At 41.7% G+C, this 68,698-nt stretch overlaps 3 protein-coding genes across 4 annotated transcripts; all 3 read left to right on the forward strand.

Moving 5' to 3' along the window:
* Window positions 1–1,839: 1,839 nt before the first annotated feature.
* LOC109274821 (probable cystatin-16) lies at window positions 1,840–4,954 on the forward strand. The gene is given in 3 exon segments (XM_019462752.2): window positions 1,840–2,037; window positions 3,828–3,938; window positions 4,766–4,954. Coding segments are annotated over 3 exon segments (390 nt in total). The 3' UTR covers window positions 4,847–4,954.
* A 4,530-nt stretch (window positions 4,955–9,484) lies between these two features.
* On the forward strand, window positions 9,485–13,666 carry LOC109274820 (probable cystatin-15). Of its 2 annotated transcripts, none has more exons than XM_019462750.2 (3): window positions 9,485–9,766; window positions 12,610–12,720; window positions 13,466–13,666. In XM_019462750.2, exons 1-3 carry the CDS (start codon window positions 9,572–9,574, stop codon window positions 13,544–13,546), a joined length of 387 nt encoding a protein of 128 aa, XP_019318295.1. In that variant the 5' UTR covers window positions 9,485–9,571; the 3' UTR covers window positions 13,547–13,666. The 2 variants fall into 2 exon arrangements, with proteins under 2 accessions (XP_019318295.1, XP_019318296.1); XM_019462751.2 differs by having other exon boundaries at window positions 12,613–12,720.
* Window positions 13,667–26,259: 12,593 nt separating this feature from the next.
* Window positions 26,260–40,337, forward strand: CST8 (cystatin 8). The gene is made up of 4 exons (XM_019462349.2): window positions 26,260–26,339; window positions 29,712–30,061; window positions 33,627–33,740; window positions 40,163–40,337. Exons 2-4 carry the CDS (start codon window positions 29,831–29,833, stop codon window positions 40,244–40,246), a joined length of 429 nt encoding a protein of 142 aa, XP_019317894.1. The 5' UTR covers window positions 26,260–26,339; window positions 29,712–29,830; the 3' UTR covers window positions 40,247–40,337.
* Window positions 40,338–68,698: the final 28,361 nt, after the last annotated feature.

Consider the following 68,698-nt stretch of genomic DNA (forward strand, 5'->3'; position numbering starts at 1 on the left):
AGTAATCTGAGTCATTGTAAATGGAATAAATCCTCAAAATAAAAGACCCTTAGACTGATTTAAAAAATGTTTGCTGCTCACAAAAGCACATCTTAGTGAGTAGGACATCATCTGTGAGAAAAAAGATGGATGAAGATATATCATGAAAATAACAATGAAAACAATGCTGCTGTAGTAACTCTGACATCAGACAAGATAGACTGCAGAGCAAGAGGAATTACTTGGGATAAAAGGTACAACTTATAATGATAAATGGTAGACCACCAAAATAGTAACAGTTCTATTTGTATAAGCACTTAATTATAGTCTCATAATATATAAAGCAAACATTATGAGAAAAGAAGAACAGATAAATTCACAATCATAATCATGAGAGACTTTAACACATCTCTGAAAAATAGACAAAAAAGTGACCCAAACCCAAACCAGATCAAACTAAACTTAATACAACAAAATAAAGCAAAAGGGGTAAATATATGGAAGGTTTGAATGAAATGGTGTACTGAGATAGATATCTAACTCCTAAAAGATACAGAATACACATTGTGTTCAAGAAGATATACAGGTGTCTACATGGCTCAGTTGCTTAAGTGTCCCACTCTTGATCAGTTTGTGATCTCGTGGTTATGGGATCAAGCCCCATTTCTAGCTCTGCACTGAGACTGGAACCTGCTTGGAATTCTCTCCCTCTTTCTCTCTCTCTGCTCCTTCTCTTTTCACACTCTCTCTCTCCCAAAAATAAAAATAGGGGCACCTGGGTGGCTCAGTCGGTTGAGCATCCGACTTTGGCTCAGGTCATGATCTCACAGTCTGTGAGTTTGAGCCCTGTGTCGGACTCTGTGCTGACAGCTCGGAGCCTGGAGCCTGCTTTGGATTCTGTGTCTCCCTCTCTCTGACCCTCCCCCTTTCATGCATCTGTCTCTCTCTGTCTCAAAAATAAACATTAAAAAATTAAAAAAAAATAAAACTTAAAAAAAAAAGAACATATAGAGTGTTGGCCATATTCTGGGCAATAAAACAAATCTCAACAAATTTTGAACAAGAGAAATAATAGGATATTTTCTAACTATAGCGGGCTTTAGCTGGAAGTCAATAAAAGATGATTAGAAAGTTGGCTGTGGTAGAAATTAAACAACACAGCTACAATAGCCCACAGGTCAAGAAAGAAGTTGTGGTGAAAATAAGAATATATTTTTTGAATTTAGGGAAAACTAATAATAAGCATATCACCCTGGGAGGATGAAGCCAGATGTACTTTCTGGAAGAGGAGGATCAGACAGCTCCCCCACCTGTTTCATTGCTGGCCACACACCCTGTACTCCCCTGGGTCTGGCTGGTGCTGTGGGCTCCAGCCACGGTTGTAAGCAGTCTTGGCCACTGCCTCCACTCCTCAGAAATGGGATCCCCAGGGTTCCTAGGGATTAGTGTGATTCTGGCAGTCCTTGGTGCACTGCCAGGGGGGCAAGCAAGGTGGATGCAAGACTTTGCAGGAGTGGGCTGAGATAGCAGTAGGGACCCTCTCAGGGAGCAGCTCGGGTAGGCATCCCTGGAGATGTGCAGGGAACAGAGCATGTTGCATGCATGTCATTGTGTTCAGGGTTTTTGTGATAAGGGGGTGAAAATGTGATCCCTTGCTCTGCTTTCTGTTTGGTGATGATGGGAGGGACAAGGCAGGTGGATGTAGAGGTGGAGTTGGATAGAGGTGCCAGTCAAAGCGGGGAGGTCAGCAGGTCTGAGGGCAGGGCTGTGTGGGATATTGAGTTATGGAGGGCAGCCCAGCAGTAGCTACCATCTCCTCCCTCCGTGTGTCGCCAGTCCTTGGTGCTGACAAAGGACAGAATGTTCCTGAAGATGCCTCTGCTTCTGGGGCTCATTGTGCTGGGTGCTCATGTCTGGACCATTAAAAAAGAATTTGTAGACATTAGTAAGCACCATGGTTATTTTGTGGCATCTGTGGAGTTTGCTTTGGCTCTGTTCAATGAAGACAACAGGGAAGAGCACTCATACAGGTTGCTGGGTGGGCCCAGCAAAAGGTAGGTGGCTGTCATTCTGTCCATTCCCAGATTCTGGTCCCCACGAACTGCCATGAGCCAGGCACCATGCGAGCAGAACTCTGAAGGGGGGTGGTGTCTCACCTCTAAATCATACTCCTGAAGAGATGAGGTATAGCTCCTTCTGTGCACAGAGCCCACCAGTTTCCCTCAGTCTTCCCATTTTTTGACCCTCTCCCTCTTCCTTGGACACCAGCCAGCCCTGGACACCTGGAGGTCATAGGAGCTCCTTGGGCACAGGTGTTTCACTTGCTCTCCCAGCGCCTGTGCCCTCTCCTAGCTCAGGGTCTGGTGACCATGCAAGTGGGGTTGGGGGTGCGTGGGTATGTGTATATGAGTGTGTTTTTGGTGTGTGTTGGAGCATGAGTGGGTATCATGTGTCAGCTCTAGGAACGGAGTCCCAAATGAAGTCAGCTTTCTAGACAATTACAGGTCAGTCTAGTGAGAGGCAGGTTCCTTACTATGGTGATTTCTGGCTACATTTCTATGTTTGAGTTCTTGAGTTTTCACGGACTTCTATTTAACCAGATGAAATAATAACTTTTATTTTAAGTGTGGATGGAACTAGAGGGTATTATGCCAAGTGAAATAAGTCAGAGAAAGACAGATATCATATAATTTCACTAATGTGGAATTGAGAAACTCAACAGATGAGCATAGGGGAAGGGAAGGAAAAATAAGACAAAAACAGAGGAGGAGACAAACCATAAAAGACTTTTAAATATAGAGAACAAATTGAGGGTTGATGGAGGGGAGGTAGGTGGGGGATGGGTTAAATGGGTGATAGGCATTAAGGAGGGCACTTTTTCAGATGAGCACTCATTGTCATATATAAGGCATATGGGACTACTCCTGAAGCCAAGACTACACTATGTTAACTAACTTGAATTTAAATAATAAAAAAGAGGGGCGCCTGGGTGGCTCAGTCAGTTGAGCGGCCGACTTTGGCTCAGGTCACGGTCTCGCGGTCCGTGAGTTTGAGCCCTGGGTTGGGCTCTGTGCTGACAGCTCAGAGCCTGGAGCCCGCTTCAGATTCTGTGTCTCCCTCTCTCTCTGCCCCTCCCCTGTTCATGCTCTGTCTCTCTCTGTCTCAAAAATAAATAAACGTTAAAAAAAATAAAAAAAAAGGAATAATAAAAAAGAAATAATAACTTTTAATAACTTCTGATAGAAGCCTAACAAACACATGGAACAACACTGCTTTGTAAATATCCACCTTGATGAACATTAGCAAAAAGCACCCTTTTGTACAGCCAACTCCCACATGAAGTGAGGCAGAGCATTCCCAGCCCCCAGGACCTCCTATGTCCTGCCCTCCTGCTCTGAAAGGAATGGCCAGCTCTGATGGCTGATCAGTGGATAACAGCTGTTATCCTACTGTCCAGAGAAGGACTCACTGGTGTGCTCGCCTTGTGTCTGGCTGATGCTGTGCAGGTGTCCAATGAGAGATGGGTGGTGCTGTCACTGTAGCTGGAGACCATGCAGGCTCCTTGCTGTGCAGCTTTCCAATCTGTGCATTCATGGCACTGTGAACATGGCTAGTAGCTACAGATCATCAGGAAGAGTGCCGCAGGGAAGATTCTAGTGCATGCTTTAGGTTCATATAGGGACACTTTTCTGTTGATTATATGCTTACAGAGAAATTACAGAGGATTTATATATCCTATTTATACACATATTTTCATCTTTTGCCCACTTTTCTACTTGATTCTCTGTCTTTTATTCATTCATGGAAAGCAAATATTTAGAAGTTGTTTTATAATTTCTTCTTGACAGAGGTGGACAATGATATTTTTAATGGAGCTGAAGTTGCACCGCACAATTTGTAAAAAGCAGGATGAAGACATAAACAACTGCCCCTTGCAAGAAGGTCCAGGAGAGAAAAAGGTTTGAGAATAAAATTAAAAATAATATTAGAGAGGGTCTATGAAAGTAAGCTTGGGTGGTTGTCAAGGATGATCCTGGGCCAGAATGAGCATTTTGTCCCCTCTTCCCCCAGGTTCCAGGGCACCACTCCCCCAATCCCCAGGAAGGAGAGTTGGTCACACTAAGCAGACAGAGATGCTTCCAGCAGAGCAGTGAAGCTGAGCCCTGTGCTCACCTGGCTGGTCCACCAGAGATCCTCTGCAGACACCCATATGACCTTCCTCCCAGGATGGAGTCCACCCCAAGAGCCCAGCCTGGATGCTTCCTGAGACCTCAGGTTCAGGCAGACACTCTTCACTCTCTGTGGTCCTAGCTTTTCTCTTGCTACTGTATTTTGGTTTTGGAGGACTGTTTGGTTTGTTTGGTCATCCCACCTTCTCCTCTATTCCCCTGGGCTTGAAGGATGTGTCTCAGTCTTGCATCTCAGCCTTAGAGGTAGCTTCCCCTCAGGGTAGGTTTGCACCTGCTGCTGAATATTGGGGGCCCAGGTGGACCACTTCCTGGGTAGTGTGCAGGATCCCTCAGAACTCACGTATGTGTGTGTGGGGGATGGTGTTGAGGCCATGTCACACGCACTGGTAGGGCCCCTGAAGGACAAGTAATGGTCCCACCACGTGCCCTCTCAGGAACCCTTGTTCCACATGTGCAGATTCAGAACCCCCTGCCCAGCATTTTGGTGGAGTCTTGAGCTCCTCAAATCCTACCCCAGGTCACTGTTTGTTTTTGCTTTTCATTGTTTTCCATGTATTAATCTCTGTTCTAATCTCATAATTACTTTTTTTCCCCAGGTAGACTGCAACTTTGTTGTGGATATCAGACCATGGCTTTCCCAGTTCTCCCTCCTGAACAGCACCTGTGTGCAGAAATAGGCTGGGAAGGGGCCCCTGGCTCCTCATACAAAAGATCCTTTTCCTCCAGAGAGCAACAGTCTGTATGTAGTCCCAGGTCTTTTCAGCACCAGGAGAATTAAAGGCATCTCAGAGCACTTTTTAGGTCCCTGTCAGTTTTGCACTTTCCTGAATCATTTTTATTTTATAAATGTTGCTGCTGTGACAAGAAGTACAGAATTGATCATCCTTATTATTCTTACGTTGACTGTTGGTGCACAGTGTTGAGTCAATCAGACTCTCCAACTCATGGGAGGCTGCCGTCGTGGTTCTTTCAGGGCCCCCACTGGTTGGTTGGTATATTTATTCATTCAGTCATCCATTAATATAACCATCCATCCATCCATCCATCCATTCTTTCATTCATTCTCCAATCTCTCCATGCTCTCATCTATTCCACTCAAAAAGAATGCAGACAATTTTGTGAGGGAACATCCACCTGTATCTTCTTTATTTCAGCTCTGGGGGAAGGCTCACAATGGGGTGGTCCTTCCGAAGAGGGGCCATATCTCATTACAGGGATAGGAGGTGAGTGAGTGAAGCTGACTAAAGGCTTTGTCCTCCATGGACACCAATCAGGACATCTGAACATGAGCCCCCTGAGGCTTTTCAAGTAGGTTTTCTTCAGAGCCTCTGAGGACAGTTCAGAACATGACACCTCAGTCACCATGTTCCACCTATTCTCTGATATATTGTACCCCCCCCTCACAGCCCATACTGGCCTTAAAGGCTGCCAATACCAATCACTACCCCTGGAACAGACATGTGGTGATGGACACCTAGCCTGATGAGTAAGTATGTCTTCTGGGATCCTCGTGGGGAGTAGCCCTGAAGGGCTAGAGTGGAGAGAGTGTGGGAGCACCTGGGGGCATGACTGGGACAGAGAGGCAGTGGCAATGACACTTGGAGGAATCCTTCAGAATGGAGGGGTTAGGGATTATCCTACCTACTTTTAGATTTTTAGGGGGTCTAATTTAACTGTGGTTGAAATTCTGTCCCTTTCTTGCTGATGTATTCCCAAGATGAGGCTATAAGCACTCTGGGCAGCTTCACTGGGCACAGCATAAAGATGGTCTGAGTCAGGTTTGGTCCTTTGACCAACCTGTGTATAGAATTTCTGGCATCTCCTCACAATATGATAGGGGCAAATATAAACAAACAAGGTGTGGTCAGCACAGCCAGCATAATACCTGACCTTGGCTTAACATCACTCAGGTTCATAGTGGTCTAGCCATCCATTGCTCAGGGGGCTGTGCTGGCTAGGACAGTCAGAGCCTCTCTGAGCACTAATTGGTGCTGCTCACAGGTGCCCCTCATAGGTGAACACCTTTACCTTTGCTCCCATTTCACACTGGGAAGGCCTGGAATCTTGTTCTTTTCAATTATGCTGTGCTTTGAGCTCAGATACACCTTATGTGCACCTGGGGGCTTTGCAAATGTCCCTGTATTAGTGCCATGTCTCCCAGCAGACCCAGCCACTGGGTTATTTTAAACCCTGCACAGGGGCACCTGGGTGGCTCAAATGGTTAAGCATCCAACTTTGGCTCAGGTTATAATCTCATGGTTCATGAGTTCAAGCCCTGCATTGGGCTCTGTGTTGACATCACGAACCTTCGTGATGTCCAAAGGAGCCTTCTTTGGATTTTCTCTCTCTCTCTCTCTCTCTCTCTCAAAAATAAATAAATAAATAAATAAACAAAAAAAAAATAAGCCTTGCACTGATGATTCTAATGAGCTTCCTATTGGACACAAAGGTGTGAGTGCAGGTTTGTGATTCTGACTGTGGCCTCCTGTAGCTCTCAAAAAGTATGGGACTAGAAACATAGCCGTTTGAGAACTGAAGGTCACAGCTTTGCTTGAATATGAAAGTTACAACAGTTCTATTCTTGGGCCACCTCTTCTTATGGCCTCCAGATTGGTAAAGCCACACCCAGGTCTAGAAGAACAATCAAACCCTGATCCAATAACTGACAGACCCCACCGGGTAAAAATCAGAAAATATATACAAAAATTTAAGAATACATTGATTTTTGATTATTGTTCAGAGTTTAGCTAAACTATTCCAGAGTACTGCTGCCTTGGCATCCACTTTGTGTGGCCAAGGAGACTGAGGGTTCCTAAAAGTGACACTAACCTTTCATATAAGCACAAGCATGTGCCCTAGAGTCAAAAGCAAATGGAAGCACCGGAAGTGACTTCCCGTACAGCCCTTGTGAGCAACAGTCTCCCCTGCCTCCAGAGCCTCCCCTTTGTGTGCCATTACATAAGACCCTTTTGAGGTTTACCAGGACCCTGCTCTTAAGAGTTGAATTGCCCAATCTGGCCCTATCCTAAGAACCCCAAAGCATTCTACCCAGTAAAGCCATGTGCTCCAGATCTTTTGGCTCCATCTGTATTGTGCCTTGACCTCCCCATGTGGCCGCTTCATCTTGCTGAGTGCCTCCCCCAGGACCTGTGAGTGATAGTCATCTATTTCAACTTCTCCCATGGTCCCTTGCTGAACTGTGACTTACCATGCCTTACTCTGTGCTCCCCTTTGGTGTTATTTTGACAAATTAATAACAATTATATAGAACATTCACCACCAACTAACAACATATATTCTTCAGCTAATAGAATACTGATCCAAATTGAACATATTCTGATCCATAAAGCAAATCTCAATGAATTTGAAAGAATTGATATTATATGGAATAATTTCTCTGGCTGCAGTGGTGTTAAGATTGAAATTAAGGAGAAAAATGGTTGTTGAGTCAGTAATCCACCTTTATTTTATTTTATTTTATTTATTTTTTTTTAAAAATTTTTTTTCAACATTTTTTATTTATTTTTGGGACAGAGAGAGACAGAGCATGAACGGGGGAGGGGCAGAGAGAGAGGGAGACACAGAATCGGAAACAGGCTCCAGGCTTCGAGCCATCAGCCCAGAGCCTGACGCGGGGCTCGAACTCACGGACCGCGAGATCGTGACCTGGCTGAAGTCGGACGCTTAACCGACTGCGCCACCCAGGCGCCCCAATAATCCACCTTTAAATAACACATGGGCTGGAGAAGTAATCTCAGTTCTGATTAGGGCATATTATCAAAGGAAATGATTAAAACTTATGATGTGACAAGTATGTATGGTGATGCTGGGGTTCAGCTTCAAGGAAAGCAATGGTTCGGACAGGCACATGCTGAAGATGGACGCTAGGATGACTGATGATCATAGTCTCTCTCTCAAGAATGAGAGGAAGTTATCACAAAAAAGCATAGTTAAAGGAAAGAAGAAATAAATTGATAGAAAGGGTCAATAAATCCAACAGCTGTCCATTCACAGGCCTCATGAAATCCCTAAACCCCAGTAAGAGAGTTCTAGAAGTGAGGCAGTGACAACCCACGTTAGTAATGTAAAGGGGCCTTGTTATAAATCCTGCAGTTCTCAAAAGGTTACAATGGCCACTCTAGTCATCCTGCTGCCAGGAGTAGAGAGGAAGAACCAGTGTCGGGGCCCTGAGCTCCTCGGGGGAGGAAACACTCAGACTCAGACATATTTGGAGGTAGGTTTTAGAGCCCTTGTGATGATTGTCCTTAGATGCCCATACCTCCAACCATATACTGATGTGCAAAAGGGAAGGTGTTCACAAGAGTGTCTGTCATTTTGGCCACACTCCCATCTCTTCCTGGGGTAGCCCCAGTGTGTATTTATGGCCTGTCCCCACAGCTGTGGCCTTGGCCCCGTACCCTCTCTGGGATCATCATCAATATGTTTGTGTCTATTTACTCCATGCCCAAGTGGAAAAATCCTTCCCTTGCATAGTGTCCTCATACATGTGGGCAGCATGTTGTACTTTCCCTGTCTGCTCACTCCCCATTGCTTTGTATGAAGTCAGGCAAGTACCATAGTACCTCTCCTCTGTGAAAAGCCTGACAATAATGGCATGGCAAAAGCCATGGGATGTCAAAGTTTCAGAGCTGTGTGGAAATGCATGTGGGCTGGGGCTGAGCCAGGTCTGCCCTTCCCAGCTCCTGACCCATGTCCATGGCTGCCATCCAGCAGAGACCTGCTCTGGTCTAGTATACCCCCCTTGTCCTGGGCATTCTCTCCACCCATCCCAGGACATTAGAAATCTCTCTCCCCACTGACAAGTACAGTCAGACCTCATGGCAAGTAGGTCAGTAGGTGCCAGAGGTGATGGAAAGGATGGTACCCCAGCCCCAGTGGTCGCCCTTCCCTGTACCCTCCTGATGCCCCCAGGGGTAATAGGTGGCAGCCATGGTCAGAGGTAGACCTGGCTTTTACCTCAAATCCCCAGGACTCAGGGCCTACCAGTGTTCCTAAGTGTTCCTGTGACTTGCCAGTTGTAGGATACACTGCCATGAGAGGAAGAGAGGTGGCTTCAAGGCCCCCAATCAGGGCCTATTTGGGCTGGGCTGGGGCAGGGGGATGTAGCCCTGCAAACAGAGCATCTTTCATGTGTGTCCCTGTGTCCAAGGCTTATGGAACAAAGGAGTGGAGATTGAGAGCTTCTGCTCTGCCTTCTGTTTGTAAAGATGGGAGGGACAAGGCAGGCAGTGAAGGGGAGGAGCTGGACAGAGCACTGGCCAACGGCCAGGGACTCCTTGGGGTAGAACTGTGTGGGATGCAGAGCTGCAGAGAGTGGGCCCACACCAGCTGTTACCCTGCCATCTGTGTGCTGCTGGCCCCCAGGGCTGACACCAGACAGCATGCTCCTGAAGGCACCTTTGCTTCTGGGGCTCATTACACTGGTGTCTCATGTCTGTAGTTCTGACTTTGTGGACATTAGTAGGAGAGCAAATCACTTTGCCCTGTGTGTGGAGTTTGCAGTGTTCCATTTCAACCAAGTCTATCCAGATGAGTATGCATACAAGTTGCTGTGGGTACGGCGAAGCCAGCGCAAGGTAAGTGCTGGATCCTCCCTCCCTGTGGCTCCATATTCACCTAGAGACCACACTTAGGAGGGGCGAGTCCTGGATCCACAGGGAAGAGCATTCCTAAATGCCCAGATCTGTTTTTGTCTGTTGTATCATCATTTTAATTTGGCAAATATTGGTAAAAAAACACAAGTTCTCATTAGAAGTGTTCCAGGTTTCCAATTTGTTTTCCTTATGAGTGAGGCCCCTGAATAACAAAGGGGAGAAGGAAAGAGGTGAGCAGAAAGCAAGTACTGAAGACAGAGATCCAGCTGCGGAGTGAAAGAGGGAAGAACAGGGGCTGATGAGGCAGCTGAGAGAAGCTGGAGTGGGACAAACAAACAAGAAACGCTAAGAAAAGCGGTAGATGGGAAACAAAATCCTGAGAAGGAAAGGCATGACAGCAGTTGAGCTGTGAGGCTCCTGTATGAAGCACTGTGGGTCCAAGCCTGGGTGGGAGATGGCAGAGATGACAGGCAGGGATGTGTTCTCATGTGACTGTTATGCTGGTGAGGACAGGCCAACGGCCCCCAAGTTCATAAGTGAAATAGTGGAAAGCTGGGGCAAGAGCTGCACGTGTGGGGGCCCAGGGCTGAGGGGAGGTGAGAGGTATGGGGAGTGGTCAGGGAAGGCATCTAAATGACAGGTACTCCTGGAAGGACCCAGTCACATGGAGGGTGGGGATAAGGAGGGCAGGCAGCTGTGGAGAGGACCCTAGAGGAACAAGCAACAAGTGTCCCTGGGGATGGCCTGAAATTCCAGGGACTGGATTTGCTATGAAAGAGGTGCAGAGAGGCAGGAGTACAGTGGGAAGTGGGACTAGGGGCACCTTTCAGGGCCCCAGGTGAAGACTTGGGATGTTATCCTTGGAGTTCTGGAGACCCATGGAAGGGGTTCTCTCAGAGGCTCCACAGCCACTGGGATGCAGTGATCACTGGGAAATGAAAGAAGTGCTGGCTTCTGTATCTGTTGGAGGTTGATGTGGAGTGCACTGGTATGAGGGTGTGAAAGAGGCTCAAGGACGGACCCTGGGTGTTTTTCCAGAACACATGGGTGTGCAGTGACTCTATCAACTGAAAAGACACAGCAGGTTTGGAGAAGACACAAATAGATCTGGGAATTTAAGATTCCTGAAACAGCCCAGGCAGAAGAAGGTCTTGTGTTATAGAGCCTTAAAAGCGAGAAAGAGGTTGGGTCTGATAGAAACGTGTCATTAGTCTGTCGGGAAAACCTTTCCCACTGCTGTTTATTCTTACCATTTTGTGCTTTCTTTGGACAGAATACATACTGCTGTCCAGAACTCATTCTGTCCATGCCCAGATTCTGGTCCCCGCATGAACTGTCCTGAGCCAGGATAGCCTACCATGCCAGCAGGGCTCTGATGGAGAGGGTCTCAACTCTTCACCACATTCCTGAAGACGGCCCATGCACATAGCCCACCAGATTCCTTCACTCTTTCCCATTTCCTTACCTTCCGCCTCTTCCTTAGACAGCAGCCAGCCCTGGACACCTGGAAGCTTCAGGAGCTCCTTGGGCATAGAGACCACAGTTGCTGCTTCAGCCCCTGTGCCCTGTCCCAGCTCAGGGTCTGGCGAACATGCAAGTGGGGCTGGTGGTGCATGAGTGTGTGTGTGTGTGTGTGTGTGTGTGTGTGTGTGTGTGTGTTGGTGGTGTGTGTCATGTTGATGGTACATGTCTAGGTATGAGTGGGTATCATGTGTCAGCTGTAAGAACTGAGTCTCAAATGAAGTCAGCTTTCTAGACAATTCCAAATCAGTCCACTGAGAGGCAGATTTCTCCTTATGGTGAATTCTGACTATATTTCTATGTTTGAGTTCTTCCTCTTTTTTTTTTTGTTTTACTTAAAAATTTTAATGTTTATATTTGAGAGAGAGAGAGACAGGGAGAGAGAGAGAGAGAGAGAGAGAGAGAACAAGTGGGGGTGGGAGGCAGAGAGTGAGACAGAGATACAGAATCCCAAGCAGGCTCCAGGCTCTGAACTGTCAGCACAGAGCCCAACACAGGGCTCAAACCCATGAAGTGGGAGATCATGACCTGAGCTGAAGTTGGACATTTAACTGACTGAGCCAACCAGGTGCTCCTGTTTGAGTTCTTCTTGTGCTTTTGTGGATTTATTTCTATTTAACAAAATAAAATAATAACTTTTAATAATTCCTGATAGAAGCCTAACAAACACATGGAACAACACTGCTTTGTAAATATCCACCTTAATGAACATTAGCAAGAAGAGCCTTTCTGTATAGCCAGTTCCCACATGAAGAGAGGCAGAGCATTCCCAGCCCCCAGGACCCTCTATGTCCCCATCTAGATGCTGTCCCGAAAGGAATGGCAAGCTCTGATGGCTGATCAGTGGACTAACACACCTGTTATCCTACTGTCCAGAGAAGGACTCACTGGTGTGCTCACATTGTGTCTGGCTGATGCTGTGTAGGTGTCCAATGAGAGATGGGTGGTGCTGTCAGTGTTGCTGCAGACCATGCAGGCACCTTGCTGTGCAGTCTTCCATTCTGTGCATTCATGGTGCTGTGAATGTGAGTAAAAGCTACAGGTCATCAGGAAGAGTGCTACAGGGAAGATTCTAGTGCATGTACATATGGACATCTTCTTATAAGAAAAAAGGGAAAATGAAGAGGAAAAGGTGAAATAAAAAATCATTTAAAATTAGAAAAATAAGAGTCATCACACATACATATGTCCTTATTCATTTACATATGCACATTCACAGTTTTTGCCTGTTTTCCTTATGGTTTTCTGTTTTTCTCATTAATGCAAAGTATTTCACTGCAGTTTCTACAATTTGTTCTTAACAGCAGTTTACTTTGATATATTTAATGGAGTTGGAGTTGGGCCAAACCATTTGCTCAAAACAGGATGAAGACCTGGAAAACTGTCCCTTACAAGAAGGCCCGAGAGAGAAAAAGGTTTGAGAATATGATGAACATTCACATAAAGGAGGGTTGATGGGAGGAGGCTTAGGGAAATTGTCAGGGATGGTCATGGGCCAGAATGAGAGTCTGGCTCCTCTCTCCCCAGGTTCCAGAGCTTCCCATTGAAGGGGGATGTGGTCATTCCAGGCAGACAAGAGCTGCTCCTAGAAGGGCAGCGAGCTGAGCCCTGTACTTACAGCTGGCCTCTATAGTAGCCTTCTTGTGTTATCATCTATGAGCTGATCTTATTCAGGAGACTTGGACCCCAGGCATGAGCCTCAGTCAGGATGATGCTCAGCCAGGATGGGTGCTTATCTCGGTACTCCCATCCCAGACTTGGGGGTAGCATCCTTTCAGGGTAGGTTTGCAGCTGCTGCTGAGTGTTGGCAGCACTAGTTGGACCACCTCCTGGGCAGTCTGCTGGCTCCCTAAGAACTCAGGGGGGCGGGGGCGGGTGCTTAAGGCAGCATAATCTGCACTGACAAGACTCTGAAAGGGCACGTAATGGTCCCACCACATGCCTTCTCAGGAACCCTTGTTCCACATGTGCAGATTCAGCAACCCCTGCCCATTATTCTGGTGGAATCTTAAGCTCCTCAAGTCCTACCCCAGGTCACTGTTTGTTTTTGCTTTTCATCTTTTGTAGTTTTTCATGCACCTTGAACTCCTATTCAGTCCTTCATGCTAAATGTTCTCCATGTGTGAAACTGTTCTAATCTCATAATTACTTTTTTTTTAGGTGGACTGCACCTTTGTTGTGGATATCAGACCATGGCTTTCCCAGTTCTCCCTCCTGAACAGCACCTGTGTGCAGAAATAGGCTGGGAAGGGGCCCCTGGCTCCTCATACAAAAGATCCTTTTCCTCCAGAGAGCAACAGTCAGTCTGTATGTAGTCCCAGGTCTGTTCAGCACCAGGAGAATTAAAAGAATCTCAGAGCACTTTTTGGGTCCCTGTCAGTTTTGCACTTTCCTGAATCATTTTTATTTTATAAATGTTGCTGCTGTGACAAGAAGTACAGAATTGATCATCCTTATTATTCTTACATTGGCTATTGGTGCACAGTGTTGAGTCAATCAGACTCCCCAACTCATGGGAGGCTGCCCTCGTGGTTCTTTCAGGGCCCCCACTGGTTGGTTGGTATATTTATTCATTCAGTCATCCATTAATATAACCATCCATCCGTCCTTCCATCCATCCATCCATCCATCCATCCATCCATCCATGTATCCATTTCTTCACTCATTCTCCAATCTCTCCAACCCCTCATCTATTCCACTCAAAAGGAATGCAGACAATTTTGTGAGGGAACATCCACCTGTATCTTCTTTATTTCAGCACTCACAACGGGGTGGTCCTTCTGAAGTGGGGCCATATCTCATCACAGGGATTGGAGGTGGGTGAATGAAGCTGACAAAAGGCTTTGCCCTTCTTGGACACCCATCAGGGCATCTGCACATAAGCCTCACTGACACATAATTAGATCTTCTCCAAAGCCTCTGATGATAGCTCAGAACACAATAGCTCCAGTCTCTATGTCTCACCTGCTCCCTGAGGCCTGTAACCCCCTCCCAGCACAGGCTGACCTCCATGGCTGTCAATGCCAATCACTACTCCTGGGACAGCCACTGTGGTTACAGACACCCAACCTGATGAGTAAGTCTGTCTTCTGAGATACTCATGGGGATGGCCTGGAGGGGCAGAGTAAAGAGAGTGTGGGAGCACCTGGGGGAATGACTGGGTCAGAGAGGCAGTAACAATACTGCTTGGAGGAATACTTCAGAATGGAGGGGCTGAGCATCTTTCTTCCTTCTTCCTGGGTTTCTAAGGACTCTGATTTGAGTGGCTCCTTGTTGAAAGTCTGCCTGTTTCCTGGCCCATCTATTTTTGTGAAATGGTCATAGGGATGATGTGACAGAATTTTCCAAGACAATTTTGGACAGTTCCATTGGGTATAGCACAAAAATAGTGGTCTGGTTCAGCTTTGGTTCTTTGACACATCTGTGTATAAAGTTTGTGACCTCTCCCACGCCTTGGTAGGGACATACACAAACTTACAAGGGTAAGTCTGTGTGGCCAACAGATAATAGGTCACTATTACCCATCCTTTCTTGAGAGAACTCAGGTTCTGAGGGATTGTGGCTTCACCTGAGGAAGGCCTAGTGTCCTGTTCTTTCTCACTATGTCTATTGTGTCTTCTGATCCATGAAAACCCCTTGGTTTAATTTTACAAATCTCCTAGAGATCAGGCCATACCCACCCTCTCTACTAAAGAAGAATCTTTGTGAACCAAAATCAGAAATACATACAGTCTCCAGGTGATTGGCACTGTGGCCACATTTGGGAAATAGTTCTCTAAGGAACTGAAATATTAAGAAATGTGTGAAATGTAGCTAGTGTATTTTGTTTGTGACCTATGTCTTTCCTCTGGTTCATGCTTTCATAGAATATAGAATTAAAAACATGGCCCCATTCACTCAACTCATGATCACAGGTCATGGTTTGTGCAAGAGTCTTTGGCAAGGTGGGTAAATGTGCCTGCCACCATTGCCTTTGATGAGCACACATTAGTAACTTTTGAATGATACAGCATTATCCAAGGTGAGTCAGCACCAGGAGCAGCCTGTCCTGTGTCAATGTGTCTTAGAGAGACCTCTCCAGATCCAGCCCAGTCATTCATTGTCCCAAAATCAGTAGGGAGTAAAAATATACTTGAAAGTTACAATATAATCACCCATATAGAAACATTGACATGCATTTCAGAAATTCTCTATTTCTACAAACCCAGAATGTTTTATGGGATTTACTGGTTTGAGGGAGCAGAGGTCTTTGGAATATATCTGTGAGACCCCTTCTGAAATGGGGGCTTAAACCAAAATCTCAGCACTGAATTCTCTGGGGAAGCTTCAAAGTGAAAAGGGAGGAGGTGAAAGAGAAATAAAGGAACGATGTTCCCTGCAAGGTTGATGTCATGAAATTTAAGTGATGAGATGATCTCTGTTAACCCTCACCACCAGCACCCTTCCCCATTTCCCTGCCAGGGCCCTGGCAGCTAGTCTCATGATTCTCTACTGTGCTTTTCCTAAACTGAGCTCACAGATTGAACCTAGTTCTTTTTACCCATGTTAACTCTTTGATTTCCAAATGCAAAGATCCATAGACATTATCAAAGAAACAAAGGCTCAGAAATACATGTAACTAGTCATTTGTTATCTCCTTTTTGTGATGCTTTCCAAATATTATTGTCAAAGCAAAATCATATACCACAGAAACTGCTGCTGTTTATAAGTTTTCCTGTCCTCTCTTAGGAAGCTACATTGTCAGCCCAGGAATAGCATCAGTGAATCAAAACCAACAAATCAATGTTCTGAAGCATCATATTTGTTAGGCTGAGCACCTCACCTCTGTCTCCAACTGCCCTAGACACAGATGCCATTCCTCAGCATCTGCCCCATGTCTTCCCAGCGTGCTCATAAAGCTGGTATGACCTCTCCTTCCTCTCCAGTCTCCTGGTCATACCCACTTTCAGAATTTAGTCTTTAGATAATGACATCTATTATCTCTGAAACTGTCTATGTATATTTTATGTAGGCCTGCCCTATGGTTACATTGTATGCATTGCTGTCAGATCAAGGTAAAATATTTTCCAAATCATTCAAAGCCTCAATTAGTTCCACATGTTTAAAACACAGAATGTCCATCACTCAGTCAAAAGCAATCATAAAAAAGACAAGACTTGATGGGTAAATCAAGAGCAAAATTCAATAATAGAAACAAAACTGAAAATATACCTAGACAGTGTAGTTATCAGATATGGGGCTTTAATGTGTCCAAGATGAATATGTTCAGGGGAGAAAGATGGGTAATACCAGCAAAAAAGTAGAAGCTACCATAAAAGAATAAAAGGAAAGTTCTAGAACTGAAAAATATAGTAATGGAAATGAATAATGCAATAGGCAGGTTAACCTCAGATTCAGAGCAGCTACATGAGAGTTAGACAGCAGGGAGGCAGACCTGAACAGATACAAGATGGGAAGCATGAGAAAGGCAAGGTGAGATCTCCCTCATAGAGGAAGAAACACACCATGGGACAGAAGCAATATTGCTGATTCATGGGGGCACACGTACCCAATATTTATAACAGTGCTTTCAACAATAGCCAAATTATGGAAAAAGCCTAAGTCCACCAACTGATGAATGGGTAAAGATGTGGTTTATATATACAATGAAATACTACTTGGAAATAAGAAAGATTGAAATCCTGCCATTTGCCGTAAGGTGGACGAAACTGGAAGGTATTATGCTAAGTGAAATGTCAGTCGGAGAAAAATATCATGTTTTCACTCATATGTGGAACTTGAGAAACTTAACAGAAGACATGGGGGAAAGGAAGGGGAAAAATAGTTACAGAGAGGGAGGGAGGCAAACCATAACAGACTCTTAAATACAGAGAACAAACGGGGGGGCTGATGGGGGGTGGCAAGGGAGAGGGGAAGTTGTTGGGTGATGGCAGTTGTTGGGATGAGCACTGGGTGTTGTGTGTAAGAGATGAATCACGGGAAACTACCCCCAAAACCAAAAGCACACTGTATACACTGTATGTTAGCCAACTTGTATTATACTGAATACATATACAGCCAAATTATATTAAAAAAAGAAAAAAATATAAAGCTTGAGTTCTCTAGAACTGACCAAAGACATCAAGCCATTGATTTAAGCAATGTTATAAACCCTAAGCAGGGTATAATAAAAGAAACCCATAACTGAGAATAAAAGAGTTCAAAGTCAAATTTTAGGAGAAAAAAAATCTTAAAATCAGCCAGAGGTAAAAATATCTCTTATTTTCAAACAAACCATTATCGGGCTTTCAGCTGAGCTCAGGAAACAACGAAATGTCAGAAGATGCCATGCACGTGCTAACTGCTGGAGGAAATTAATTATGGACCTAGAATCCCTCAGCCAGCAAAAACCTCTCTCAAAAATGTATACAAAATCAAGTTATTTTAAACGCATAATGGAGTGTAGTTGTTGCCAGTAGAATTGGTCTAAAATAAACACTGGAGGGAATTCTCTGGGAAGAAGGAAAAACAAGTCCAGATGGAAAAATAGTATGGTAGGAAGAAAGGAGGAACACTCAAAAGGAACAATATGTAAATAAATGTAGGTGATATATTGACTGTAAGAAATAATATTGTATTGAATATTGTTAAATACATATAGAATTAGGGGCGCCTGGGTGGCTTGGTTGGTTAAGCGTCCGACTTCGGCTCAGGTCATGATTTCACGGTCCGTGAGTTCGAGCCCTGGGTTGGGCTCTGTGCTGACAGCTCAGAGCCTGGAGCCTGTTTCAGATTCTGTGTCTCCCTCTCTCTCTGCCCCTCCCCTGTTCATGCTCTGTCTCTCTCTGTCTCAAAAATAAATAAAAATTTAAAAAAATTAAAAAAAAACACATATAGAATTAGTATACATGAAAATAGCACAAAGGTGGAACAGGAATCAATGCAACTAGGATGATGTAAATGCACTGGAAACCTTAGTTAAAAGTTAGTTGACTGCTGGAAAAGTACAAGAAGGCAAAACAAAGAGGAAACACTTCTAAACATGAACACAGAGATTTTGGAAAAATGAGAATGGATTAAAGTATACTATGTCAACGCTAACCAAAAAAAATGTCAGTATAACAGTACTAAGATTCCATAAGCCCTAAGACAAGAGACAGCACTTGAAATAAAGGTGGCCAGTTTACTGATGGAAATGTTTATCTACTAGGAATATGTAACAACTCTAAATATGTAGGCGCCTGTCTCAGAATACCCAAAGCACAAACAGAAAGAATAAAAAGGGGAGATAATCAAATCCACAATCATAGCGAGAAGATACAAAACACACCCCACAGGGGCTGATAAAACTCAGCGGACATAGTACATCAGCCATGTTCTAAAGTTCCTATAGAGAGGTACCAACTTGTCCTTTTTGACTTACACTGAACATCACTTACACACTGATCATGCATACATGCTCTTTTCAAGTGCATATGAAACATTTCCAGAATTGATCAATTGTGTATCACAAAGTAAGTCTCAACAAAATTCACAGGCCTGACACTATGCAGATCATTTAATAACCATGGTGAAATTAAGGTGGAAATCAATATGAAAATGCAAGAGACTTCCAGAGATCAGAAGAAGCTTCCCTTGTTTCTGTGGACCCTTCCCATCCTCTCTGCTGGCTCTCTCCTCAAAGTGACCCAGAGATTAAGGGGGATGGATTTGGAGGATTTGTTGCCTACAGAGAAACTTCTGAGGGGATCCCCTCTGAGGAGACTGGATCCAGGCCAAACTCCTAGAAGTAACTTTTCAGGCTGCAGGTAATTATAAAGGCTCCACCTGGAAGGCTTCATGACAGAAGTTGGCCTCGAGTACCAGCCCTTGCACACATTTGCAGTCTTTGATGAGAACTGCAGGCAAGGGCTCACATGCCCCTCCAACCCACAGGGAAGGTGCTCCACCAAGATACTGCTTTGGGGGACCTCCTAATGGAAAAGGCGCACTTGACACTTTTTTTTCACTCGGACTCAGTTCTCAATACTTTCTGACTCCTAGCCCTTCCTCCTCACCCTCTCAAGAACTTGGGAGTCCTCTCTGGCTTGCTTGCTTCCTATTCATTCACTAATTTATTGTCTTTTCCCCCACACCTACTCTAGTCCCCTTCCCCTATTCTTAGGCAACCATTCTCATGCTTTTTATGTGTACCTTCACATCGGTATTTTTGAAGAGTGGGTAGTATTGTTTTGTGTCCAAAATAGTTATTTAATTGGGTTGTACGATATATTTTCTTTTGAATTTGACTTTTTCCTTTTAACATTGTATTTTATAAGATCCATTCTTGGGACACCTGGGTAGCTCAGTTGCTTAAGTGACTGACTCTTGATATTGGCTCAGGTCATGATCTCAGGGTTCCTGAGATCAAGACCTGCGCCAGGCTCTGCGCTTACAACGTCGAGTCAGCTTGGGTTTCTCTCTTCCCCTCTCTCTCTACCCCTACCTCTTCCTCTCAAAATTAAGAAATAAACATTTAAAAATAAATAAACAATCCACTCTTCTTTCTCTGTATACATCCAGTCTAGCTTCCAGACCTGAATCATACTTTACCCATCATTCTCCACCTCCAGAGAGCTTCTGAGTTTCCTATCAAATTTGCTGTAGTGAATGTCTTCTTTTAGGTCATTTATGGATATGCTGAGAAATTCCTTGGATTGGTACTCAGGAACAGACTTGCTGCATCTTGGGCTTTGCAAAACCTCAATTTATCCTCCAGAATGGAGGTGCCAGTCCTCATGCTCCCCAGCAGCTCAGGAGCTCGCTTGTGCCCCCGTGATCAGTCTCACCAAGCTTTCTCATTTTTGATAGCCTAGTAGGTGAAAAGGATTAACCTATTTCACTGGTGATACCTATTTTCACTTCTTTGGTTACCAGTGGGTTTGAATATATTTTTATAGTCTCAGTCTGAGATTTCCCCTCAGACAATGCCTAACTCATAACAGTAGCTCATTTCTTAGTCTCAGATTTGTCAAATGTCTTTGACTTTTGTTAATGGTATCGTTTGTGAAACAGACATGTTAAATTTTGTGAGTTTTAACCTGGAGTGTGGCATTTCATACTACAGATTATTAATGTATTTTCAGGCCTTTTCACCTCTGCTTGTTTGGGGCCTTCTTGATCTATCTAATTTTTGTCTTCTTATCTGTCAGGTAAAAAGCTGACCACTTACTTGTTTTCCCCTGCAGCTGTCTCATTTCTTGCTAGGTTTGTGTTAGTCTGTGCTAGGCCTATCGATATTTTCATGACTGTATCTTCTTGTTCTATTTCTTATTTTGTCCATTTTTGTTCCTATATTAGTAGTTCTATACCCCGTTACAAATAACCACACATTTAGCAGCTTAAAACAATACCCATTTATTACCTTATAGTGTCTGTGGGTCAGACTTATCTGGGTCCTCTGTTCAGGGTCTCTGCAGACTGCATCAAAGTGTTGGCCAAGACTGAGGATTCATCTGAGAGGGGGTCCTCCTCCAAGTTTACGTGGTAGTTGGCAGAATCCAGTTCCTGTGGTTGTAGGTCTGAGACTCTCAGCCATTAGAGGCTGCTATCTTCTGTTAACATGGTCTTCTGCTCAACATGTCCATTTGCTCTTTCAAGACCAACAGGCAAGTGTCTCTGCTTCTTCTTGTCTCTTCTAGATAATTTTTTAAAAAAAACAGCTTTCATGAGATATAATTCACAGGCCATACAATTCTCTCATTTAACATGTGCAATCCAGTGGCTTTTCCTACATTCGCAAAGTTTTGCATCCATCACCAGAATCAATCTTAGAACATGTTCATCAATGCAAAAAAGAAATGCCATACTCTTTAGGTATTACCCTCCAGTTCCCAATCTCCCTCTGCCCCAGGCCTATCAGCAACTAGCTTTCTGTCTGTGTAGATTTGCCAACTCTGGACATTTCACATAAATGGAATCATACAATATAATGACTCTGCATCTTTCACTTAACCTAATGTTTCCAAGATTCATTCATGCTATAGTATGTAATCAGTACTTCATCCCTTTTTATTGCCTAGTAATATTCTATTGTGTGGATATGCCACATTACATTTTATTCATTTTTTACTTGATGGACATGTGGGTTGTTTCTACCCTTAATCAGTCATAAGTAATGGTGCTGTGTATACATTTTTGTGTGGACATAATTTTTCTCTTGGGTATATACCTAGAAGTAGTAGGGCTGGAACATATGGTAATTCTATTCTTTAATCATTTGAAGAATTGCCAGTCTGTTTTCCAAGTGGTTGTGCCACTTTACATTCCACTAGGAGTGTATGAGGGTTACAATTTCTCCACATCCTTACTAATACTTGAAATAATCCATCCTTTTTATTCTAATCATCCCAGTGGTGTGAAGTGAGCTCATTGTGGCTTTGATTTGCATCTCCCCAATGGTTCATAAAGTTGAACGTCTTTTCATGTGTTTATTGGACATTTGCATATATTCTTTGAAGAAATTTCCATTTAGATATTTTGCCCATATTTTAATTGGGTTATTTGCCTTTGTATTATTGATTTGTGGTAGTTTAAAAAAAATATATTCTAGATTCAGATCTCTTAAGTCATATGTGATATTCAAAATTTTCTGCCATTATGTGGGTTGTCTTCACTTTCTTCGTAGTGGCTCTTGAAATACAAAAGTTTTCCATTTTGATTATGTCCTTTTATACATTTTTTGGGGTGCTTGTACATTTGGTATTGTTTCAGAAAGGATTGCCTAATCAAAAGTCACAAATAGAGGCACCGGGGTGGCTCAGTCAGTTGGGCTGACTCTTGATTTTGGTTCAGGTCATGATACCAGGGTCATGGGATCCAGCCCTGTGTCTGGCTCCACATCCAATCTACTTGGGTTTCACTCTCTCTCTCTGCCCCTGTCCCCTGCTTGCATGCTCTTTCTCTCTCAAACAAACAAAAAAAGGTTTTAATTTAAAAAAAGTTCTCAAAGATGTATACCAATATTTTCTTTTAAGGGTTTTATTGTTTTAGTTTTTACATTTAGGTCTTTAACCCATTCTGAGTTAATTTTTATATATGGTGTGAAGTAGAGTCCAAGTTCATTCTTCATGTGAATACTGAGTTGCCCCAGTACCACTTGTTGAAAAAAATTGTATTTTCCTATTAAATTGTCTTGGGTCCCACGTCTAAAGCCAATGGCTGTAAAAATTAACTGCATATCCATCCTTATGCTAGGACTGAATTTTTCGGATTGTTGTGGCTTTGGAGTAAAATTTGAGATTGGAAAGAGTGAGTTCTCGAAGTTTGTCCTGTTTTTGCAACTTTTTTTTGTCTAGTTTGGGTTCCTTGTATTTTATGGATAATGGGCCCATGGAGTTCTTTACCATCCTGAAAATGAAACTCTTCTCTAGACCCTCTTTTAAAGGACTCATTTGATTGGATCAGCTCTACTCATAATTTCCCCTTGTATTATCTTAAAGGTCAATGACTAAAGATCTTAATTACTTCTGCAAAATGTCTTCCTCTTTGCCATATAACCTACCCTCATCACAGGAATGGTATCTCACATGTTTACATGTTCTACCCACAATCAATGGTAGGGAAGTATACAGAATGTATATACCAGGGGGTATATCTTGGGGGTCATCTTAGAGTTCTGCTTACCATAGTCTGACTTTTTTTTGCCTTAAGCTTTATTTTGTCATTTTTTAAAGACTGATGCTCTAATTTTCTTTTTGCTTCATATTTGCCTATTTTTTCTGTCCTTTTATTTTTATCTTTTCTGTGCCTTCTTGTCTTAAGTGTATCTTTTGTAGATACCATGCTGTGGGTCTTTTTTAAAAAATGTAATCTGTGAATTTCAACACTTTATTTAATGAACTACTTTTATTACTATTATACTACGTGTCTTCTCTGCCATTTTAAACACTTCTCTTTTATTGAATATTCTAATTTTATGTTTTTGCCCTCTTAATCTAATTTTCAATGGGTAAATTGAAGTTTCTTCTGCTGGTTCCATTTTGTTTTTGTTCTTTTGATTATTGCCCACTTAACTTCAAAGCCGTTTTCATGCTTATTTACTCCTGTGGCTTCCAGTTCCTGCCAAGGTGGTGAACTACCAGAGGCTATTTGGTCCTTCCCAGGATCAATGCTAGAAAGACTATAGAAATGAGAGAAACTGAGATTCCTGTAAACTAGCAAACCATAAGAAAACAAAAACCATGTGAGACTCTTGTGGAGGCTACAGGTTTACTCTTGTTTTATGGTAATCATTATTTACCTTTTCACCACAGAAATTGGCAGCAACCTCCAGGGCTGCAGGTACCAGGGCTGTGGGGTCAAAATAAGACAAGATTCCCTCCAGAAAGAAGAGCTGGTGAAAACCAGTGGGGTCAAGGTCTGCTTCCAGGAAGCTATGTAGCTCATTTCAAATCTGTGGTGCTATAAAGGGATTAAGACTGGTGGGGATGTTGGTTTGGGGTGAATGTATTCTGCATGTAGGATTTTGCAAATGCAATTGAGAACCTTGAAATGGGGAGATTATCCTGGATTATATGGGTAGACCAGTGTAACCACAAAGGTCCTTGTAATGGGGGAGGCAGGAAGCTCAGAATCATACAGACAGAGATATGAAAATGGAAGTAGCAGATGAGATAGATGAGAGGGAGAGAGAGAGAGAGAGAGAGAGAGAGAAGTTGACAGAGAGAGGTTTGAAGATGCTTCATGGAGGAGGAGACAGTGAACCAAGGGATATAGGCAGCCTCTGAGCTGGAAGAGAGAAGGAAATGCATTTCCCTATAGAGTCTCCAGAAGGAATGCAGACCTGCCTGTACTTTGATTTCAGCCCAGTGAAAAGTGTTCTGGACTTCTGACCTCCAGAACTGTAGAACAATAAATCTGTGTTGTTTGTTTTAAGTTGCTCAGTTTGCGGTAATTTGTTACAGCAGCAACAGGAAACTGAAACAGGTGGATTTTATTTTAGGGTGTCTGCCTCCTCTGAAGGTTGCTTCATCACAATTTAAAGGGGAATTCTTCACTTCAGGGATTGCTTAGTGGAGTGGCACAAAGCAGGTGATAGACAAGGCCTCTAGGGTACCTGGACCTTCATGCTCTGGGATGCATCACCTTTCCTTTCCTTAAGTTCACCAAATTTAAAGTCCTAATCCAGGTCACCATTCCAGACAGAGATGCTGACACATCTCAAGGGAATGTGAACTTTCTGGCCAAAATAAATAAAAATCTGAGGACTACAATAATTAGGCTAAACCAAATAAAACCACTGTTTTTATAGATCAATATCAGCCAAATATTAGCAATTCCTTGTGGTTCAACTAAATAAGAGTGATTAAACTATTGGCCGTGGACCACATTTGGCTCATTGCCTGTTTTTTTCTTTAAGTTTTATTTATTTGTTTCTGAAAAAGAGAGAGGGAGGAGAGACAGCGAGAGAGCGAGCAGGAAAGGAGTAGGGAGAGGGATAGAAAATCCCAAGCAGGCTCCACACTGTCAGTGCAGAGCCTGACATTGGGCTCAAACTCACAAACTGTGACATCATGACCTGAGCTGAAATCAAGAGTTGGATGCTTAACTGACTGAGCCACCCAGGTGCCGCCCCCCAACACTGCATGTTTTTATAAATAGTTTTATTGGAACAGAAATACTTATTTATTTATTGGAACAGAGGCATATTGGCTCTGGTGGCTATGAGGCTACAATGGCTCAGTTAAGAAATTCTTAGAGGCTGCATAAAATATTTTCTATTTGCCTCTTTAGAGAAAAAGTTTTCTGGTCCTTGCTCTATAATATACCATTTGAAGCAGAATTGTCAGACAAGATTGCTGAAAAATTTTAAACAAGCAAGATAAAATGATTAAGAAGGTAAAAAAAGGTTTTTGTAATCTGAAAAAAAATGGGCAAACATTTATTTAAAAAAAAAGAACTATGTGGAAATAGTAGATATAAAAAAACCCCAAGGGGTGGATAGGTAAAGCAGAGAAACAGATAGGATATTAAGAGGGACACATATAAGAGAGAAATGAATCACGAGGTGGACAAGCTAGCTGGGAAATGCTCTCAGGAGGCAGCAGGAAATGATAACAAAATAATAAAGAGAAAAATGAACTGATGCAAAGGAGAGAAGTAAAAGGGACAACTGCAACAGTGGGAACATAGAAACCCCAAAGGAGACAAAAATAAAAAGGTAGAAATATTTGAAGGAAGAATGGAGACGCATTGTCCAAAATTAAAAGGAAGACAAAATACCTCAGGTATAAAGGCTTTATATCAATCAGCTACAGCTGCAGCCTGAAAATCTCAGTAGCCTATAGCAAAGCATTTACTCCTCCCTGACAAGTATGCAGAATCACAAAAACAGCTTGACTATGTTCAGAGAAGCCCAGAATTAAAATTGTCTAGGTAATATCAACATTATGATGGTGTGTGTGTGTGTGTGTGCGTGTATGTGTGTGTATACTTGTGAGACCAAAGGGTTATGAGAGTTAGAGGCATGATCTTTTACAAAATCAACAACTGTAACTATATATTTCTCTAAAACCTACCCTAGAAATACTGCCTTAATTGTGTGGATTTTAGTGTGTATCATTCTGCTGTTTGCAAAGGAATGCTGTGTACTAACTTACTCCTTACCATCATAGCTAACCACAGCAAGTGTCTAGTACACAGTGCATGGGTCTCAGGGCTGACTGCAGCTTGGCTGATTGTTGTCAAGCCTATTCACAGGGTTGCATGTTCACTTGAGCCTGTCTTTTATAACAAGCCCCACAGATATTCCCTCCACCACATCCCATTGGGGTCAGTGTTGTGGCTGGACTGGCCTTTCTGGTACCATTATGACAGAGGGAAACACCTCAGCAAAATCATCAGGGAACTATGAATAACAAGTTTTATTACTCACAAGTCCTGGAGGGCACGTGACACACCTAGTGGCCACACAGCAAGGTCTCAGAGAGACAGAGAGAGAGACAGAGAGAGAGAGAGAGAGAGAGAGAACACGCACAGACCTGGGGCTCCACCTTCATTAGAGGCTGAGGGAGAGGTATCCAGGGTTTCATGGGTTCACTCTTTATTAACAAATTTAAAGCAAAACAGGGGAGGTGGAGGGACACCTGGCTGGCTCAGCTGGAAGAGCATGTGACTCTTGATCTTGGCATTGTGAATTCTAGATTACTTAATAAATTAAAAAAAAAAAAACTTTAAAAAAAGGAACGGGAAGTGGAGCATGGGAAGGGAGAAGTGGGGTCATTCACATGGTCAGGTATCGAGGTCACTCAAGGCTCTCTGAAAGGACCTTCATGGTGGGGTGGCCTGCTTCCTTATCTAGTTGTTTGCTAGTAGTTGTGTCTATAGCTGGCAGTGTTTGAGATAGATGTCTTTGAAATGGATGCCTTGGCAACCAAAACTCAAGACAGGCACTCACGTTACAATCAATAAGCTTAATGTCAGGCACTTATACTACCTGGTCTAGGAGGTGTGGTGTGGCTCCACTTTAGGATGATGCAGCTAGGCTTGCTTTCATGTGGGTTCTGAACATTGTTCTGGGGCCTGGACTGGGTGTTCCTACATGACATATTCTCAGTCTATGTCCTAGGGCACCCCCTTACCTTGGAAAATGACCAGAGGACAAGTGGATAAAGGCAGTACGTCTTCACATCTCACTATAATCCTGACACATGGTCACTTCTGCCTCCACTGCACAGGCCTAAACCAGCCATATGCCCAAATCCACCACAATGGATGGAGAAATAGATTCAATCCACTGTAGGGGGAGGTCCTGAGAAGACAATGGGTGCGGATGAACCTTTCTTAAACAGGAAGGCTTGGAGGACTTCAGTGATGACTCAGTATGTGACACTTGGTAATATAATGCTAAATGAACAAATCTCAGTCCCAGGAGTCTTACATACACTGTGGTAGTTATCCTTTTACAAAGTACAAACCCAAGCAAAGCTAGGCACGTCAGGTGTGCAAATAAAGGCAGGGATGATAAATATGAAATTCAGATAAGGGTCACTTTGGGGGACACTGGGTATTGTGTATTAAAAAAGGAGCACATATTTTCAGATATTGATAACATTCTAGCTCTTGGTTTGGTCAATGGGTCGTGGGCTTTTCATTGCCTCATACAGCCACACATGGACCAATGCCAGGTGTGTCATGAACAAAGGAAAACATCATGTTTAAGCAAACTCTGGGCAACTCCAGTTCATAAGCAAAGAAAAAGACAAGCAAACAAAAAACTCAAATGCACCATAGAGGCAGAGAAAGTCAAACAAGTGTTTTGGATTTGGTTATTAGGAAATGACTGATGGGCAATTAGCGGAGTTACTCTAACAGCCAAGACTCAGTGGGCCCTGGTGTGGTGGGACTTCCTGTGCCAGAGACCCTCTGAAGTGGACTCTCTTTCTTTTGGGCTGTGTCTCTGGGGTTGGTCCTTGACGATGGAGCCCAGTAAGGGCCTTGGGGTACCTCTCAATCTATATGGGCTCCACTCCTGAGGGGCCTCACCCACCCTATTTCCCTGTGTCATGGGAACCATCAGAGATAGGAAAAAGCTTGTCTCCATTTTACAGATATGGGTGTTGGCTTTCAGAGTTATTAGGTCCCTGGCCTGAGGGCTACCATTGGGTAAAATATAAGTGGAATGGAGATCCATGTGCCCTGATCCTTGCAGGCAGCTATTAGTAGGTGGGAGTAGGAAGGGAGTAGGTGAAAGTAGGCAGGAATAGTAGCTGGGAGTAACTGGGAATAGATGGGAGTAGCTGGGAGAGGCACTTTAGATTTGGGTGGGGGCAATGACACTTGTGTTGAGATTTGCAGGTGTATGAACTGCTGGATGGAGGTGACGGATGAACATCCAGCAGAGGCAACATCAAGCCCCAGCAAGGATGCTGGGCCTGAGTATGGAGGCAGGGCACTGCTTGGTCCTTGGTGAGGTGGGAGGGGCTATTAGAGATGTGGTTGAAGATGTGGGTGCACACAGCTAAAGTGTGATCAAGATGCCTTCACATTTGTTTTATAAAAAAAAATTTTATCTATGAAGAATTGGTTATTTAGTGTTTTGCATCCTGGTTCATGTGCACATTGATACACAAGAAACGTAAATGCAGTACACTAGTTTTCAAACCGACTGTGCACTGAAACCCTAGAAACTTTAAAAAATGATGATTTCCTCATCACTGGGCCCTCTCCGAAGATTGATTTTAATGGTGGGAGTGGCCTCGGTACTCCTTAAAATACCCTAAGTGCCTTTAACATATAGCAAAATTTGAAAATCATTGATATGTTACTAGCACAGAATTAACAGTTTGGCAGTATATACTAACTTTTAATTTGAATAAAGCTTTTGTATCAATTTTCTATCTAGTCTTCTATTATACAGAAATAACTGTGTAATTTCATAAAGATATTGGAAAAGTATTGTCCACTAAGTACTGTTTGTAACAGCTGTAAATGAGAAACAAACCAAACAACCATCAACAGGCAGTCAGTTTAAATACAATAGGGTATATTCACACTGCAATGTTTCACATATTTATGCCTGTCTATGATTTCCTATACATTGCCACTTCTCATGGTCAAGAGCCCATCAGTCTTCTGGCTCTGAGACAAATGCCCACCTCTCTGCCCCTGCAGAAACTTGCTGGACATTGACTTGGGATTTTCACAAGAAGCAGAATCTCTAAGAGCTCAGGGTTGCATGCACCCCTTCTGCTAAGGCATGGTCTTGAGCATCAGGTGGGCTGAGTGACCCTCACCTTGGCAATTACAGCAGAATGAAGTGCTATTGGCCCAAACAGAGGGAGTCCAGAGGCCAAAATTTAGGAAGCTGGGGTCACTGCACAAGTGGGCAGGAAACCTCTGGGAGCCCTCACAGCTTGCCTGTTGTATGTGAACTGCCTGCACTGAAAGACAGTGGCAGAGTCACAGGTGCTGGATTACATCACAAAGTGTGACATGCCTGCAAGGGCATGGACAGGGAAGAGTATCAGAAGTGAGGGAGGCCCCTGACCAGGGCCTAGGCACAAACTGAGCACTAGAGAGCCAGGAGAACCACAGGCTGGGGCGTGGGCCATAGCCAACGGCAAAAGGAGGAGGGGGCAGTCACTGGGTACAGCCAGCTGGAGAACACCTAGAGAGTTGGAGCCAGGAAACCTTGGAGCAGCAACATTTTTCACGGTCACATCTTACAGGCCTGAGGTGCAAAAACAGGAGTGGGGGGATGAAGTGCACAAGGTAGTTGCTGGCATACCTGGGCCTAAGTGTTCTCCATGAACTGCAGACCACACCTGGGGTATAGAGGGCAGAAGGCTGGTGGCAGGGACTATTTAACTGGCTTCTTGTAGGTTTATTTCCTTGGAGACAGGGATAGCCCTAAAGAGTGAACATAATGGCTCTTTCTTGAATGCAGCTGGGCTGATGCTATTGTAAGATCTTTGAATCTTTGGTGGCAGCAGAAATTGCACCCCACCTGCAGCTCCAGCCCTGAGAGGACGAGGAGGCTCACCTGTGTCCCTGGACGGAGGGACCATGACCAGATCCTGGGAGTTCTGCTTCCTACTGATCACCATTTTGGTGGCCCTGGTGGCCAGCACAGATCCAGACAAGAATAAAGTCAAAGTGTTGAGGGAATTAAAAGTTATCAATGCCTCAAATGCCAACGTGAAGCAATGTCTGTGGTTTGCCATGCAAGAATACAACAAAGAGAGTGAGGATAAGTACATCTTCCAGGTGATCAAGACAGTACAAGCCCAGTTGCAGGTAAAGGTGTTCTCTCCCAATATGCATATTTGGTATGGTGGCACAGACTGAAGCCATACTGAAAGAATGGGGTTGCAAGAAAAACAATGATACATGAAAGTTCTAAATATGTGAGTGTTCAAGTACATACTCACTTGCATGTCGCTATAACATCACTGCACTTTCTATATATGCTTATAGTGTTGTTCTAAGTACTTTATGTGTATTTATTCATTTAGACTCTAAACTGCAAATAAAATGTCCATGATTTGCATTTGCTAGTATTGGGAGACAAATTGAGTGCCATGAATATTTTGCAATAATGCTGCTGAAGGCAACATTTCAATCTAAACACATAGCGTGCATTGTGGGGTTGAAAAGAGACATGTGGCACTATTCAATATGTAAGTAATAAAGTCCTTCCTCCTATATTCTATAATTATTTGAATCCAACATTCATTTAGTGGAAGTACAGACATTTTGATTTAGTGTTCAGAAAAATGTATCCCTCCTCACATGACTATGCATGGTCCAAATGCTAGGAAGCATTGCTTACTTGGATTCCATTGAGGGTGACTTGAAACACATGGCCTTGGGGCACCTGGGTGGCTCAGTCAGTTGAGCGTCCAGCTTCAGTTCAGGTCATGATCTCATGGTTTGTGAGTTCGAGCCCTGCGTCGGGCTCTGTGCTGACAGCTCAGAGCCTGGAGCCTACTTCCAATTCTGTGTCTCCCTCTCTCTCTGCTCCTACCCCGCTCGTGCTCTGTCTCTCTTTCTCTCAAAAATAAACATTAAAAAAAAGAAACACATGGCCTTGCCTGCCATGGTTGAGAAAAATCCCCCAAAGCTGGAATTCATCTGACTGTACCATCCTCAGTCTGTGGGTTGATGCTGTGGCTTGTAATTCCACCGTGAAACTTTTGGAAATGAATTGTAAAGATACTTACCAGAGACGTCATTGTTGGCTGAGTTTACTTCATTTTTTATATTCTCCATATGCCATGTTCACTTGCAGGAACTGAGCCAGTTTCTCTGTTGGTACTTCTGACCCTGTCTCTTTGGGACCATGTGAGCCACCAGCCTATATCTCCAGTACACTATGCTGATAGCACTCTGTTTATTGACTGGGTACACTGCATAATTCACCAGGGCACTCCTGCAGACCTTTGAAATAAAGAATGGATTCTGACTCTTGTAGCTTCCCCAGGCCCCTTAACAGTTGTCTTTCTTTGATATCCATGTAGCACATGCATTCAGCAAGTTTCTCTCAGCCACTTCTATGCTAACTGCTATAGATGGGGAGGTGAGATGGACAGAAATAATCACATTCCCAGGGAGCCAGCATTCCAGTCAGAAAGAAATAGCACTAAACCTGGAATGAAAGCTGGGGCATCTGACCTGGTGGCGTGGTACCTAGGGGTCTGGGGTCAGGGGAAGGCTTCCTTGAGCAGACTCTCACCTGAGGAGCTTGTAAATATCTTACTGTACCTGCTGCATCATCACCAATTTAATGAAGATCCATGTGTGAGACCTAGGTCTCAATAGGTATTAAAACCTTCCAAGTAACCCCAATACACAGTCAAGGCTGAGAACCACCTCCCTAGGGTGTGTTTTTGAAGCTAAACCTGAGGGCAGACTAGGAGGGAATCAGGTGAAGGATGCTGGTGGGAAGTGTTTCTGTTTGGGTTTGCCACAGCAGATGCTAGTGCTAGAAGTCAAGTGCAAGTGGTTTATTTGGGAGGCCATCCTGGGAAGCACCAGGAGGTTGGAGGGGAAAGGAGGTGGGGGAAGTGGTCAGTACAGACAGAGTTACTATGCAGGTGACCACTATTGGCCTCTGGACTTGGTCTTCCTGGGGTTTCAGGAGAGGGTGCATAGCCTGCCTTGGAGTTGAGCCACACTATAAGATAGGAGCTTGGTTGCTTACGTATCAATTCCTGTCTGTCATTGGCTAAGAACTACTCTTGGCTTCTCCTGCTGGTCAGGAAGCCTCCAGGCAGGGAACCCTGGGAAGTGACAGTGTGTTTTGGGAACAGCAAGGCAAGGGCCATGGGCACCACTCACAGCATCTGCTGCAGGACAGGAGCAGGGGGGGATGGTGGGAAGGTGCACAGGGGTTGGGAAGATCAATCAGGCATAGAAGGCTGCCATTGGGAAGGAGCATGGCCCACTTCAGCAACTCAAAGGAGCCAGTGTGACTGGTAGGGACCAGACCATGCAGGGTCTTGAAAGCCATGGGCAAAATCTTTTATTCTATCTTAGGAATGCTGAGATGCCAAATAAACATTAGGTCAGGGAGTTCCAGGGATCCATGTGATTAGACTGTTTTTTTTTTTTAAGTTTATTTATTTATTTTGAGAGAGAGTGTGTGCACAACTTGCAAGAGTGGGGGAGAGGCAGAGAGAGAGAGAGAGAGAGAGAGAGAGAGAATCCCAAGCAGGCTCTACCCTGACAGCATGGTGATTATCTTGCCTGATAATTGGATGGTCACTTAGTTCCTCTGCTTAGTTTCCTTCCCTGAAAACAATGGTAGTGACAGCCTCACTGTAGGGGGTTAGTGTGTGGGCATGTGCCAAGCCCCAAGAACAGTGTTATGCAGGGAGCAAGCACTCCGTGAGCGTTAGAAAGTGTTAGGACTTGATAAGAAGTGCTGTGGGTGTTTGGGTTTGCCTCCATGGTATTTTTGAGGTTCCCTAAGGACCAACTTCATTCTCAAACCATCAGCTCTTGATGTTATCTAACCAGCTTCTCCCATGCAGGCTAAAGTCACCTTGTTAATTCTTTGAAATGTAACTAAAATTTAATACCACCTTATTAAAGGTTGCAGATAGCAATGAAGAAAGACACTCCTTTTTTCCTCCTACTATAATCTTTTAAAACCAGATGAAAGTTGATTTAAATGGGCATGATGAGTAGCTTTAACCAGAGTCAGTCATTAATGAGTTCAGTAACTACTGATGCCTTGCTGTAGACCTACTGTTTGTCTGCTTACTAAACACTCAACAGAGAACAATATGACAAACTCCAACAAGCATGACACTTTTAAGGGTTGCTTCCTTAGATGGGGGGAAGCCCTCCAAAGCAGGAGATGTCACCAGAAAACAGACTATGAAGGGAGGTGTGGGAAAGGAATCAGGGAGGGGCATCCAGTGTGGCCACAGGGCCTGTCCTCCTATCTGTTCAGTGTAAACCTGTAACATTTTGGGCTCAAGAGAGCTGATGGTTCTGGTGACTCATCCTTCTCCCCCATCTCATGAAGCATGCCCTGGACTTTGGGACAGAAATGGAATTAGAAAGTCTTGCCTTCAAGGAGGCCCTACACTGAAAAGGAGACTTTTCCCTGAGCATACAGCTCCAGGTAGTGGTTTCCAATGTCTAACTGGTATCAGCATGCAAAGGAATCTAGGCAGTGGATGTCATAGACCTTCCTCTAAAGATATATTTGAGAGAGAAGGGGTAAGGAGTAGGAGATAGGGAGAGAGGATGAGGGGGAGAGCATTTTTTTAAAGATTTTTTTTTGGCTAAAACTTTAACAAAGTAAAATAAAAGTTTTTTTGAATAAAATTGCACAATTGCTAATTGACAGGTCACAGATCGTTTGGAATACTTTATTGATGTTGAAATTGCCCGCAGCAATTGTAGAAAGCTTTCAAATGGTACTGAAAACTGTGTCATTCAAGAGAACACCAAACTGGAAAAGGTAGGTGACTAACATTCTGTGATGGTCTTGGCTGCTCTGAGCCCTAGTAAGAAGAACTTGGGGTGCACACACCCTCTCTCTAAGGTCTGGATCACTCCCCAAGTTTTTGTCTAGAGATGGGCAACCTTGTGACTTTTAGAGCAGAGGCAACAGAGTGATGGAATGTGGTGGATCCCTCTAAGTCTTTCCCCACCCCTCATCCTAGGGACAGAATGCTGTCAGGGTCATTCTTATTGTGAAAGTTTCATCAACTCTGGCCTCCTGGTGCAGAAAAACTTTCCAACACACGTTCACTGAAAGTCTATTCTCTTTGACCAAGATGAGCAACCTAACCATTGGTGGCCCCACAGTTGCTCATCCTTGTGAAGGCACAAAAGGAAACTTGTTCATTCACTTAGCTACTCACCAAAGCTTACTTTGCACCAGGTGCTATTTTGGGTGCTGAAGATTAAGCAGTGACTAAGCCAGACAGTGTTCCCATCCTTCCAGACTTACAGTTGATTCTTGCCAGGGTCAGCCATGATTTCCAGGAAGGTCATAGAAGAGCCCAAAGATCCCCACCAACAGGCTGACCTGACTCAGGAGCTTTTAGCATTAAGCCTGTATTTCTGATCTCAGAGGTGGGGAGAGCCCCAGATTCATGCAAGAGATTGGTGAAGGCCCCAGACCTTCTGCAGGTTTGACCAAGAGGTGTGTCTTTGCCTTTGTTTACACCAGTGGTTCTTTAAGTGAGCAGGCACCAGAATCACCTGGAAGCCTCGATAAACCCAGAAGACTGGGTCTTACTTGCAGAGTTTTGGATTCAGTATGTCTTCAGTAGGTTTGGAGTGGGATCCCAACATTTACATTCTTAAGTTTCCAGCCGCTGCTGCTGCTGCTGGCTGTGGGACCATACTTGGAGAACCACTATTTCATGTAGCCATGGAACAGGAAATTGCAAGGGCCCATTAACAAAGTGTACTTCTGCTATGTCTCACTAAAGCTGACACTGTATGCTCAAACTGAACAAATCCAATCATTTCCAGTTAATAGTAGACACCTATCAGGGCAAACATTTAAACAGGGAGTATGTCTTCATGCCATCTGGCTTTTATGTTGCTTTTCTTTATCTTTTACTCTTAGTAGAAGTATGGGTGATTCAAATTTATATTCTCTACAGAGCCCATTAGGATTATAGAAAAGTTGTTCCTTTTTTACCTATTTATAGAAAATCTTAGAATTAAGGAGAATTGTCCTCAAGGAGCTCACTTATTTTATCTAAAGCTTCCATGGACCATCCCAAATTTTAAGGTGCATGCTTTTAAGCACACACATTTGTCAATAATGAAAACTATTTTTTTTCTTTCCAAGTCTTTGGAATAACACTGAAGAATAGTAATGCTGGGAAGTTTTTCTTATTCCTGGCTTTGATTATGGTGCTTTCAGTATTTATATCTTATTTTAAATATTATATCAAGTGCTGATTTCTGGAATTCTTCCAATTCCTTCTGCCAAGAGTTATTTTTTTTTTATTTAAGAATGTTTCATCTATCAATTATTCTTTCAGTGTCTACCAAGTATATTGAATAATTGTTCTTCTTTGATCCATTAGTGTAATAAAATAATGAATTCACTAATAGTCATTCTTACATGTCTAGAATATGGCCTTTTTTGAAGGGGACTTTATAGCTTGGATTGTCAGTGGTTTTTTCTCCTCCATGTTGACTGACTGCAGGTTGTTCAAAGTGGTGACAATTACATAGGTAACTGATATATAAGCTTGTTCAGGGAATCTCTATCTTCATTATGTCTTCTGGACAATTGCACATGAATATGGCATGGCACACTCCTTATTCCTTTGACCCAGACAGCTTTGCTGAGCTTGGTGTCAATATGCACATTCATCTCTTTCACGTCAAATTTGTAGCTCTCTCTGAATTTTCTGGGGGCACACGTCTTGAAGGTCACTCCGTAGATGTTCTATGAACATGGATGGTGTATTCTCTGGTCACATCATTGATGCCAGAACAGTCTTTCTTCTTGCTGCCTTTCTTTGTGGGAGCTATTCTGTTAGGCCCAGTTTGGAAATGAAGAGCATGATGGATTGTCTGCCTTTGTCTTTTAGAACATGGTGGGATTTGGGGGTGGGGGGAGGAGTTAAGATGGTGAAGTAAGGGGACTGGGATTTTCCTTGTCCCTCAAACATAGCTGTATTGAGATCACATCACCTGGAACACCCAGGAAATAAATCTGCAGAGTGGCAGAAGGATCTCCACAGTTGGACAGCTTGGCAGGGTCAAGTTGTGTGTGTATGTGAGTTGGGGGAGATAAAATGGAAAACTTATGAAGGAGAGGGAACCCTTTCTGTGGAGACACAAAAGGGAGAGAGAGAGGGGTTGTGAAAGTGTGGCATTGAGTTAGCACAAGAGGAAAACCTCTTTGGGCCATAGACCAGGGAGCAAGAAGTACCGAGTGTACTAGTTCTTTTTTGCAAACAGCCTTTAGAACTGTTTCAAAACTCCAAGGTTTTGAAAGTGTGTGACTTTTTCCAGAGTGGATCCATGGCACGTGCTCCTGGGGAAGAGGGAGCTAGCCCTGGAGTACATAGTGTGGATTAACAATCTCCGGGGTGCACGGGAGAGAACAGTCTCCTTCCTGGAGTGCTTTGGCAAGAGGGTTTATTGTCTCCCTAAGGACAGAACCCCTGCAGATGCCAGCCAAAGGCCTTTCATCAGCAGGGTGGAAAGCATCTACTCCAGAGGAGGGGCGCAGGTCTGCACTATGCCAGGTCCTTTAAGACTTCAGGTTTTGAATCCCAGCTGAATGCCAAGGACAAGCTACAGGAGAATTGTGGCACAGGGCAAGCTCACTGCCCTCGCTATTTTGTGAAGGCTACCTGAACAGCAGGATTGAGACACCTGGTCTGGGAAGGAGAGATTGGGATGATGCCATTTTCCCCCCAACACCAGCAGGGTGGGACTTCGTAGAGCAGCACAGTGGCCCCCGGTGGAGGCAAGACACCAAACACTGCTTCTCTGTGTCTGGCAAATGCTGATTTATTGGGTCAAGACTGAACCAAAGCAGCTGGCCTCTCCTCCAGACCAGCAGAGCCACCAGCCCCAGGCACCAACAGGCAACTCTTTCTTTTCTCCCTTTCTTTCCTCCATCTTCTTTTTTTCTCTTGGAATCAGGCTCATAGTTTCTGATTTTTTTGTCATTTCTTATTTTATATATAAGAAAAATTTTAATATATTGTATATATAATTTTATATATTATATATAGGCTATATATAATATATATAAAATATATTATATATAAATTATATATAATACATATACATAGTACATATAATACATATATAATATTATATATAATATATAATACATATATATGTATATATACATATATAATATTATATATAATATATAATACATATATATGTATATATACATATATAATATTATATATATATATATCTCAGTCTTTTCTATTCTTTTCCATCTTTTCTATTTTCTTCTGCCTTTTTTCTTCCCTTCTCTTTCCTTGAAATCAGTCATAGCTTTTTGATTCTCTGTTTGGTTTTCTTTTCTCCTCTTTCCTTTTTCTGTTTTTATGGGATCAGCCTCACTCTTATTATCCAGAGTTACTTCAACAAATCAAAGCACACACCCTAAAGGTCCAAACACTCCACCACTGCAAGCAAGGAGGAACTGTCCAGAGGACTGACCAGTGGGATACAGTAGCCAAAACACAACAGCAGAGTGCACACAGTATACACCAGAAACACTTCTGGAGTGCCAGGCCCTGAACAGAGTATGACCCCTTTTTCATACAGTAGTACTTTCAGGTGCAGGACACATAACAAGCTTTTAAAAAGTGCCAAAGACAGAAACTTAGCCCAAATGGCAAGACAGAGGAATTATCCCTCAAAGAAAAGTCAAGAAGAAATAACAGCCAAATTATTGCTCATATAACTGAGTAAGAATTTAAAACAACAGTCATAAAACAACATATTGGCTTGAAAAAAGCATTGAACGCACCAGAGAAACCCTTGCTGCAGAGATCAGAGACCTAAGAACTAGGCAGGATGAATTAAAAAAAATGCTTTAACTTCAGATGAAAAATAAACTAGATACAGTGACAGTGAGGACTGAAGAAGAAGAAGAGAGAATAGATGAAATAGAAAATATGGAAAATAATGAAGCTGAAAAAAAGAGGGAAAGGAAATTACTAGATCATGAGGGGAGAATTAGAGAACTAAGTGATTCCATGAAGCAAAACAACATCTATATCATAGGAGTCCCAGAAGAAGAGGGAGAAAAAGGGACAAAAGGTTTGTTTGAACAAATTGTAGCTGAGAACCTCCCTAATCTGGGGAAGAAAACAGGCACCAAGTCCAAGAGACATAGAGAACTCCCTTCAAAATCAATAGAATATGGTGAGATTCAACATGCTACTTTTTTTATTTAGGAATTTTGATTATATATACATTAAGTACTCTTAAACTTCCCTAATGTTAAAAAATCAGGGGTGCTTGGCTGGCTTAATTGGTAGAGTGTGTGACTCTCGATCTTGGGTTGTGGATTTGAGGCCCTCATTGGGTGTAGAGATTACTTAAAAAAAAAAAAAAAGAATCATTTGCAGCATGTGGTGAACACACACACACACACACACACACACACATTCCTTGACCTCATCCCAAACCTACTGAATCAGAATTTTCAGATACAGACACTCCACATATTTCATATCACTGGGAATGTCTGAGAAACAGTGCATCAGGGACATTAAATATTTAATATGTAACTGCCTTTAATTTGCTAGTATTTTGTTTTAAGATTTTTGTTTTAGATACATTTGAGCTTTTTAGCGTTTATTTTTGAGACAGAGAGCATGAGTGAGGGAGGAGCAGAGAGAGAGAGGGAGACACAGAATCTGAAGTAGGCTCTAGGCTCTGAGCTGTCAGCACAGAGCCCACAAACCATGAGATCATGACCTGAGCTGAAGTCGGATGCCCAATTGACTGAGCCACCCAGACACCCCTCCATTATATATTTTTTAATTAAAAATTTTTTAAAATTTAAATTCAAGTTAACATACTAACTGTAGTCTTGGCTTCAGGAGTAGAACCCAGTGATTCATCTCTTACATATGACACCCAGTGTTCATTCTGAAAAGGTACCTTCCTTAAGGCCCATCACCCATTTAACCCATCTTCCCACCCAACACCCCTCCAGCAACCCTCAGCTTTTTCTCTTTATTTAAGAGCTATATTTTAGTTTCAGGATTTTTCTGGTCTGGAATAATAAGAATGAGGGCTCTCCATCTTTTGTGTGTGTGTTCTGATCAATTTAGAGATCATGGGAGCTTTTGGTTCCCAAGATTTGGTATAATTTGTCTATAAAGCCATCTTGGTTTGGTATTTTTTGTCTGGGTTTCTGGGGGAAAAGGCCTCTTTAGTCCTTCTTTGCATGTGTCCAATATTCAGCAGATACCAAGCTTCCCTTCTCTGACTCCTAACAGCTCATTGGGAGTACCTCAATGCTTCCAGGTATTTAGGATGCTCTTTGCTGTTTTTCCAGTATTTCTATATATGTATGATCTCTATCTATCATCTATCTATCTATCTATCTATCTATCATCTATCTATCTTCTATCTATCATCTGTAATCTGTCTATATATCTACTTATCTATCCATCCACCCATTGATCTATCACACACACATAGAATATTCATTTGTTATTTCAATAGTATTTTGAAATGGAGAGAAGAGGGGCACCTGGGTGGCTCAGTCGGTTAAGCGTCTGACTCCGGCTCAGGTCATGATCTCATGGTTTGTGAGTTCGAGCCCCGCGTCAGGCTCTGTGCTGGCACCTCAGAGCCTGGATTCTGTTTCAGATTCTGTGTCTCCCTCTCTCTCTGGCCCTTCTCTCTCTCTCTCTCTCTCTCTCTCTCTCTCTCTCTCTCTCTCTCAAAAGTAAATAAACATTAAAAAATTTTGAAATGGAGAGAAGAGCTCTTTGGAATAAAAGATGGTAGGTGCTAGAAACCCTTTAAACTGGTCTTGTTATTAGACAAAAGGCTTGTTATTAGAACAAAAGACATTATTTAATTAAGATAATATATGTTAGTTTATATCTGACATAAAATTGCTTTATGTACATTGTGGAAAATATTAAAGGGAATTAAAATCAATTTTATATCTTATCTCCCAGAAAAACACCATGATTGTTAGTATTTGCTGTGTATCCATGGTTGGTTTGGGAACAGAGACCCTTCCAGGTATCTGCTGTTGGTTAGAAACATCTAGCAGATTCCTGGGAGCATTCCTTGATGGCTGGTGACCTATCCTCTAGCATATTCCTAAGCTAACACCTAGCAACAGGACACTTTTTTTCTTTTTGGCATTACTGATTTTGTTGTGGTTGTGGTCTTTTTCAGAAAGTAATGTGTAGTTTTTTGGTCGGAGCACTCCCCTGGAATGGTGAATTCACGGTGATGAAGAAGCAGTGTGTGGATGCTTAGGGGGTTCTGGAACTCGCCCCTACCACCATCTCTACCTTTCTCTGTAAAGAGAAAAATGGCATGCACTGGTATTACCATTGTGGTTTCCTCATGCATGCCTCTATGCTTGTTTTGTTTCCTAGTTTCCTAGTTTCTTATTAGGTGATGACAAAAGAGGGGTATGTCCAATTCTTTTTTTTTTTTTTTTGCCTCAAGAGAGGCCCCTTGACTTTGGCCAGCTTGGTGGCTCACCACCAGGAATAAGTTTGTCCCTGACTACAAAGTTTGGAGTGAAGTATGATTCCATTCTCACTGCAAATCTGAGGAGGGATCCCTTTTTGATTAGGTAACAACTCCTTCCAGAGGTCTTAAGCCAGTGGGTGTTAACTCAGCAGATTCCTTCTGGATACCTCCTTTAACCTGAGGCTCCTTCCTCCTGAGGGTCCTGAGCCCACAGGTCACCTGGGTTGGGAGAAACCCTTTGGAGGAACAGTCTTTCCCTTCAGGGTCTCTGTGAAGTAGGGAATGTGTGTTTTTTCTCATGTAAATGTCAACAGTGGTCATACAGAGAGAGGGGGAGGGCAATAATGCCTTCATAATAAGCTGCATTGTTGTTGTTGTTGTTGTTGTTGTTGTGTGTGTGTAGAGATAGAGACTGAGAAAGAGGGAGGGAGGGAAAGAGAGAGAGAGAGATGATTGGGAATGTGGAGAAGGAAATAGGAAAACAGGGATGATAGCAGGAGATGAAATTCTCTTGAAGAAAATCATCATTAAAAATAAGTCTGTCTAGGGGTTCATGGGTAGGCTCAGTTGGTTAAGCATCTAACTCTTGATTTCAGCTCAGGGTATGATCTCACAATTGTGAGATTGAACTCTGCATCAGGCTCTGTGCTGCGCATGGAGCCTGCTTGGGATTCTCTCTCTCCCTCTGCTCCTCACCTGCTTGTGCTCCCTTTCTCAGAATAAATAAATAAACTTAAACAAGTCTGTCCAGTGGGGAATTATTTAATGGGTACTGAGCTTTGCAAGATGAAAGGGTTGTGGAGATTAGTTACAGAATAGGGTGAATATACTTAATACTACTGAACTGCACATTTAAAAAGGGTTAAGATGGTTGGGGCACCTGGGTGGCTGCTCAGTTGGTTAAGCATCTGACTCTTGATTTCTGCTCAGTCTATGATCTCAGAGTTCATGAGATTGAAAGCCCCACATGCAGCCCCACATAGGGTTCTGCGCTGATAGCACTGAGCCTGTTTGAGATTCTCTCTCTTCCTCTCTGCCCCTCCTCTGCTTGTGCTCTCTCTCTCAACTCTCTTTCTCTCAAAACAAATAAACTTTAAAAAAATGGTTAATATGGTAGATTTTATGTGTACTTACCATGATTAAAATTTTTAAAAAATAAGTGTATATGGATGTTTTAACTGTGGTGTTGGGTGTGATTCCAGAGGCCAACGAAATTTCAAATGTGCACATGCACCGGCCAGGCTTCACATCACAGGGCCTGGCAGGTGGTAGGGATTGCAGTATTTCTGCCCCAGAGTGAAAGAGGCCATGAAACTCAAAGGCCATTCCTTTTGTCTCTAGTCCCTGTGTTTTACCTAATGGATGTTTCATATGTGACAAAACATACCATTTGGAGTGGCAGGGGACTCACCTTGCAAAGACCTTGCTCTTCCTCTGGCTGTCTCGGCTCTTCCCTCATCAGCCCCCCATGGTTCTCTTCCAGGCACACCCACCTCCATGCCCACTTTTCTCTGAGGAAGTGCTGCCCTGCTTTCTCTTCCCCTTCTCAATATCCTTATTAGGGTTTGGATCTTAAACATATTTTTGCATTACTTGGATTTACTTATTACAGGACCTACTTATTATAGGACCGTACTTATCCTGATTAAAAAGGGTTCTTTCCTTTAGGCCAGGAGATCTCTATCAAAAATCCCTCCCACCCCCACCCCTCCACCTTGGATACACTGATGGAACAACCCATATGAGAGCAGCAGACCCAGCACCCAGTTTTAGGGGGCTTGCAGGACGGGTCAGCTTACAGCTTTGTGGGTCTCTGCTGTTTGTGGAACAGTGTAAGTACATGTAAGTATCTTAGGAAAGACTGTTTTTGGAACAACATTGTGGAATTGTCTTTTCTTATGGGCAGGTGGGCGAGAAGCACAGGGAATCAGACATCTGGAGTAGGCAGGACCAGAGACGTGCTTTGTGTGCACATGTGCTTATGTGCAGGGGTCTATTTCTAAGTATATTTTAACTAACATTAAAGTTTTATTTAATTTAACCTCATCTCTTTTCAACCTATCTCTCCAAATCTCTTTTATTTCCTCTCTTTGAACATTAAATAAAATGCAAGGCTTTCCTTTGCTGGATTTCGTGTCCTTTTTGCTAAGATGTTATTATTGTGCTCTCTCTCTCTCTCTCCAACACACACACACACACACGTTCACTTCCCCTGTGGAGGAGGAGAGGAGTCCCCCAAGCTAGTGCCTGAAGTCTCCACTAGGTTCTACTAAAACTCCACCTGTGGGGCCTGGACCCCAAGCTCTGTCTGTCTGGGTCTGGGACACAGGAGCACTAGGGCCATGCGAGGCCATGGACATCTGGGAAATGGGGCTTAACCAGAAAAGCCACATGGCCTTGGATGCTGCCCAGGCTCAGCACTGATTTTGGCAGTGGGGGGGGGGGGGTGTCCCATGCCCATTCTTGCAGGGTGACCAGTCATGGGCATTCTGTGTGTGAGAGCAAGGAATGAATGCATTTAGTCCAATCCTGGGCTGGGTGATTGACACCCCACAAGCTAGTGGGAAATGAGGTCAGAGGCAGGGGCCTGCCAGGACCAGAAGTGAGTGCTCTGGGGACACATGGACAGCAGTGGAAGGGAGCTCAGGGCCTCAGACCTAGGAAAAGGCCAAGTGGGCCATGTGGAGAGTGCAGCCTGGTCTTGCTCTCCATCTCAGAAGATGTGAGCGTTGTCCCAGATCTGTCACTTTCTATTGTAGTACCTTTACCACTGAACCTACTCTTGGTCTGTACACCATGATCTGGGAGAGCATCTGGACTGCCTGGCTCCCAAGGCCTTCTGGAATGGAAGCAAAGTCATTTGCCATGTGAGCCTTCTATGCAGTTGGTACATCTAGATACAGTAGATGTATTTCTAGTGTCTCCAGAGGAGTCAGGGACAGTTGATCAAGACCCAGGGACAGATGGCAGCTGGTGAGAGTGTGGGAAGTGTGGAGGGGCACCATCTCCATTTCCATGCTCTGTGGTGGGGGCTTCATGGGGGTGGGCCTCCTGGCCAAGCTCTGGAAATGGACCCAAGGCTCAGAGAAGAGGCTGGACCTCTTCCCCTCCCCCAGTGCCATGTTCTTTACTCCTTGCTCTTCTCTCGTTCTCTGTTAAAAAAAAATTACCTGAAACTTAGAATAAGCTACAGAGAAGTCAGCACGTGCTTTCCATGCCATTTTGAACATTGTTCGGTGGGTCTAATGGGGATTATTGAGTTATCCAGGGAATGTAACTCTGTTTTATGTTCTGTTCATTATTGAGTAAAGACCAGACTCTGAAGTTATATGTTTACTTGTGGGTCTTTTTGTCCCTGAGAGGTGCAAATGATTACTGTCTAATAGAAAAGTTCACCCCACTGGTTATGGTTTTATTGCTCTCTGAGAAATAAGCTCATTTTGTAACTAACCTAGGAATTCCCCCTTGACATTCTATATTTGTGAGTAAGTGGATCAGGTTTGTAATCTTCTGAAAATTATGTTTTGACACTTCCATGTGACCCTCCCAAAGTTCTCCACATGCCAGACATTGGGTATGTCCCATAGCATTCAGGACCTGCTGCCCTCCCTCTTTGAGTTCCATCCCTCACCAGGTTGACTCAGGGAGACTCTGAAATAGGCCTCCTCACACACCTACCACTTGCCATGGAGGGGAGTAGTGGTCAAGACCACAGTGATAAATAAAAATATTAGTGAGTCAAAAACTGTCCTGATGGATGTAAACACTGGCCCCTTGTTCAGTGGCTTAGAAGCTGTCAGCTGGGAGTTCAGAGAAAATGACACCAAGAATGTCATATTTGACCCTTGCTAAATACCTCCTCCTATCCAGGTAGTTAGGTAAGGTTTCACATTGCCTTTATTGCCCCCCCCCCCATTGCAGATAGGGACTTTTGGTTTATGAACTTAGGATGCCAGGAGACAAGAAAATGAGCAGCCTGCTCTTGGAGCAATAGACTTTCCTGTTTTCCGGTTCCAAACTTTTCAGAGTTTTTGTTTGTTTGTTTGTTTCTAACACACATCTGGATTCCCCAGAAACAGAGACATTATGAGTGAACACCAGAGAGCACTGACTGCAAGTCCCATTGGCCTGAAGAGCCATATTTTTTCCCTGCTAACCTGATTCCCAGGGATTTGTCACCTGCACCAACGGTGTAGCTAGACTACCCAGGTGCAGTTGGCAAAACCCCAAATATGACAAAGACTCAGGAACTAGGCCTTGTGCCAGAGATAGGGTGACAAAAACCTCAGGGCCCCATAAAAGCCATTTCTTATTGTCAAATTAGCCACTGACTTTGATTTTGAAAGAGAACCACACTAGTGTATCCCTGTAAGCTGCTGGAAAGCCAGCATTTGCTGAAGCATGGGTCCAGAAAACCACATGTCCAGAGTAGAGATCTGACCAGAGAATGTACATTGAAAATTGCCTTCACACACACATCATTTTAAAAATAGAATTAAATAAAACAGAAAGGATGGTGCAGGGATGTTCTAGTAAACTAGTAAGTGTCGTTGAGGTAGTTTTCATGAGGGAGAATTTAATGACCCAGAATCTGGCTCCCACTGCAAAAAGAACACATTGCCTTCTTAAAAAGAAGATGAAAAAAGATTAATTAGCTTTTGTGGAAAAAAAAGAAGGGAGAAAAACAAGTTTCCTATGGCAAATGTCAAACTTGTAAAAAAGTGTTTTTTTTTTTTTTGGGAAGATACTGATCTATGCACTGAAAACAAATCAGGGTAAATACATAGTTTATAAGTTTTAGCAGTAAGTGTTAGCAGAATAGAAAAATAGGTAGCATTTACAAACCCATAAGTGGGAAATCCAGAGGAATGCCAACAATACACCCAAACCAAACCCAGGAGATAAAGCATAATAAAGAGGAGCACCAAACTAAGAAAATCAAAATGTGGTTGGAATTTGTAAATTGATAAAATGGAGACTTGAATTTTGTAAGAGTATGTTAAAAACAAGAAAACAGGCCCTTATATAACTATAGTTATATAGCCCTTAACTATGGTTTGGGCTCTCCCAGAAATGGAATCTTAAAATGGTCATCAGAAATCTTCTGATCAGCACTAGTAATGCAATCTGACTGCCATCCTCTAATGGAAAGTGGTCTGGTGATAACCAGCCTGTTTGTTTTTGCCCACTGTAACCTCCTTGTTCCTGCTCCTTCCTGCCTATAAAAGTCTTTCATTTTGTACAGTTCCTCTGAGTTCTTTTCTATCTGCTGGATTGGATGCTGCTCGACTCATGAATCACTGAATAAAGCCAATAAGATGTTTAAACTTTACTCAGCTGAATTTTATTTTCTAACAACTGTCACACCTGTAGGATATTCATAAGAGACACATCTACCACAAACTAATCCCAGCATGTTGAAGATTTGTTGATGGGCAAAGAAACCAAAAGAACTAGTAATTAAAGAACAAAGGAGAGAAAATATTAATATCAGGGATAGTAGAATTTAGGCAAAGAGCATTAAGTGGGATGAAGAAGAATTCTTCCCCTGTAAAATTTATTCTAAGATACCAAGAAAATACAAATACACTGTCACTGATGGACACCCAAGTCGAATAGTACAGAAATAATGAAATCACAAATAGAATAGAAGATTGAGAAATCTCTTTCAATAAGTTAGCACATCAAGTAGGGGGAAAATATGAAAAAACTAGATGATATAAATAAAATAATGAGGCCCTTTTGTTTCTGAGGGACATAAAAATTTGGACTTTGCTCTACTCTCTGAGGGAAGAGGAAGGAAAGAGAGAGAAGCCCAGGACTGTGGGGCTTGAGAAAATGGCCAGGAGACCCCAGATGGCACCCGTTCAGGTTGAGGGATAGAAAAGATGGCTCTACTGCTGACTGTGGGTGCTTTGTTCTCCCTGTCGGTTGTCCTTGGAAAATAGCACTTCCATCAAGTGTGCCCAAGGCTCCTGATTTCATGGCAGGGCCTGAAGGTGGCATGTTCCCAGCAACTCCCAGTCTCCCTCTCCATCACCTCCTAGCTCAGCCAGTGCCAATATGTGACTGTTATCATGACACCAACCCCTACCCTTGAGTATTCAAAGGGCCATCAAGGGCACTTGTGCATAACCAGGACCATTTCTCTTCTTATTTAATGCATTTTCTTCACTTTCAAGAGTAGACAATTAGATATTGATTTCTGTAGAGCAAAGGGACATGACAAAAGTCCTCTTTTGCCCTGTTTGCCAGCCTTCCAATGGATGTGCTGGGGGTGGGTCACCTCACTGCCATCAACCTCATCCAGGCCAGTGAGAGGGGCCCTTCAGTCCTCCCCAAGGAATCAGACATCTCCTATGGGCCTATCAGTATGGCTCATCAGGAAGGAGAGGACACTTTCAGTGCCTGGATGGCCCCTCTGTGGGCCTGGTGACATTATTGGTGGTGGGGATAGGACAGCCCCCGCTTTTGTACTTCCAATCCTGCCCAGAGCCATTTTATTCTCTCCCAGGAGGCCCTGCTCACTCCACACCATGACCCAGGAAGTGTTCCCACCCTGGGGTTGGTACCCCCTTGGCAGGGACTTTTCACACACCTTTGTTTTTACTCTTGACCAGGGCTGTTCCCCAGTGACTGACAGCCTTCCAGATCACTGGCTGCATCCCTGGGGGCCTGGCCTGGGCCATAGAGGGATGAGAGCCTAGGAGCCACAGGAGTTGGAAAACAGAGGCAACTGGGAAATGGGGCATGAAAAGAGGACTTGGTGGTCTGGGTTACTACCCTTGGCTGTGGAACCAGGCTTGGTGGTAGGAGGTGGAGGGTGGGTGGAGGCTGCTCCTTTCCCCACAAATGTTTTACCATCTGTGCAGGCAGGCAGTGCCTGGCTACATGGTGACTAGTGCTAGCCAATAGTCTTCTTTCTCAGACATGAGGATATGTGAGCACAAGGAAAATGAGTTTTCAAAGTCATAGCCAGGCCACAGGAGCCTCACTGGCCATGGAAACGAGGTCAAAAATAGGGTTGGCTTTGTTGTCCCCTCATGGATACCAGCATCTCTGAGCCCCAGGCTGCTGAAACCCATAGGGGCAGGGGTACAGTAAGGAGCCAGCTCAGAAGACAGGAGTTCTTGTCCCAAGTTGTCCATTTTAAGGCCTTCACCACATAAGTTGGTCTCAGTTGGCTCACCTTCAACTTGGGAGAATGATATGCCTGCCTGTCTCAGCAGGGTGGTTGACAACTAGGAGAGGGAGTGGGAATGCAGGTACTAGGTCAGCTTCAGTGCACTTCACGTGGTGGCAGGGCTGAGCGTCCCCTGTCTGGCTGTGGGTCTGTTAGGACATTTACATTTGTGGGTCATCAGTAGTCAGCACTCAGATCAGGGCAGTGGCCTTGGGGACAGATGATAGAAGTGGCAAGATCTGAGTCCTTGCCTCTGTTGCCTCCTCCCGCTTACTCTAGGCTTTGTCCCACCAAAGAGTTGAAAAATGTTAGTTCTATGCTCTCCTTTATTCCTGAGCTGACATAGAGCTTGATTGTCGCAACTTCGAAGTAGGCCAGGGACAAAAGAGAGACTGCAATGCTCTTGGCCAAAGAACAGAGAGTCCTTGGATTGGCAATAGGGAGGGCTTGAGTTTGGGAGCTTTCCAGCTTTTGTTTAGATACAAGGGCACATCTGTAGCATGCACCCTCTTATCCATGTGAATGGGGATATGAATTTGTGAGCCACTCTTAGAAAAAGAATTGCCAGAGGGTAATGATCTCATTCCCTGCCCCGCACAGCCTCCCATCTTGGAGACTGTAGTGATGGCCCCCCAGAGCTTCCTGACACAGTGGGCTTACCGCAAGGCATGCACATGCGTTCAGGTGCCCAGTTTGCTCTGATCTGTTCTGTTGGGAACTCATGGCCTACACCTGACCCCTTTTGCAGTGTGCATACAAAAGAAACTCCTTCAGCGCTCACTCACTCAGCCTCTCCTTTCCACTGGAAAAAGAGAAGGGATGTAGGACTGTTCTCATTGCCAAGATGGGGAGCTTGACCTATGGTGGAACTAGCTTCAATTTGCTTCGTGTTACAGCAAGTTTCACCAATACTAGAAGGCCCTGAGCCAGGCTACAGGTGAGAGAATTGTTCTAAAGTCCCTGGACTTCCTCCTGCCAAAAAGAGATTTTATTTGAAATGAGGGTGATTTCTGCAGAATCCTTCCCAATTCAGGCACCCTTGTAACAAAGCTTAAAGGCACTGCTATAAGAAGAATCAAGTCAGACTATCATAGCTGGAATTATAGGACATAGCTAGAATTATAAGTCAGCTGCTCCAAAGAGAGAGCAGAATGCCAGGAAGGATAGGCAACTTTTCCAAAATGGGATGAGATCCCAGGTGTCCTGACTCCAGGGCTGGTATGTCCTGTGTTTTGCTGGATTGGCAACATCCCTGGCTATTACTGCTTCAGTAGCTCAGCATCTGCCTTGGCAAATGGCCAGTAAACAATGGACAACCTGAAGGAATGGATGATAGGACCACTCTACTTCCCAGGCTCATTTGCTTCTCAAAGTCATTAATCCAAATGTAACAGGGCTCCCTTGAGGCAGAATTTGAAGGCTTAGTTACACAACCTGTTACAAGGGGTCTCTCTCTGGGAAATGGCTAGCATCCATGCCCCTGGGAAGATCCTCAGTTGTACAGGTGAAGAAGACTTAAGGGTGGTCAAAGCAGAGGGAAAGAGGCCTGGAGAGAGAGAGAGACAGAGAGAAAGAGAGAGAGAGAGAGAGAGACAGAGAGAGAGAAATAAACAACAAAATTCAGTAATGTTACCTGGTCCTATAGCCTGGGTGGTTCCAGAATTTCTGCAAAGAATGGGTTCACCCATAGCAATCTGGGTGGAAGAGGAGTTGGAGGACTTGTTTAGATCTGCTTTCCCACAGTTTATGTAGGAATGAGAAAGGTACAATTGTTCATATCAAGTGGAGAAAATACTGATCTATATAACCATGGAAAAAGGGGCACCAAGACCCTTGGCTTCCACCATAGCCCACCATACTTCTTACTGGACATTTTATAAATGAAAAATATAATAGATGAAATTAAAAAGAAAAAAAACACTGAATGTATGGGCTCACTATAAGAATGGAGGGCACGGAGAAAATTATACTAATCTTTAAATAGAATAATAGAGGGGTGCCTAGGTGGCTCAGTCGGTTAAGCTTCAGACTTCAGTTCAGGTCATGATCTCTTGGTTTGTGAGTTTGAGCTCCATGTCAGGCTCTGTGCTGACAGCTCAGAGCCTGGAGTCTGCTTGGGATTCTGTCTGTCTGTCTGTCTCTCTTTGCCCCTCCCCTGCTCATCCTCTGTCTCTCTATGTCTCAAAAATAAATAAAAAACATTAAAAAAAAAAGAATAATAGATACCTGAACAACAGAGAGAATATAGGCTTAAAAAAAAAAAAAAAAAAAAAGAACAGAGCTCAGGGACCTGTATGACCACAAAAAGGTCTCAAATTTGTTTCATCAGAGTCTTAGAAAGGGGGAAAGAGGGCATAAATGAAAAAAAACTTTAAAATAAAATGGCTGAAAATTTCCTAAATTTAGCTAGAGGCATAACTGTACAAATTCTAGAAACTGAGCAAATCACAAACAGAATAACTCCAACAAAATCTACACAAAAATTGTAACTTAAACTTCTAAAAACTACAGATAAATAAAACAAATCTTTAAGCCAGTCAGAGAAAAATGACATTCTAACTATAGAGGAAAACCAATTTGAGGGACAGCTTATTTCTCATTGGAAACCTTGGAGCAAGAAAGAACTGGTATAAATTTTTTCCATCAAAGCATGTAAACCCAGTATCCTATATACGGTAAAAGAAAATACTTTAGGAATGAAGGGGTAATCAAGGCATTCTCAGATGAATGAAAACAAAGAAAATTTGTTGCCAGGAGACATACACTAAAATTATCACTGAAGAAAGTTCTCTAAACAGAAAAGAAACAGAAGAAGAGAAACCCTTAGGACATCACAAAAGAAAAAAGAACACAGGAAACAAAAATGTAGGTAAATAAATAGGCTTTTCTTCTACTCTTGAGTTTTCTAATTATATTTGATGGTTGAAGTGAAATCATAACATTGTCTGAAGTGGTTCTAAATATATGTAGAGGAGATACTTAAGATAACATATTAAGTGGGAAGTTAATAAGATATAGAGAAATGTAAAGGTTCCTATACTTCACTTGAACTGGTAAAATGATGGAGCCAGCAACAGTGATAATTATGTGTGTGTGTGTGTGTGTGTGTGTATGTGTGTGTGTGTGTGTGTGTGTGTGTGTGTGTGTGTATAATTACTTCCAGTAACCACTAAAGAAGCTGTCACTTCTTTCGAGATATCACCCCAAAACAAGGCAAATACAAATGAGATTTGAAAAAATTTGTCAAGTAATTCATAGGAAGGAAGAATCAATGAAACGGAAAAGAGAGAGAGAGAGGGAGAGAAAGGACAACAGAAAATAAAATAACAGACCTAAGTTTTAACATACTAATAATTACATTAAATTAAATTTAAATAGTCTAAATACACAAATTAAAAGATGGAGACTGGCAGAGTGGATTTCAAAGCATCACTCCAAATGACCTATCAGACAAAGGGTTAGTATCCAAAATCTATCAAGAACTTATCAAACTCAACACCCCAAAAACAAATGATCCAGTGAAGAAATGAGCAAAAGACGTGAATAGACACTTCTCCAAAGAAGACATCCAGATGGCCAGCCGACACATGAAAAAATGCTCAACATCACTCATCATCAGGGAAATACAAATCAAAGCCACAATGAAATATCATCCCACACCTGTCAGAATGGCTAACATTAACTACTCAGACAACAGATGTTGGTGAGGATGCAGAGAGAGAAGATCTCTTTTGGACTGCTGGTGGGAATGTAAACTGGTGCAGCCACTCTGGAAAACAGAATGGAGGTTCCTCAAAAAACTAAAAATAGAACTACCCTACGACCCAGCAATTGCACTACTAGGTATTTATCGAAGGGGTACAGGTATGCTGTTTCAAAGGGGCACATGCATCCCAATGTTTATAGCAGCACTATCAACAATAGCCAAAGTATGGAAAGAGGCCAAATGTCCACAAATGGTTGAATAGATAAAGAAGATGTGGTATATATACACAATGGGGTATTACTCAGCAATCAAAAAGAATGAAATCTTGCCATTTGCAACTATGTGGATGGAACTAGAGGGTATTATGCTAAGCGAAATTAGTCAGTTAGAGAAAGACAAATATCATAAGACTTCACTCATATGAGGACTTTAAGACACAGAACAGATGAACATAAGGGAAGGGAAGCAAAAATAATATGAAAACAGGGAGGGGGACAAAACATAAGAGAGTCTTAAATATGGAGAACAGAGGGTTACTGGAAGGGTTGTGGGAGGGGACATGGACTAAATGGGTAAGGGACATACTCCTGAAATCATTGTTGCACTGTATGCTAACTTACTTGGATGTAAATTAAAAAAAAAGAAATTAAATTTAAAAAAAGAAAAAAAAGTAAAAACATCACTCAACTATATGCTGTCCAAAAGAAACTCACTTTGAGTCTAATCATGTAGGAAAGTTGAAAGTAAAGGATGGATAAAATATGTGAGGCAAACATTAAGCAAAGGAAAACAGGACTGGCTATATAAATATCAGAGAAAGTAGACTTCTGAGAAAAAAAAATTAAAAGAGACAGAGAGGGACATAATGTAATGATAAAAAAGTCAAGAAGGTATAACAATCCTAAATGTGCATGCACCACACAACAGAGGTTCAAAATATGTGAAACAAAACTAATAGAACTGAGTAAGAGAAATACCTAATTCCATAATTACAGTTAAAGACTTCAGTTGTCTTTAACTTTGTCAACAATAGATGGAACAAATGATAGAAAAACTATACATAAAATCAGCAAGGATACAGAAGAAACTGACAATTTCCCTGACCAACAGGAATAATCAACATTCATAAACAGCTGACTACACATTCTTTTCAAGTGTCCACAGAACATGTACTGAGATGGACCACATTATGGGCCATAACACACACTTTATAAATTAAAAAAAAAAAACACAACAACTTATAAAAAAATCTTATGGGGCACCTGGGTGGCTCATTCGGTTAAATGCCTGACTCTTAATTTCACCTCAGGTCCTCAGATCTCACCGTTTGTGAGTTCGATCCCCACATCAGGCTCTGTGTTGACAGTGCCGAGACTGCTCCAGATTCTGTCTTCCTCTCTCTCTGCCTTTCCTCCACTTGGTCTCTATCTCTCTCTCAAAAACAAATTAACAAAAAAGTCTTAAAATCAAACAGAATATGTTTTCTGACCACATGGAATCAAACTAAAAATCAATAACAGGAAGATCACAGGAAAATCTCCAAACACTTGGAGAATAAACAGCACAGTTCCAAATAATTCATGGTCCAAAGAAGAAGTTTCAATGGAAATAAAAAATACATTGAACTGAATTAAAATGAAAATACAACATATTTAAATTGTGAGACACAGCAAAAACTGCTGAGAGGGAAAATTATAGCACTAAATGCATGTATTAGAAAAAAAGAAAACTCACCAATCAATAATGAAAATTCTCACCTAAAGAACCTAGAAAAAGAAGAGCAAAATAAATCCAATACAAGCAAAAGGGAGGGAATAATGAAAAAAATCAATGAAATTGAAAACAAAACAAAACAAAAAACCAATGAAACAGAGTTGCTTGTTTGAAAAGATCAATAAAATTGACTAACTTCTAGCAAGACTGTCTAAAAAGTGAGAAAAGTCACAAATTACTGATAACACAGGGGAAGACAGTATCACTACAGACCCAGTTATAAAAAGAATAAGGGAATGAACAACTTTATTTACATACATTTGACAACTTAGATGAAATGAACCAATTCCTCAAAAAACACGAACTACCAGAACTCAACCAAAAGATATATAGATGGCAAATAAGGTCATGCAATGTGTTCAACATTACTAGCCATTAGGGAAATTGTAATTAAAGTTCAATGAGATACCACTATACATTATCAGAATGGCTGGAGAAAAAAGAGTGACACTGCCAAATACTGCTGAGAAGGCAGAAAAGCTGGGTAATTCCAATCAACATTGCTTGTGGGAACGTAATACTGTAAAGCCCCTCTGGAAAACTGTTTAGCAGTTTCTTTAAAAATTGTGGGGCACCTGGGTGGCTCAGTCGGTTGAGCATTTGACTCTTGATTTCTGCTCAGATAATGATTCCAGGGTGGTGGGACCCATATTCCAGGGTGGTGGGACTCGAGATGTATTGGGCTTCACGCTGAGTGTAGAGCCTGCTTAAGGTTCTCTGTTCATCTGCCCACCCCCTTCTCCCTCTGTCTCTAAAATCATAACAAAAAAATTAGATATGCAATTACCATAAGACCCAACAATTTCACTCCTGGCATTTACCCCAGAAAATGAACTTGTATCCACACAAAGATCTGAATATGAATGTTTATGGCAACTTTATTCATAATAGCCCCAAACTGGAAACCATTCAGACACTTTTCAGTGAATGGCACACCCTTACTATGAATACTGAAGAATAAAAAGGAATAAACTATTGACACAGGTAACCACCTAGAGGAATTTCCAGAGAATTATGATGAGTGAAAAAAATCCCAAAGATTGTATATTGCCTGTTTCCATCATATAATATTCTTAAAGTGGCAAAATTACAGAAATAAGGAACAGATTAATGGTTTCCAGGGATTGAGGTGGGGATGGAAGCATGATGAAGTGGTGAAGCTATACAGGCGTCCTTGTGGTGATGGAAATGTTCTGTATTTTGACTGCCTCACTGTCAATATCCTGGTTGTGATGTTGGAGTATAGTTTTGTAAGATGCTACCATTGGAGGAAACTGGGTAAAGGATACACAGAATCTGTGATTATTTCTTACAACTGCAAGTGAACTGGAGTTATCTCAAAATAAATAAGTTTAAGTTTTAAGAAGTTTTTAAAAAAAGTCCTGAGAACTTGGTATTCATTTCTCTCTCCTAACAAAGAACAAGCTCAATAGATTGACAAACCAACAACCCTTCATGGATTCAGAAGAGATTGGAAGATACAGGACAAACTGCTGCCCCCAATATTGGAGAGACCCAGAGGCAAGTACAGGGGGTTATGGTTTACCAGAACAGACACTAGCAGAAACTGCTGCTGGAGCCAGTGTCAGAGAAGGCAAGCTTAAACTTCAGTTGACAAACTGCTAGAGGCTCAGTGAGCACAGCTCTGAGAAAAACTCCAGGGAAGCCCAGGCATTGCAGTTATGAGACGGGTGTCCACACAATATTGTGAGATTGACCACTGGCAATTCAACCTGATTCCCACAGTAAATAGAGAAAATCCCCCTCCTGTTTGAGGCAGGAGGAAGGAAAAGGAACCATTTGAAATACCCCAGAGTCCTCAGTTCTTTTTTTTTTTAAATAAAAAATAAATTGTAAGTAGTTAATATACAATGCAATATTATTTTCAGAAGTAGAATTCAACGATTCATCACTTACATAAAACACTCAGTGCTCATCACAAGGGCCCTCATTAATACCCATCACCCATCTAGCCCATCTCCCACACACCTCCCTCCACCAACCTTCAGTTTATTCTCTATTGTTAAGAGTATCTTGTAGTGTGTTTCCCTATCTTCTCTTCCTCCCCTTCCCATCTGTTCATCTGTTTTGTTTCTTAAATTTCACATATGAGTGAAATCATATATTTGTCTTTCTCTGATTGACTTACTTCACTTACATAATACATTCTAATTCATCCACATCATGGCAAATGGCAAGATTTCATTTTATTTGATGGCTGAGTAATATTCCATTGTGTATCTATATCTATATCTATATCTATATCTATCTATATCTATCTATCTATATCTATCTATCTATCTATCTATCTATCTATATCTATATATCTATATATCTATATATCTATATATCTATATATATCACATCTTTATCCACTCAGTCAATGGACACCTGGGCTCTCTTCATAGTTTGGCTATTGTTGATAATGCTGCTACAAACGTTGGAGTGCATGTATCCCTTCAAATCTGTATTTGGGAATCCTTTGGGTAAATACCTAATAGTACAATTGTCAGATCATAGGATAGTGCTATTTTTAGTTTTTTGAAGAACACCCATAATGTTTTCCAGAGTGGCTGCACGAGTTTGCATTTCCACCAGCAGTGCAAGAGGTTTCCCCTTTCTCAGCATCCTCACTAACACCTGTGGTTTCTTTTGTTGTTAATTTTATTTATTTTTATTTAAAATTTTAATGATTTTTTAAAACCTTATTTATTGTGCAAAATATCATGGTAAATAATGCAAAAGTATGGCTCAGTGAACAAATTTTTACAAATCCAGCACCTGTGTAACCAACACCTATGGTTAGAAATAGAATATTGCTACCTAATTGCCTAGTGGTTTTGAATTTCACATAAATAGAATTATTCACTATATAGTTTTTTTTAAAATATCTGGCTTCTTTTGTTTATTTTGTCTGTACATTCATTCATGTTATAATGTATGGCATGTTTCAGTACTATTCCATTGTTTCCATATACCCACTGTACTTTTCCACTTTCCTTTTGGTGGAAATTTGGATTGATTCCAGCTTTTGGCTCTTTTTTTTTTTTTTACATTTTAAAAAATTTGCATTTAATTTTTATTTTAATTTACATCCAAGTTAGTTAGCATATAGTGCAACAATGATTTCAGTAGATTTCTTAATGCTCTTTACCCATTTAGCCCACCCCCGCCCCGCACAACCCCTCCAGCAACCCTCTGTTTTTTCTCCATATTTAAGAGTCTTTTGTGTTTTGTCCCCCTCCCTGTTTTTATATTATTTTTGCTTCCCTTCCCTTATGTTCATCTGTTTTGTATCTTAAATTCCACATATTAGTGAAGTCATATGATATTTGTCTTTCTCTAACTGACTAATTTCGCTTAGCATCATACCCTCTAGTTCCATCCACATAGTTGCAAATGGCAAGATTTCATTCTTTTTGATTGCCGAGTAATACTCTATTGTATGTATATGTGTATATATACATATATATGTGTATATATATGTATATACACACACACACACATATATATCACATCTTCTTTATCTGTTCATTATTGATGGACATTTGGCCTCTTTCCATACTTTGGCTATTGTTGATAGTGCTGCTATAAACATTGGGATGCATGTGCCCCTTTGAAACAGCATACCTGTACCCCTTCGATAAATACCTAGTAGTGTAATTGCTGGGTCGTAGGGTAGTTCTATTTTTAGTTTTTTGAGGAACCTCCATTCTGTTTTCCAGAGTGGCTGCACCAGTTTACATTCCCACCAGCAGTCCAAAAGAGATCTTCTCTCTCTGCATCCTCACCAACATCTGATGTTGTCTGAGTAGTTAATGTTAGCCATTCTGACAGGTGTGAGATGGTATTTCATTGTGGTTTTGATTTGTATTTCCCTGATGATGAGTGATGTTGAGCATTTTTTCATGTGTCGGCTGGCCATCTGGATGTCTTCTTTGGAGAAGTGTCTATTCACGTCTTTTGCTCATTTCTTCACTGGATCATTTGTTTTTGGGGTGTTGAGTTTGATAAGTTCTTGATAGATTTTGGATACTAACCCTTTATCTGATGTGTTGTTTGAAAATATTTTCTCCCATTCCGTTGGTTGCCTTTTGGTTTTGCTGATTGTTTCCTTCACTGTGCAGAAGCTTTTTATTTTGATCAGGTCTCAATAGTTCATTTTTGCTTTTGTTTCCCTTGCCTTTGGAGACGTGTTGAGTAAGAAGTTGCTGCGGGCAAGGCTAAAGAAGTTTTTACCTGCTTTCTCCTCTAGGATTTTGATGGCTTCCTGTCTTATGTTTAGGTCTTTCATCTATTTTGAGTTTATTTTTGTGTATGGTGTAAGAAAGTGGTCTAGGTTCATTTTTCTGTATGTCGCTCTCCAGTTTTCCCAACACCACTTGCTGAAGAGGCTGTCTTTATTCCATTCAATATTATTTCCTGCTTTGTCAAAGATTAGTTGGTAATACGATTGCGGATCCATTTCTGGGTTCTCTATTCTGTTCCATCCATCTGAGTGTCTGTTCTTGTGCCAGTACCATACTGTCTTGATTACAACTTTATAATACAGCTTGAAGTCCGGGATTGTGATGCCTCCTGCTTTGGTTTTCTTTTTCAAAATTGCTTGGGCTATTCGGGGTCTTTTGCAGTTTCATACAAATTTTAGGATTGTTTGTTCTAGTTCTGTGAAGAATGCTAGTGTTGTTAATTTTAGCCATTCTGACAGGTGCGAGGTGGTGTCTCATTGTGGTTTTGATTTGTATTTCCCTGATGATGTGATGTTGAGTATTTTTTCATGTGTCTGTTAGTCATGTGGATGTCTTCTTTGGAAAAATGTCTATTCATGGCTTCTACCCATTTCTTAACTGGGTTGTTTTTTGGGTGTCAAGTTTGATAAATTCTTTACAGGTTTTAGATACAAACCCTTTATCAGATGTATAGTTTGTAAATATCTTCTCCCGTTATGTAGACTACCTTTTAGTTTTGTTGATTGTTTCCTTTGCTGTGCAGAAGCTTTTTATCTTGATGAAGTCCCAAAAGCTCATGTTTGCTTTCATTTCCCTGCCTTCTATGACATGTCTAGTAAGAAGTTGCTCTGGCTGAGGTCAGAGAGGTTGCTGCCTGTGTTGTCCTGTAGGATTTTGATGGTTTCCTGTCTCATATTTAGGTCTTTCACCAATTTTAAGTTCCTTTTTGTTTTGATATAAGAAAGTGGTACAGTTTCATTTTTATGCATGTCACTGTCCATTTTTCTCAACATCACTTGTTGAAGAGACTGTCTTTTTTCCATTGGATGTTCTTTCCTGCTTTATCAAAGAAGAGTTGACCATATAGTTTTTTGGGTCCATTTATGGGTTTTTTATTCTGCTCTATTGATCTATGTGTCTATTTTTGTGCCATGCCATATGTCTTGATGATTACAGCTTTGTAAGACAGCTTGGAATCTGGAATTGTGATACCTTCAGTTTTATTTTTCTTTTTCAGGATTTCTTTGTTTATTCAGTGTCTTTTCTGGTTCCATACAAATTTTAGGATTGTTCTATATAGCTCTGCAAAGAATGCTGTTGGTGTTTTGATAGAGGTTGCATTAAATATGTATATTACTTTGGGTAGTATAGTCATTTTAACAATGTTTGTTCTTCTGATCCATGAGAATGGAATGTTTTACCAATTTTTTGTGTCTTCTTCACTTTCTTTCATAGTCTTTCAATAGTTTTCAGCATATAGATCTTTTGTGTCTTTGGCTAGGTTTATTCCTAGGTATCTTATTGCTTTTAGTGCAGTTGTAAATGGGATTGGTTCCTTGATTTATTTATTTTTCTGCTTTGTTATTGGTGTATATAAATGCAACAGATTTCTGCATGTTGATCTTATATTCTGAGACTTTGCTGAATTCATGTATTCATTCTAGAAACTTTTTGGTGGAGTCTTTCAGGTTTGCGACATAATGTATTATGTCATATGCAAATAGTGGAAGTTTGACTTCTTCCTTGTTGATTTGTATGCCATTTAATTTTTTGTTGTTGTCCTATTGCTGAGGCTAAGACTTCCAGTACTATGTTAAATAGCAGTGGTAAGAATGGATGTGATTGTCTTATTCCTGACCTTAGGGGAAAGGCTCTCAGTTTTTCCCCATTGAGGATGATATTAACTGTGGGTCTTTTGTAGATGGCCTTTTTGGTGTTGAGTTATGTTCCATCTGTCCCTGCTTTGTTGAGAGTTTTTATCAAGAATGGGTGCTGTATTTTGTCAAATGCCTTTCTGCATTTATTGACAAGATCATATGGTTCTTATTCTTTCTTTTATTAATGTGGTGCATCATGTACATTGATTTGTGAATATTGAATCAGCCCTACAGCCCAGAGTGAATCATACTTGATCATGGTGAATAATTATTTTAATGTATTGTTGAATTCAATATGCTAGTATCTTGTTGAGAATTTTTACATCCAGATTCATCAAGGATATAGACACAACCAACATCTACAGGCCTATGCCAATATCCCTGATAAGCTCTCTGTCCTTAACCAGGCATTCCCTCAGGGGAAACAAGTTAACCAGGGCTTGGCCTGCTGGGGATATTGTCAGATCCTCATTGACACTGGGAAGGGAACTATACATCTTCTAGCTGGCTTTAGCCATGCTGTCCCCACCTATGTGGGGTGACAACAGGGGAGCCATTTGTGAAGTTCACAGATGAAAGGCACAGGATCACTGAAAAACAGATTTAACCCTGGGACTATAGAGCATTTCCCTCCCCCACACCCACCACTACACTCTTGAAGGCATGTTTACTATAGTTCACTTTACCCAAGACATTGAGTCCGGCTACCAAGAAAAAGTTGGAGTGACATCTCTAAGAGGCAACATGGGAGACCCTGCATCCATCATTCCACAAAGGGCATCAATTAGACAGCTCTCTGTGAACAAAAACACCTCTGGGATCCACTTAAGAAACTTCAACGTCCTGAAACCTGCCAGTACCACACAGGAAGGGTAGGAACACAGCTCTTTCTTACCTGCATCATCTCACACCCATAGCCTGTATGGTTCAGCTGGAAAGGGTTCCCTTTGCTGAGAAAGAACAGTTTAAAAGGCACAAAGAAACACATGTAATGACTTCTTAAGTATATGAGAAAATGCTGAGTGCAATCCAGGATACAGCAGCTGTCAAAAGGCCAGCATGAGCTATGCTTAAAAATCAATGTTATCTTCAATATTATCAATATTATCACAACACGAATTTAATTATTTAATAATTTATTCAATTATTATAAAAAGTAATAATGATTTCCATAGCACCTGTTAGACTTGGTTAGGATGGTGGGTGAGCAGAATTAAGTAAAGCCTTTCTAAATTTCTGTTGTTTGAATAGAGGCTAGCATTATTGATAACCTAGTGACAAAACAAAAGGCATATGAAAAATTACATTTCTTTCCTTCTTTTTTTTTTGGAGGGGCTTAAAAGAACACTTATTTTTACCATGTAGTTCTGGGGCCAGAAGTCCAAAATGGATTGGCAAGGCTGTATCTCTTCTGGAGGCTCTGGGGGAGAATTCATTTGTTTGTCTTTTCCATTTTCTGGAGGTCACCTGCATTTGGCTCTTGGTTGTCTCTCCAATCTCCAAATTCAGCAATGCAGCATCCTTGCACCAACCTTTTCTTCTTTCACATCTGTCTCTGTCACATCCTCACTCGTTCTCTTGCCTCCCACTTTCCCTCATAAGCAGTCTTGTGTTTACGTTGCACCTGCCTGATAATCTTGGATAATTGTCCCTTTCAAGATCTTCATGAGTTATATTTCTTAATACATAAAACTAATAGAAAAGAATTAAAATGAAAAATTTCTAATTACATTCATGATTAAAGAAAATAAAATAGCTGTGTAAGGATTAAAAGTGTATCCATTAGAGATCATAAAAATGTGAGTGGATTAAATTCCTTCTTCAAAAGCAGATAATTTCATATTTTTTAATGTCCAGAAATATAACATTTACAAGAGATAACTGTCAATATAAATGACAAAGAAAGATTGTAGGTGAATAGATGGATGAAAATAGGACACAGGAACTAGAATAGATGCTGGTTTAGAAAGTTTTAGAAAATGCAGTGAGGAAGAACTGGTGCAAATACTAGCAAATAGGTTAAAGAAATCTCTTTTTCTATGACTGTTTTTCTGGAGAATCTAAGAGAGTCTGGTGAAAAATATACCCAGTCACTGGACCTGTATAAGTTATCTGAGCAGGTGTGCACCCTACCATCCATGCTTTATGGAAGCCCAGCCCTGACTGTCATGTTTAGAACAGTGTGACTATGCAGGAGACCTTAGAAAATATCTCTTGACAATACTTAATGTCATAAAAGATGACTCATCCTGAAAATGTAGTTAATTCTGAACTTAAATGCACCCCAAATTATATATATGCTTCAAAATAGAGACAGCAGAAGTCAGAAGAACCACCAGATGGCACAGACACATCTCCAATGATAGTGGGTGTCTGTGCAGGTACCTGTCCCAGCAAGTGAGAACACGCAGCCCTGAACCAGAAAGGCCAAAAAGGGAGGCACCCAGGTAGAGCCTGCCACCCTCCTGGAGTGGGTTTGTGGGACCAGGAACCATTTTTCAGGAGGTTCCAGCCCATTGTTGAGGATTGACTGTGGGTTAAAGATAGCAGGTGAAGGAGCAGGAACAGAGCCCAGCCTCCCCTTCCTCAGGAAGGGGATGAGGAACATCCAAAGCCTTGGAAGGTACAAGACACATGTCTGTATTTTGGTCTCTGTCTTGGTTTTTGAGAGCTCCCAGGCCTCACTGAATCCCTAACCTTGACTCAGAACTGTCCTCTTGTTCCTACTTGCTTTCCATTTGGTTCACACTTTCCTCCCTGTTTCTCTTTTCCTCTTCTCTCATTTTCTTTTCCACTTCCTTCTCATCTCTCCACTGGCCTTGATGTGGGAACAAGGTATATGTCAATCACTAAGTCCATGTACAGAAGCTTATCTTCCTGGTTTTGGGAATTTAATGAGTTACATACACTGCTAATGTTCTCTCTCTCTCTCTCTCTCTCTCTCTCTCTCCCTCTCTCTTTCTCTCTCTGTCACACACACACACACACACACACACACACACACACACACATGAGATTTTTCTACAGTGCTTGAGGGAGTTTCTGCTTATTACATTTGCATGCATGGTGACTATGTGATTTTTCAAGAAAATATTTAAGCAATAAATTGGATGTGTGCAAAGAGATATGCACAGAATGATCATTATGCTGCTAATAATACTAGCAATGATTCAGATGACATGTGTTCAGAATAGAGGCTAGACTAAATCAATCATGGGACATTATTCAGCCATCACATGTGGAAAGGTCTTGTTTATGTGATGGGGAAAGAGGGAGATGGCAACAGACAACAGACCAATGAACAAATGAATAACATTATTTCCAGTATTCATAAGTGCTAATAGAATGGGTTAGTGGGTTAGAGATTGATTGGCAAGGGGGTAGGAAAGGTGAGGACTACCCGAAACCGGTGTGTCATGCAGATACCTGACATTCCATTTGCCCCACATTCAACTGTCATGTTTCCTGCCCAAACCTTCTCCAGTCTCCACCTTAGCTCATGACACACCATCTGCTGCATAAGCCACTTATTATCTAGGGTCATGTTTGACTTTTGATTCTTCTTTTTCCAGGCCTGGTTAGCTCAACCAGCTCATAACTCCAGGCATTACTTGCCCCTTTGTTTGCTTATACTCCAGCAGCAGCCATCTCCTACCAACTGCAATATCCCAACAACCTTTTCACTGAGAATCAAACCTCTGCCACTGTTGTTTTATTTCAATCAATCATCTCTCATCATACAGAGAATATTTTAAAAATTAGAAATCACCTGGATCAAAGCAAGAATTCCTAAGTCTCTTAATGCAGCATCTTGAGAATTCACCAATATTTGAAGGGTCCTTGTCTAAGAACTTGTCTCTAAATTATCAAGCTCTGAAAGAGAATCTTTACTATGAAGCTGGCAAAATCCTTGCCATTTCCTTGGTTCATGGCGGTCCTTCACCTGGTTTCTTTTCTAAAACCTTGTTTAACTGCCTTGCTTATGGACCAGAAAATACCCAACCAATTTTAGACGATGTTTCAGACTTTGACGTGGCGCAAATGATAATCAGGGTAAATACTGCAACAACTGTGGCTGACTTAAACTCAATAGTAAATGAATGCTATAACTATCTCTAGCTTATTGGATGTCTAAGACTTATAACATCAATAAGTGACAAATACATGTTGGCAAAAGATATACTAGTTTACCATGTAATTAAGAGAGTCCAAGCACCCTTTGAAAGTTTTAAGCAGGGTCTGAAAACTCTTGGTGTTTTGGAGAAAATTCAGACTTACCCAGAAGCACTTTATAGCATCTTCTGTCATAAACCTGAGAATCTTTCTGCAGAAATCCTTAGTGATCTTTTTACAGTCCTCACATTATCCAACATACAGTCTTTGGGGTTTTGGAACAGTTATTTACAGGCCGTTGAGGTTGGTAAATCTGCAGTAACAATGGAATACATTCTTATTTTTGCAACTGGTTGCAATTCCATTCCACCTGCTGGATTTAAACCCACTCCTTCAACTGAGTGTCTTCATATGAATTTTCCTGTTGGAAACAAGTGTAATAAATGTGTAGCTCTTCCAATCATGGACTTTGCCATAAAAAACACTCTAAGACTAGAAAAGGAAGAAAGTACTCACTACATTGGACATTAAATGTTTTGAACAAAGGCATCCTTCTTTAAAAGCTGCTATTGATACTTTTTGTTTCAGAAATCTGTCCATCATCATTTTTGAGCAAACTTGTCAACTTCTTGGCCCAATAAAATTTATGATATGAACATTAAAAAAAATAGAAATCATACCATGGCAGTCCTCTATAACGCCATATTTAAGCATCTATTGTTTTGTTTTTCAAGTTTTTGGATCATCCAACAGGCAAAGCACAGTTGTGGGAAGAGGGACAAATTAGAATTTGAACAACATATGGTGGGACAGAGGGATAAAGGAGGTAATTGAATAGATGGGGCTGCTAACACCCTTATCCTATGGAGATAGATTCAAAAGAAGTTCCTGGAAGTTGACGAATCAAAAGAGGTTTGATTATATTTTTAAACTTATACAAGTAACAAGTAGAATATCTATCGATTGATCCATCAATCAGTCCATCCATCAATCGATCCGTCCATCAGTCCATCAATTGATTGATCAATTGATCCATTGATCCATCCATCCATTCATCCATCCATCCATCCATCCATTCATCCATCCATCCATCCAATGAGCAGAAGGGGAAAGATAAAGAGCTAGCATGTGCACCAAACCCTCATCTTTTGTATCAAGAACTCACAATATCTTTTATGAGTCATGTGGAATGGAACTGAGAGGTTGAGTGGATTAGGTACTTGCTTTTCTGCATCTTAAGGTCTTCTCTACATTTATTTTTACTATGGAGCTTTGAAATTTTTATAGAAGTTATTCCACTTTATTATTAGTTCTATTTTATTATTAAGAGCTAGAGCATTATGGAAATAATTAACTTAGAATATGATGTTCCTGTGTATTCCCATACATCAGGCACTGGCCTGTGAATGGTTCAAAACCCTAAAATTTCCTTTTCTTTTTTTTTGAGCTTGACAAATCATGATGTATTCATAACAAATCCAGACCTTTCTCTGCTTAATGTTTTACACCTTGCTTATTTATATAGAGCAGATATCATTCCTTGTTAATACATGCCCATGCTTTGATTGATTTTTTTAGATCTCATTTCATAGATATTACATATATTTTGGTTTATTAAGTTTTTATCATAATTACAGTGTAGTTAACATATAGTGTTATATTGGTATCAGGTGTATTATATAGTGATTCAACAATTTCATACATCACTCAGTGCTCATCACAAGTTCACTCCTTCATCTCCATCATCTGTTTCACCCATCCCTCCACCCACCTCCCCTCTGGTAACTATCAGTTTGTTCTCTGTGGTTAAGAGTCTATTTCTTGATTTCTCTCTCTCTCTCTCATTCATTCTTTCTTTTTTTTCCCTTTGCTTGTTTGTTTTGTTTCTTAAATTCCACATATAAGTGAAATTAATGGTATTTGTCTTTCTTTGACAGACTTATTTCACTAAGCATTATACTCTAGCTCCACCCATGTTCTTGCAAATTACAAGATTTTATTCTTTTTTTATGGATGTATTATATATATATATATATATATATATATATGTATATATATGTATATATATCTCACATCTTCTTTATCCAGTCATATATATATACATATACACACGTATATATATGTATATGTATATATATACCTATATCGCACATCACATCTTCTTTATCCAGTCATTTATTGATGGACACCTGGGTTACTTCCATAATTTTGCTATTGTAAATAATGCTGCAATAAATATAGGGGTGCGCATATTCTTTTGAATTAGTATTTTTGTATTCTTTGGGTCAATACCTAGTAGTGTGATTACTAGATTTTAGGGTAGTTCTATTTTTAATTTTTTGAGGAATTTCCACACTGTTTTCCACAGTGCCTGCAGAATATTAAACATTTTATTTAGTAGTCTACTATAGATACGTATTTGGGCTGTTTTCCTCATGTCTTTTTTTTTTTTTATTAGAAACTGTAATACAGTGAATAATTTTCAATTTTGTGCTGATAGTAAAGTATTTCTGTGAGACAATGTCCCAGATTGTGGAACACTGTGCTGAATAATATGTAACTTTTAAATGTTTAACAGTTATTGCTAAATCACTGTTAACAAAGACTGTTTGATTCCTACTCTGTCAGTGCAGATGAAGGTGCTTTATCAACAGGGCATTGTCATTGTGTTTAATTTTCCCCCCATGTAAGGGAGAATAGTGACATTTCATTGCTGGGTTAACTTGAATTTTTATTGTTGAAGTTAAACTTATTTCCACATGAGTATCACAGACATATATATTTCCTTTCTGTGATTTGTGTGTTCATGACTTTTTTTCTGAGTTTCCTATTGGATTCTTGTCTTAAAAAATTACTCCTAAAAGCACTTTGATATTATGGAAATTAAAATTTACTGTGTCACATTTGTCAAATTCTTAGCACTTGTCTTACTTCCTTCCCACTAAGATGACTATAATCAAAAAGACAATAACCAGTTTTGGCAAGGATGCACGGAAATTAGAAACCTTATATGCTGCCGATGGGAATGTAAAATGGTGCACCCACTTTGGAAAACCATCCAGTAGTTCATCAAAAAATTAAATATAGAGTTACAATGCAACCCAATAATTCCATTCTTAGGTATATACTCAAGTGTCCATACAAAAGCTTAGAATAAAGATTCATAACAGTATTATTCATAATAACCAAAAATTGGTGTCAAAAGGAAATTCAATGAATAAGTTTGAAGGTCTAATTGGATTTACTAAATGATTCATGAGTTAGGCATTACCTGTCTAGAAAGTAGAAGGGAACTCTGCTGAGTTAAACAAACAAACAAATAAACAAGTGTTTTTAAAGGTAGAGGGCAATAGAAGAAGAAGAAGAAGAAGAAGAAGAAGAAGAAGAAGAAAGAGGAGGAGGAGGAGGAAGAGGAGGAGGAGAAGAGGCACAAGAAGAAGGGAGAGGGAGATGAAGAAGGGGTAGAGGAGGATGAGGGGTAGGAGAAGAAGAAAGGAATTTATTTGCAAGGAATAAGTTTAAGTAAAGTCGCCCTTCTAAGGAAAAAAAAAAGGGGCCTATCAGTTAATTTCCTAGTGCTGACCAGGAAATTCCATGTTGACTGGTTAGATTCCATCTCTATGTGGTTGAAACTGTAGTTAGGTTAGGTATTAAGTCTTGGTTTACTTACTTGGGGCCTTAACCTAAGTGATGATATTTGGACCTGTGGTTTTCTTTTTAACAGTAGAAACAATCAAAATGTGCACTAATTGGTGAATAGATCAATGAAATGTGGTGTACACATACAAGAGAATATTACTTGGCAATAAAAAGAAATGAAGTAGCAAGACATGCTATAACATGGATGACTTGAAAAAATGCTAAGTAAAAGAAGCCATGACCAGTAAAAGGTCAGGTATCATATGATTCCATTTATATGAAATGTCCAGAATAGGTAAATCAATAGAGAAAGAGATTAATGGTTGTCTAGGGCTAAAGGGGGTCAAGAGGCTTGGGTGACAGCTTAGTAGTGCTGGGTTTCTTTTTGGGGTAATGGAAATGTAAACTTGATTGTGGGTTTGGACATTAAACTCTGTGAATATGCTACAAACCACTGAATTGTTTACATACATGGATGCATGGTATGGGAATTAGATTTAGATAAAGTTGTTTAGAAGACTACCCTACACATGAGTAGTGAGCCCAGATGCATCCCAGTTGCACTTCGAACACAAGGGACACTTTGAGTGACAAGCACCCAGCTGGGCCTTTCTTCAAATCCTGATGCTGAAGTCATGAGCAAAATGACCTGTGGGTCCACACGCATCACAGCATCATCCACTCTCCCACCCCACAGCCCCTCTTACCTTATGAATACCACCTTCTTCAGAAGATATGGGGTCACAAATGCCTGGGTTCCTGTCCAGACCTATGGCACAGATGTCAGGTATAATGTGGATCAACAGAGGTGGCTACAGAGAGGCCTCACCACAGGCCAGTTGTTTTCTAACAATTGATGTGTGGCCAAGGGGAGAAATGGATTCCTTTTGAGTATATTGTCTGCTTGAATTCTTGGTTCACTTTGAGCCAAGCCAATGGGGAAATTGTCTTTTACTTTTGGATTTTAAAGAGCTTTTTCCATAAAAGAGAATTTAGTCCTTTGCCAAATATGAAACATCTTCCAAATAACTTAGTCTGTGTTCCCATTAATCTCTTGACTCTGTGTACATATGTGTATGCGCAACAAAATGTGTGGCCAAATGAGTCGCTCTTTACCATTTTGGTGTCTGGGTTTTATGCATGCTTAGAAAGGTCTCCTCGAATAGAGCACACAGTTGTGTTTGTGTTAACACCTGTTAGCCAGGTGACTCAAGTTTTATGTGCCTAAGATTTCCTGTTTGGAGTTTTAGCTTATATATCTCAGGTATGACCCTCATTATGCTGATTTATATTTTGTTCTGGAAACACAAATATTAATTCCCAGGTTTCTGAATTCTTGGGAGCTCCCTCATTGTCATTGTAAGCTCTAACTACAGAGTGGGATGGAGGGTGCTCCTCAGCGGAGCCTGGCTTGGGGCCTGAGAATCACTACCAGAAGAGGGAACCCCAACAAGGGGGAGGGAGGCAGAATGGGGAATGCTTATCCGGGACAAGATTAATGATGGAAATATAGCTAATGGGTCTGCTCATTTGTTCATCCTATAGAGGTATGTTATGTGAGCACTGCCATTGCCAAATGATGCCTTCTACTTGGTGTTTCTGGGGCAGCTCCTGGCAAGCCATAGGTACCACCTCTTCAAGGGCCTCTTGGTCCCAGATTCCCTAAGACTGGCAGTGTGGTGCCTCATCCTGCCTCTAGGACTATGGAGT

Source organism: Panthera pardus, unplaced genomic scaffold (genome assembly GCF_024362965.1).
Source record: "Panthera pardus isolate Hobbes unplaced genomic scaffold, ASM2436296v1 HiC_scaffold_25, whole genome shotgun sequence".
Lineage (NCBI taxonomy): Eukaryota > Metazoa > Chordata > Mammalia > Carnivora > Felidae > Panthera > Panthera pardus.

Coding starts and splice junctions, on each gene's coding strand:
- LOC109274820 (XM_019462750.2), top strand. CDS start 9,572: ATGCTCCTGAAGGCACCTTTGCTTCTGGGGCTCATTACACTGGTGTCT. Junction 9,767..12,609: donor TACGGCGAAGCCAGCGCAAG/GTAAGTGCTGGA, acceptor TGTTCTTAACAG/CAGTTTACTTTGATATATTT. Junction 12,721..13,465: donor AAGGCCCGAGAGAGAAAAAG/GTTTGAGAATAT, acceptor CTTTTTTTTTAG/GTGGACTGCACCTTTGTTGT.
- CST8 (XM_019462349.2), top strand. CDS start 29,831: ATGACCAGATCCTGGGAGTTCTGCTTCCTACTGATCACCATTTTGGTG. Junction 30,062..33,626: donor CAGTACAAGCCCAGTTGCAG/GTAAAGGTGTTC, acceptor GCTAATTGACAG/GTCACAGATCGTTTGGAATA. Junction 33,741..40,162: donor AGAACACCAAACTGGAAAAG/GTAGGTGACTAA, acceptor GGTCTTTTTCAG/AAAGTAATGTGTAGTTTTTT.